General features: G+C 35.0%; 2 protein-coding genes, 1 non-coding gene and 1 pseudogene across 6 annotated transcripts; 2 read left to right on the plus strand and 2 right to left on the minus strand.

Annotated features, from left to right (window-relative positions):
* The first annotated feature begins 15,742 nt into the window (after window positions 1-15,742).
* Window positions 15,743-20,744, plus strand: LOC115712619 (E3 ubiquitin-protein ligase RGLG3). Of its 4 annotated transcripts, none has more exons than XM_030640922.2 (12): window positions 15,743-16,161; window positions 16,836-17,068; window positions 18,220-18,304; window positions 18,386-18,526; window positions 18,614-18,727; window positions 18,956-19,053; window positions 19,175-19,254; window positions 19,336-19,441; window positions 19,617-19,744; window positions 19,837-19,978; window positions 20,075-20,131; window positions 20,364-20,744. In XM_030640922.2, exons 2-12 carry the CDS (start codon window positions 16,850-16,852, stop codon window positions 20,445-20,447), a joined length of 1,254 nt encoding a protein of 417 aa, XP_030496782.2. In that variant the 5' UTR covers window positions 15,743-16,161; window positions 16,836-16,849; the 3' UTR covers window positions 20,448-20,744. The 4 variants fall into 4 exon arrangements, with proteins under 4 accessions (XP_030496782.2, XP_030496783.2, XP_030496784.2 ...); XM_030640923.2 differs by having other exon boundaries at window positions 15,894-16,161; window positions 16,831-17,068; XM_030640924.2 differs by having other exon boundaries at window positions 15,902-16,161; window positions 16,848-17,068.
* A 574-nt stretch (window positions 20,745-21,318) lies between these two features.
* Window positions 21,319-37,595, minus strand: LOC115712618 (DNA polymerase delta catalytic subunit). The gene is made up of 30 exons (XM_030640921.2): window positions 37,264-37,595; window positions 36,998-37,108; window positions 35,813-35,919; window positions 35,554-35,713; window positions 34,507-34,702; window positions 33,850-33,985; window positions 33,584-33,721; window positions 32,975-33,052; window positions 31,970-32,061; window positions 31,497-31,563; window positions 31,266-31,337; window positions 30,867-30,953; window positions 30,355-30,474; window positions 30,168-30,266; window positions 28,899-29,006; window positions 27,645-27,740; window positions 27,439-27,504; window positions 27,106-27,162; window positions 26,921-27,008; window positions 26,741-26,820; window positions 26,259-26,372; window positions 25,984-26,098; window positions 25,729-25,901; window positions 25,515-25,586; window positions 23,919-23,993; window positions 23,717-23,806; window positions 23,419-23,579; window positions 22,569-22,642; window positions 22,374-22,461; window positions 21,319-21,983 (listed from the first exon to the last, which is right to left on the minus strand). The coding sequence occupies exons 1-30, from the start codon at window positions 37,517-37,519 to the stop codon at window positions 21,896-21,898; spliced, it is 3,264 nt and encodes a 1,087-aa protein (XP_030496781.2). The 5' UTR covers window positions 37,520-37,595; the 3' UTR covers window positions 21,319-21,895.
* Window positions 34,881-35,492, plus strand: LOC115714287 (large ribosomal subunit protein eL43-like; annotated as a pseudogene).
* Window positions 37,596-55,011: 17,416 nt separating the features above from the next.
* On the minus strand, window positions 55,012-55,118 carry LOC115715344 (small nucleolar RNA R71). Its single transcript, XR_004011220.2, has one exon. It is a non-coding gene; the product is annotated as a small nucleolar RNA R71 (small nucleolar RNA).
* Window positions 55,119-72,089: the final 16,971 nt, after the last annotated feature.

A 72,089-nucleotide genomic window follows, 5' to 3' on the forward strand; every position in this document is an offset into this window, starting at 1 on the left:
TTCTTTCATCCGTGTATGACCTAGAACATGATAGGACCCATCCAAAGTGTGCACTGTGAGCCTATGTGTTTAATTTGATTATAGATACATATAGGTTGTTGTTGCTAAAATAAATTATCATAGTTCTTGATAGAATTTATTTAGGCCCATTTAGTTATTGGGCTTATTCAATTAATAACAGTTGTTCTTATTAAGGTTAAATTCCTCTCTTTTGGGCCTTGTGTGAGAGTTGGGAGCCATAGAAGTGGGTACGACATACTGAACCCAGCACCCCCTCACACAAACCACCCCAATTGTGAAGGCCCATTTGCTCGATTTGAATGATCGTACTAGGTTAATTACACTAGTTTAACCTAATAAAAATTGATTAGCAACATAATTAATTTCATTTATTTTGAAATTAATTTAAGAAAAACATAGTTTAAAGAATTTTTTTTTATTCTAAGCTAAACTGTGTGTATTTTCTTGTATTTAATTAAATATAGAATTATAACCATCTAGATTCTTTCTGGAACTTAATTTAAATTTTTCATTAAATATTCCTATTTAAGTTGATATTTAGTTATCTTCAACTAACCAACTTAAATCAATATCTTTTGAATTCAAAATTTCAAAATTAAGTTGAGGAATTTTAGGCATTGGTTATTAAGATTCTTTAGATATTTTTTAAGTTAATATCTTTTCGAATATTAACTTAAAATGGAATATTTTCAAATTAAGTGGTTACAACTTAATTTTTGATATTTAATTAAATTTAAATTTGAAAAATATTTAAGTTCTAGATTTTTTTCTAATACAACTTAAATTAGATATTTTTTCAAATTTTGTGGAAAAGATACTTAGTCAAATAAGATATTTTCTAGATAGTTATTTCTAGACTACTTATTATTTCTAATATTAAATAGGAAAATATTATACATTGTGAAATTAATTATTTAAATAATTAATTTTGGTACAATTTATTTTAAGTATATTTTTTCCTAGTATTAAACTAGAGATTAATAATTAAGCCTTCTCTACACTTAATTATTTATTTCTTGAATTTAATACATTTAATTAATTTGAAAATTAAATATCTAAGTTGATTTTTATCATCATACTTAAATATTTCTTTTTCATGACATTTAATTAAATAGAAAATTATTTTTAGTTGAAATTTATTTTTTCAACTAAATTTAAATAATTTTCAAAATATATTTTTTCTTTATTTTATTAATCAATTTTCGAAATTGCATTTCTTAAATGCTAGAATTTCGAATTTTATCTTGAAAAATAGATTAAGTTGTAAATTAATTATTTTAATTAATTCTTGGATCAACTTAAATCAATGATTTTTTTCATTTATTGATTAATTTAAAATAAATTGAATTAAAGTATATTATTAGAAATAGAATTAATTAGTCAAAGGAAAATCTAGATAGGTGATATTTTTGCTTGAAGTATTTTTCTAGTGTATTTAATTAAATAGAAAATTAATATTTAAGTTGATTTTCATCATCATACTTAAATATTTGTAATTTTTCTTATATATTTAATTAAATAGGAAAATTATATTTTTTGTTGTAAATTAATTTTATTAATTAATTTTGGGCCAACATTAAATTAGAATAATTTTTTCCAGGATTTATTTTTTATTTTAATATGCATTTTTCGAAAATTGTATTCTTATATACTTTAATTTTTCGAAATGCAATATATATTTATAGAAAATTAAATTTGAGTTGTAAATTAATTTAAATTAATTTTGTAACAACTTAAATATTTTTTCTAAATATTTATTGGAAATTATTACTAAGATGGAAATAATTCGTGTTATTTTCATATCCATCTAAGTAAAATTTATAAATATTAAATTAAAATTTATATTTAGAATTTTTCATTCTAAATTGAAGATTTTAATTAAATAAATATATATTTAAAATAAATAGAATAAATAAAGAGAATCAAAGAAAATACAACTCTTTTTAAATAATGAGCTTTATTATTAAGACATTCGATCTCCATTGTGGGTTTTACACCGCGTTTGTTTTAGTGAGTAATCCTCCCTAATGGAGGAACGTTCATTAGCAATTTCGCACCGTTTAACCTCGCATGATAAGTAGTTTGTAAGTGTTTTGTATGGTATGGATCACCCTAATGGTGGCGACCATACTTGACTTGCAAATTATGAAACAATGGTGGAAGCTCATAAGATAGAATTGCCTTGACTCTCGCCTAAACGGGACAACGCTGAATTCCAATCTTGATCGAATAAAAGGTTGCTAGAATGTTTAACATTTTAGACGAGCTGACAACTCTATTCAATGAATGGTAGCTTTGACTCTCGCCTAAACGGACACCGATATCGCCTTGTTGAAAACCTTGGAAATTATTTAAGATTGTATGTTTTAGTATTTTCACTTGTCATTCCTACTTGCTATATGCTTATAATTTCTGAATTGTGTATGAATTTATATTGAACCATGTTATTTTTCTGTTATTAAGTTGTAGTTTAATTTCGAATCTTCATTGTTGGTCTAACTTGGCTTGTTTATCTAATGAGATAAATCCCTAGTGGATTTTCACCATTAGACATTCATAATAGTGTTAGATCTCGAAAGATAAATATTGTATATGCGACATCTAGCTGTTCATTGATGACACCTTAGACTAGTATTTTTACAATATGAAACAAGAAGATTACATGAATAAGATTACTTTGTCTTTCGCTAATCGAAGCATCGTTGAATTCTTATTTATAAACGAAATTATCCTAATTCCTCTTAGCTTATTCATTTCGAATTAGCTCCATAATATATCATTGGATGAATGGTCTATAAATCATTTCATGTCATTATATTTTCTCTTAAGAAATTAAATGACGCATATGATTATAATCCCGAAATTCTATTCCCAATTGATAAAAATCCTCAATCTTAGAAATCTCCTACTTGTACGGGCAAATCTGACTTAGAGTTTGTATCAGTAGTGGTGGTCCAAGATAGAATTACTCATAATATTTGGTATAAATTTAAGTCTTTGACTTTAATTTTAGATTCCAAATAGAAATTTTCTTATATTTCTAATTCCAGAATACAATACAGTTACACTTTCTCAAGTGTTTAATATCCATCTTCTATTAATGGATTAAACCGTATGGAATATGAGTTAGGTATTCTGTGACCAGGATCCACTTGCAGTATTCTAAGAACTCTTTGATGTAACTAAACCTATGTCATCATAGACACTACCACATTTTTTTTTAATCTATGGCATTTGTATCTTGTTCATAGTGACTTTGACATGATCAATCTCTGCAAAGAGTTAATATGCCTATATCCACTGAAAGTAGTTCATCTCATTCGCAGATGGATGTACATTCAGGGGTGGATATGAGTTTTTCGTTGTATTCTTAAAACGATAACTCTAGATTATACCTTATGCAAAGAAATTTGAAATGTTTGAAAAATTTCATTAATTTCTAGCAATGGTTAAACACCATTAAGGTAAGTGGTTAAAGATCTTGCGAACTGATAGGGGTGGAGAAATAGTTAGTAGATATGCAGTTCAAAGATCATTAATTTGCTTTTTGAATTATATCCAAACTTACCTCCCGTAAATTTCGAGTTGCATGTTGATGATTAGTTACTAGTCGTTGCCTAAATCCTTCTATGGTAATACAATTTCAGAATGATGTAATGGTTGTATACTTAATGTAAATCATTACTAGATTCATGGATGACCTAATCAAAATCTTAAGAAAAGCTAGAACTGTTAACCATGGTTTGTTAGCTATTCTAAGTGATTAGGGGTGGACCATCCCATTGTCAATAGATAAGAAAGTGTTTGTTCAAACAAATACTACTTTTCTAAGAAAATGACTAAGTCTGAAAAACAAGTAGCAAATAAAGGAGATATTTAATTCTTGATTCCAAAAGTGTTCTATCATCTTATATAATATATGATGATCCCACTGCCTCTGTTGTCTTGTCACAACCAAAGAGGTTAATACCATTTAGTTTTCTTCGACATAATTCACGGTACCTTGTTGCAGTGGGAGAGTTTCTAGGAATTCACCTTCTTATGACTTGGGAGACACTAGTGATTAAAATCCATTGTGAGTTTAAACAAGTAATGGATTGTCAAGATAAGAAACTAAGAAGAAAAGCCAATAGAACTATGGTTTAATCCATTCACATGGAATAACCTAAAGTTTTCTATTACAAGGACATAAAAGGAAATTTCGTTTATAAGTCTATTCAATGGACTTAACAAAACTTCCGTTCCTAGTATTACAGGTTTGAGTTTATCTAAACCTATGGCTTGTGGTATACCTGGTAATTACTTACTCTAATGCAAGCAACTTACTTTAGTAAGATGCTGAAGCATTTTCTTTCTAATGGCAATCTAGAGAAGCTTCACAACTTCTTAGGCATAGATTTTATTTATCTAAGGAAAAGTCTCAACTATTCCAGAAAAGATAAAGCCATGAAAGAATTTCTTATATCAACAGTGAGAGGTCTTAGATATGCTTTTGTATGCCTTAGACCAGACATCTCATTGTTGAGTGGGAGTAATGAGTAGGTATCGCATTAATCCAGGAGAAGAACATTGGAAGACAATCAAGTAAATCTTAAGATAAAGAAGAGGAACTATATGTTAGTCTATAAGGGTGTGTTTAAAACTCTTAGACTACACCATATCAGATTTCGAAATTTGCCTATGTGCTAGTAAATCTTTCTGATAAGATGGTGGTTACTCTGGGGGTGGAATAGTGATTTCGGAGAAGTGTAAAAACCTATCCGAAGTCTCTAGGTCTACCGAGAGAGACCGAATGTTAAAGCTGCAGGAAAGGTACTTATTCGATCTAAGGAAAGTTCTATACATCTTTGGCACCATTCCAAATTGCCTTAAACCACTAGTGTTAATTTCCTGATTAACCAAAAGTAGTTGCCAAAGGTATAGAATCCAGTATCCCAAGAGAGTAAACATATAGAGAGGAATTCCACATTATCAATGATTTTGTGATTAAGGAAGAGTAATGGTGGAGAAAAGGTTGTGTTTAATTCAACCTTTCAGATCCTATTACGAGGAGTTTACTACTACTACACTTGATTTGTATATCAAGGTGTTGAGATTATTTGAAACGCACTTTTTGTTTTATATTAGTGCAAGTGGGAGTTTGTTGGGTTTTATGCCCTAAATAAAACTCATTTCAATATAATCAGATTTACTTATTAATATAGATCAGAAACAACATTTAATGTTGCATGGTTCACATGATTTATTTCTTGATTATATGTACATAATGTATAAATTCATCTGAAACCCTTTTCACATACTTGATCCTGTTTATTGTGTCGTCAACACATTGGAAAGTAAACATGACTATGTGAATAAAGTTTCCTAGATTTATCAGACATAGGGTTTTACTGATATGATAATCTACAACAAGAGTTTACTTGTATTTGGAGAAATACTATGTTCTTTCCAGAGCATTGGTTAAAGTAAAGCTCAGGTTGGATGCATGGAGTATGCATCGGAAGGGACCGATATTGAACTTTGACTTAGATTTAATTAAACTTACCGTAAAATCTATTCAAGTCAATATCGCCAAGTTGATCCTAGATCAAATGTTCTTAATCCTGTTATGATTAGGCTCAATCTTGAAAGGCTATTCGTGTTCTTTGATTTGTTAGTTAAGCCTACTTTTAGGTCAGGGTGATACGTACATTTTGGGAACGCGGTAGTGCAATTGAGTGGGAGCGCTAGCATAAACATGGAATCTATAGCTTCTATCTGGCGAATAGTAAGCAAAGGATGATCTCCTTCGAGCTTGACCAAACGAACATAAATGGTGGAGTACTCATTTCACATAAGCTGAAATATCATTTATACGGGGTCAAGTGTTTTAAGGAATAAATACATTGTAGGGTGTAACGGTAATTTAATCCCTTTACAGTGTAGATCATTCATATAGAGGATCATTGATCACATTAGGATTATAACAATGGATAACTAATGATGTGTCTATATGGTGGAACATATAGAGCATTCTATATACTGAGAGTGCAATTCTAAGTTCTATGCGTGGATTCAACGAAGAATTAATAAGTTAGTGAATTTTAGTGCTAAATTCTTGATCTACTTATTGGAAGCTCGGTTATATAGACCCATGGTCCCCCCACTAGTTGAGATAATATTGCTTGTAAGACTCATGTAATTGATTTTGATTAATCAATTATAATTCTCAAATTAGACTATGTCTATTTGTGAATTTTTCACTAAGTAAGGGCGAAATTGTAAAGAAAGAGTTAATAGGGGCATATTTGTTAATTATGATACTTTGTATGGTTCAATTAATAAATATGATAAATGACAATATTATTTAATAATTATTTATAGTTATTAAATAGTTAGAATTGGCATTTAAATGATTGAATTAGGAAATTGGCATTTTTGAGAAAATCAGATACAAAAGGTGTTAAAATTGCAAAATTGCAAAGCCCAAGGCCCAATCCATTAAGTGTATGGCCAGCCACCTTTGTAGCTTTTTTAAATTGATTTTTTCATTATTTTAATGCCATATAATTCAAATCTAACCCTAGTGGAATGCTATAAATAGATAGTGAAGGCTTCAGAAAAATTACACTTTTCTTCGACTTTTCTATTCGGAAAACCGAGGCCTTCTCTCTCCCTATCTTTAGCTGACCACTCTCTCTCTTCTTCCTTGATAATTTCGAAATCCTTAGTGTATGAGTAGTGCCCACACACATCAAGTGATACCTCAATCATAGTGAGGAAGATCGTGAAGAAAGATCATCAGCAAAGGAGTTTCAGCATCAAAGATTCAGAGAAAGAGATCCAGGTTCAGATATTGATAATGCTCGCTACGTAAAGGAATCAAGGGCTAGATATCTGAACGGAAGGAGTCATTATATTCCGCTGCACCCAATGTAAGGTTTCCTAAACTTTATATGTGTTTAATTTATCGTTTTAGAAAGTTCATATTTAGGATGTTAATAAACATACTTGTGAGTAGATCTAAGATCCTGGTAAAATAAATTCCAACACTTAGCTACCTGTAAATGGTGTTTAGTGATCTAATAATTAGTCAGTTCAACAAGAGCTCATCCATTTACTTCTATTTGCTAAGCTCGAAGGGAATCATCACTTGATTTCTATACACCAGTTGAAGCTATAGATTCTATATTTATGTTCAGCACTCCCACTCAATCATACTATCATGTTCCCAAAATATACGTATCACCCTGACCCAAAAGTAGGCTTAACTAATAAATCAAAGAACATGAATAGTACTCCTGAGTTGAGCCTAAGCATATCAGGATTTTGATTCTTTTAATCTTAAGATCAACTACTGATATTGACTTGGAAAGATATATATATAACGGTAAGTTTGTAATATCTTAACTTAGTTGCAATATCGGTCCAGTCCAATGTATACTCCATACATTCGAAACTAGTATACTTTACTAATGTCCTGGAAAGAACATAACACTTACTCCAAGTGTAAGTATACATCATCGCTGATTATCACATTAGTGTAAATCCAATAACACTGATGAAACAGGGACCAAGTCTTTTGATTCATATGATCACAATCACATTCCACTGTGTTGACGATACTGTAATTGTGAATAAACATATGATCTAGATTTAACTGATTTTGTGTGTAAATGTAACAAACATATTAAACCATTAGCATGTAAAATTCATGCAAACATTAATCACTTCAAATTTCTTATATTGATAACTAATCAGATTGTAAAGAGTTTTATTTAGGGCATAAAACCCAACATAGACCTACGTGTTGCTCTCACATGTCTATATATGTCTATGTGGCATAGACCTACGTGTTACGCTCATACGTCTATTTACAATAAGGCCTTAGTAAGGTTCATCTCGGTTATAATTACCGAGTCTAACCTGGTTATGCCTTGCTCGCATAACCCTTTTCATATATATATTTACGTAATCCATACGTTACGTTCTTTCAGTAGTTTATCCTAGTAATATACTATGTCTAACCAAGTTATGTCTTATGCACTTAACTCTTGGCATATATGTATGCATTAAATAGATATCAAAGCATATAGAATCTTAGGGTAATAACCCTAACTTGCATACTAAATACTCATTCCTACAACATATAACTATATGCCCGAAATAACATTTATTGAGGGTAATAACCCTAACTTATGCCTTCATTTAACTAACAACATAACCATACATTATTGCTTCCTTACTTTTATAATATTCTAGGGTAATAATCCTAGACCACATTAAAATTAACTCAAGGTACTAGTTTACCGAGTCTAGCTTAATCATGCCTTACACGCATAATTCTTTATTCCAACATATTTCTTATGGTACAACATTGAACATCTTTTAACTACTAGGGTAATAACCCTAGACCAAACAACCGCTCATTTTATGGTAATAACCCTAATCCCAGTTCTTAATTGATCACAATCACAATATTCAATATGAGCACCATTATGCTTAACTCTACGTGAAAACTAGTGTCTTACCTGTTGTCCCGCAAAAGCAGAGATTCTAAATCCCTTGGTGCTCCTGACCAGGTGTCGGTAATCCTAGTCACACAATCTGAGATTTTCACAAATAGGGTTAACCCCTGATTTCACATTCATAAAATATTTACATGGCATTTAAAATTAAAAAAATCACATAGAGCTCAGAACGAGCTTTCCAACGATATAAAGAACTCCCAAAACGGAGTCCCGAGTCAAAAGCTATGGCCAAAACAAAATTTAGCATTTTCCTCGATACAGTCCAACCGGAAGTCCGGTTGTCTGGGCAGCAACAACACGAAAAATCATAAATTTTAAACCTCCAAAATCTACTCAAATCTTCCCCAATCACCACCAAACTTTCGAGAGCATCAACATATTACATATTAAAAATATTCTACAACTCAAACACCATAATTTCACCAAGAATAAAAAAGTGCCATTAAAGCTCAAATTTTCACAACAAAATTCTTAATTTACCAATTACAGCTGCTAGCAAATATTATAGGGTCTAAAACACATATTTATGCATCAAAATCCAATAATAAACCCTAAAAAATCAGATTACAAATTCATGAAAATCAAAGCTCCAACTTGAGCTTAATTCCAAAATTCCTATCTTTAATTCTTACAAAATTAAGCCAAGAACTCATGTTTCGCACTACCAATTTTTAGAGCTCAATAACAGAATAAAACACAAGTATAATCCTTAAAATTTCTGTCCAACCCTAATCCAAACAAACTCAAAAGATTGAAGCTCCAAGCATGCTCAAAACAACCCCACAACATCAGCATGCATCTCAAATTCATAAACACAACCTACATCATATTTCATGCTCTTTCAAGACTTAAACTCAGAAATTAAACAAAGATTCAAGCCAAAGAAAGTTACCTCAAACCCAATTCAAAGCCCAGCTCAATCAATCCCCAAATACCTAGCTTCAAACCAAGCAAATCTTCACCAAATCAAGTTTGAAATTCAAAGAGGGTTGAGAGAGATAGGGGTTCGGGTAAGAGGGAAAGAAACCAGAAAATTCATCCTTTTTCTTAAATAAAATTCCTTTTACAACAAATATCTCATATATGTCAATTTACTAAAACGCCCCTAAGGCCTCATAACACTCACTTTAGCAAACAAGGGCAACTAAGTCTTTCCATATAACATACATTCAAATAATTTTCAAATTTCTCACTAATAATTAAAATGCCAATAATTCAAATCCTAATTGCATTTCGGGTCCAAACCCGGTTCGGCCCGAAATACCTGGTTGTGACTATACTGCGCCAACCTGTCAAAGCACACCTGAAAAGACCACACAGGCATACTATATAATAATATAGTTCTATTAAGCACGTAATTAAATTAATTTCATCATTTTACCCTTCTCGGGTCATAATTACTAAAATGTCTCTGGCTCACCAACGGTGTCTTAACATATAATTAATCAAATAAATTCTCATATATTGAATTATATAATAATATAACTCCTCAATTATTCATAATTATCTAATTAGGATTTTGCTAATTTATTTCTTAAATCCAGGGTATTACAGTTTTAGTAGCAACATCCATCATACATTGGATGTATTTCTTCAAGCTTTCTCTTAGTTGTTGTTTGACATTGGTCAGGGAACCAGCTTCTAGGTCAAAGGTCTTCACTGCTACAAATTTCTTTTGGAGCATTGCTTATAGATCCCTCCAATTGTGGATAGATCCCGAAGATAATCCCATCCACCTGTCTTCTGTAGACTTGCTCAAAGACAGTGAAAAGCAAAGACATTTTGCATCATCACTGGCCTTAACAACTTGCATCATGCGATTATACTTGGCAGGTGGTCTCTTGGGTCCGTCCTGTCTTTGTAAAATTACATTTGTGGCATTCTAAAGCGCTCAAGCAGTGGTGCATCTGTGATTCTATTCACACATGGTTTTGTATCTTCTTCCTCAAAATCTGACACAGTGCCATTTTCATTTCTAGAGATCTTCTCTGTGAGCTTCATCAACTCTTTGACTTTGCATTCCAACCGTTGAGTTTTTTCACTTGGAGATTCCCTTCTGTGAACACGATCATTAATATGATTTCTTAAATCGTTCTCACAAGGTCTGGCTTTCTTTGTTCTTGCTTTCTCTCTCTTCTCATTTAATCTTCTTTGAAGATCATTTGTGGAAAGACTTTCACTATTTCCATCTAAGACTAGATACACTTCATCAAAATCATTGCTTTGACTATTGGAGCTTTTGTTACGATGCTTGTCCTTCCGAGAAGTAGACTTTTTGCCTCTGGCATTAGTCTTATCTTTCTATGCAACTCTGCCTCTAGAATTAGTCTGGTCAACTTACCCTGAAGCATGGTTCCTTTTCTTTTTTTGTTGAGGTTGGTCGACAGTTTTAGACTTTTTTATTGTTTAGTCGAATGAGTCTTCTCTGAAGTTTCACCTACTATCTCTTTCCCTTAATCCTTGTGAGGATTTGAGGTTCCAGGATCTTTTGGATCAACTCTTCTAGGAGCATCAGTTATTGGAGGTGTTTGCACATCAGGTGTAACGCCCTAATGCTAAGGCACGCTACAGTGCTTTTTCAATAATTGTGCAATCTTTGCTAACCAAAGAAATTTCTCGAAAAACGTGTCAAATTAAAATTTTTGCATTAAATACTAAACTTTGTAATTTAATAAAATATTTACAAGTGCCGGGATCCCGATTTTTAAAACTTTACAAACTTTACTTTTCAAGCATACAATCCAAAATATACAGATTTACAGGTCGCACAGCGACTTTCAAAATACAACTCCCAGATGTCCCGAGACCGAACACTCCAGGTCGCGCCGCTTGACATGTACAATCTCACCCGAGCTCAGGTTCATTCCTGTTCAGCCTTCGCCTTTCCTTTACCTACACATGGAAGCGAAACCGTGAGTCACCGGACTCGCAAGAAATGCATATAACATACCATATAATTTCCGACCTGTAAATAGGCGCCCATACACCTATTTACAGAGCTTAACAGATGAGTATGAACGTTCATTACCAGGGTACAACCACTATACCACATACACATCGTACCTCACTGTACAAGTGTTGGTAGGGTTTATCCCGATCACTGAGTAACACTGAGTGATATACCACACACCTTAGCATTTTCTTATGCTTGTGTTAGTATTACTGTATTGTACTCACATTAACAACAATCACTGTACCAATACACTCTATAACTTATTCATACAAGTGTTGGTAGTGTTTAATATAATTCAAGCATGCATATATAAACACATATACACACATTCAGATAATCATATCATACATTATACACAGTTCTTACCTGTTTTCCGAATTCAAGTGTGCTGGCCGACCTGAACGGAATTCACGTGCTAGATGGATGCCCTAATCACAATAATGGTAATACAAATGAGTGACTCGCTAAATCACTTTCCGGGACTTAAAACTCGAAACTAAAAGTTTCCCTATCGATAAACTTCATGGCAATACCCTAAATATCTCAAAATTGGCCAAAACTAGGGTTCTGGAAAATCCCCCAACAGGTAGACCGGTTCCCAACCGGCATCCCGGTTCTGGGTCACCAACCGGTCGACCGAAGTTGGTACTGTACCACCCAGAACCGGAATTCCGGTTCATCTGCTGGGAACCAAAAATCTTCCCCCTTAATTCAAATCAAGCCCAAACTTAACCAAACTCTCCAGTATACCTATACAATGCATACACAATGATTTCCAGGCAGTAAATCACAGAACAAACCATCACAACTCAAATTGCCATTAATGAACAAAGCTTTGAACTTTAAACCTAGAATTGCATAACAACCATCTACACCCATTAAAACCAGCAGCTAGGGCTTAGAATCAACTCAACTAAACCCTAAAATTCGAACCCTAAACATTTTAAAACCTAACAGCCACTTACTCCCAAAATCACATGTTCAAACTAAGAAAAAAGCTCAAAAATACAAAAGCAATAGTTCTAGGGCTTACCTTAGATGAAACCACTTTGAATCCTAGCTTAGATTCACAGAAATGGAAGGAAAAACCTTGGTTTGATCCTTGATTGCCTCAGCCGAATAGAGAGAGAGAGCTCAAGAGGAAATGTTGTTTTTTTTTTTAATTTCTTTTCTTTTCTTTGATTTTCCGAATTGGGAAAAGGATTGACTAATCCTTGGCTGAAAGTAAAGGCCACTTGTCACCTCCCTAGGCAGCCACTACACCAATCTTTTAAAAAGACTTAAATACCCTTAAAGACATAACTTAAGTATTTTTAAAGCTAGGGGTAAAATGGTCAATTTCCATAACCCCGCTCAATCCCGATAATTTATTTCCTCTAAAACATTCCCCACTATGAAATAGGGTTCTAAACTTACTCATGTGATTATCTAGCCATCCATCGCATTTTCCGTTGTCGCCGAGCAAAAATTACAAAATTAACATATTTCACATATAAGCTAAATAATACCCCTAGAGTTTAATAAAATCTCCGGAATTGAGAAATTATAACTCTAACATTTATTTCTAAATATTGGGGTCCACAAATAAATTAATTCACAAATAATAATAAAATAATAAAAATTAGTGCTAATTGCCTTTTCTAATCCACATTACTAGAGCGGTCATTACATCAGGGATCCCTTTGGTCAGGGCTATCATCACCACTTCCATTCTTATCATCTTCTCGAGCAGTATCTCGTTGAACTGGTCTTGACGAGATAGCCTGCTTTTAGTCAATTGGAATTTTTTGGCCATGACGACCATGGGATTTGACTCATCAAGAGTGTCCTTGTCTCCAGCACTGCCTTCAACAATCTTATCCTAATTATTATCCTTTGATGTGCCTTGAGGATCATCTTTTGAGGTCTCTTGAAGATCGCCATCAGAATTGTTCTCTTCTGAATCATCATCTCCAAATAAAGGAGCGTCCATATCTGTATCTTTGCCAACTTGATCTTTGTGACAGCTCGTAACCTCATTCTAATCTTCTACATCTCCTGTCTTGGCATTAGGATCAATGAAGTGAAAACTAGATTTGTTACGGGTGAGTACCATGATTACTGAACATAATCTTCAGATGGTATCACTGCTTTCTTCAGCTCTCAATGAAAACACAAAAATATTTACTTAGATTTTTGAAAAACTAATTAAAAATAATTAGAGCTAAAGAAATAAATAATTAAAAGAGAAAAAGTAAGAACAACACAAACAGTTTTTACATAGTTGGGGCGTTAACGAGCCTTAGTCCATGAGTCGATGTTATTATGTAACTTAAGCTAGAAAAGCCTTTTGGGAATACAATGAGCGTAAGTTCTCTATTTTTCCTAAGCAAGTATCGCAAGAGAATTTAACCCTTAATCTGAAGGATTCATTGGGTATTTATAGTGTTAAGAGAATTACACTTAGCTTTCCTTTTTCCCACTAATGGAAGGATTACATTTAATTGCATAATTTGGGTTATTTTGTAAAGTCCAACCCATGAAGGAGATAATTTGCTGACTAGATAGATTAGATGCGATTGAATTAGTCAAAATTGTGTCCTATAATTCTAGGAATTAATCGTGAATTAATTGCTTGATCTTTATTTAGGTAGTTTCCCCTTTTAGCTTGATACGATCTTCTATCAAAATTTGAGGAGCATTTATTTCCTTATTTTGTGCGCTTGAATAAAAAAGGAAACTGGACTAGTCTTGAGAAACACGTTGTCTGATCTTCTAGCATCATGGTACTGGAGCTGCTTCTGGATACGAACTGTCACTGGCGGAAGACCATCTGGTCACAGAGCTAAGGTACGTTCTTGGAAGGTCCTATACAACTTGGGCTTGGCCCAAATTGTCTTCCTTAGGACATATTGGTGGGCCTTGTTGACCTAAATTTTACGTGTTCCTTGCCGAAAATAGAGATAACAATATAGATTTATATAGAATATCAAAATTTGAAGTTTTACATAATTTTATGTCACTAAACATCCAACCACACGCGAAGCGCAATTTACTTTCTGATTTAGTATGAAGTAAGTAAGAACGATATGAGTATTTTTTATTATCTTTTGCTGAATGAACAATGTGGGTGGTGTTCACATTAATTAAATTGCATGGGATTTTGATATAGTTTTGAGTAGTACTGTAAGTTCGTGTGTGCTATGCAGGCTCGGTCCGTATTTATCCGTGCTTTTCAAAAAATAGGTCATATTGTTCTGTGTCATGAAAAAAGCGAGTTGTGCTGTGTCGTGCCAATATTTTTAAAGGGTAGGCTCGGCACGGCTTGGCACGACCTGTAGGCCCGATATTTTTCGTGTCGTGCTCAGATTTGTATCGTGCTTTACTCGTGCTGACCCATCTTTCTTAAACAGGCCAACCCATTTTTATATTCGAGATTAAATTCGTGCTTTACTTTTTCATATTTTTTTTTTACAATTACTAAATTATATGTATATTTCAAAGCGTTAGTTATATTTATATAGTTGTTGAACAATATTTTATAAATAATCATATAAAAAAATTATTAACATCATTAGAATTTAAATATTTACTTATAAATACTCAAATTTTTATGTCATACCTTATAAATAAATTAATATATAATCTTAATTTTTTATGATTTAATAGAATAATTATAATATTAAATATTATATTTAAGTTTTATTATTATTTTAATCTATTTATACTTAATAAATTCATATCTTAGTATTATTAATAATAAATTATAAAGTTTTTTAATATGTTGTGTCGTGTTTTTTAGGCATGTCGTGTGTCATGCTTTTCGGGCTGGTCTATTTGTGCTTATGTGTCGTATCTTTCGTGCTTCACGTGTCGTGTCCTGCTTAATGACATATTTTTCGTGTCAATTTGTCGCATCGTACCGTGTTGTATCCAAGTTTGTATTTTTTTGTGTCCAACTCGTGCCAATTTCGTATTGTGTCAGAAAGTCCAATTCATATTTACAGTACTAATTTTGAGTAAAACTAATGACTCGAGGCTTAGTTAAGTGATCATATAAAATATTAATGGGGTATGTGTGTAAGGGTCGTAGGATCAAACACTCAACAAATATAATATAATAATATGTTTTTAAGAAAAAAAAATAATAAATAAATAAACAAAAAGTGAAACTAATAATTTATTTTTTATTTTTTTTAATGGAATGATTTATTTTTATTAATAAATTGCAGTATGCTTATAAATATATGATACCATATCCATTATCCAAAGGTGTTGCGTGAAAGCCACCGCCAGCTACTTTCGGTAGTTCAACGTTAGACACCCATGCTCCAACATGTGTTTGGCATTTGGATAATGGAACCAAATCCATCTCATAATTATTTTTTAATATTAAAAAATTAACAATAACAACAACAACAAAACATGAAGACCAATTTTATTAATAAAAAAGAAACATGAATAAGAATTTGAAATTAAGATTAGAAGCAAGACCAACCTGACCAAGAAAGAATCAAAAATAAAGAAAGGAAAAAACTCATAAATCAAAGCCTAAAAGCTATCATCTTTATAGAGTGCCTAAAAAGTCTAAAGAGCATCAAACTGTAGATCCCTTTGAATCTCAGATCATATCTATTCATTCATCAATCTCTTTTCCCATTTCCACTTTCTGCTCAAGTTTTCTTTGCCTCTATTTAGGTAACTGTTATTTCTTCATTTATGATTATTCATGTTGTATTCATTCACTTTTCTCTGATTGTTTAATTAAACATTTAAGCTTTACTGGGTTTTTTCTTTTATCTTTTCTTATTATGATTTTCATTTTATGAACATCTTAGTTGTGAGATAGTTAAAAATTTATTAGTTTTTTAGTATTATTTTTATTTTTTTTTGTGTGTGGGCATATATGTGTAGCTTGTGCTAATTAATTGTTAGAAATATATTTAGTCAGCGGCTAGAATTACCAAATAATAATAAATGAATTAGAAATTCAGCTATTATTACCCACCATATAGAATTTTTGGAGCTGATAAACATTTTAGAAATTAATGCACAGAATTTTGGGACAAACTTCAGGAGCAGCTTTAATATTATATAACTTGTCCCTGTGGAAATGAATAGGAACTGGAATCAAACTAAGATTTTCTGAGTGCATCATAATTATTGGAAGGGTTGAATTTACTAATCTACAAGAATTTAAATCATTTCAGTAGTTGGGTGTAACAAGAGAGATGGTAGATGGATGTTAGGAACTTATTGGACTATGCTAATTTAGTTGTTGTGTAATATGTAATTCTTGTTGAATTACTTCTTAAAGGATAAATTCTGATATGATTTTGTTTCTGTTTCTTTTCCTTTTTGACTTAGAAAAGAATTAATTGTAGATATGGGAAATGGGGAATCAACATTTGAGGATAATTCTCATGAGGATATTCACTTTGGTCCTCACCACCAACCGCCTTCTTATGCTCCTCACCACCAACCACCTTCTTATGCTCCTCACCGACCACCACCTTCTTATGCAGGGACATCAATGGATCATCAACATTCCAGATATAAGCATCGATCCACACGTATTGCAGATAACTACAGCTCTTTAGATGAGGTTTGTATGCCTGATATTTCTTCTGTCGATAACTTCTATTCGTTCCTAATTGGATATCAGCATCTAATCTTTCTCTTCAATCCTAAATTGTTTTGCATTTTGTCACTGCTGAGAAACAAAAATTATCATTTTAGTTATACTAATTGCTTTAGGACGAAGTCATTTGAAGATTCAAATGCTAACTACTTGATTTATCTCATTAAAATGTGAAATCCTCAGCCTACTATTTATGAAGCATTATAATTACAAGTTACATTTTCAGATTAGGGGGTCTGTTTATCTTCTGGTCTCTGATCTTTCAGTGTATGCAATGGAATGTGCTTTTTAGTCTGAAGTGTCTTGAATTGTGTCTCTTAAACATCTGTGGAAATCATGAACCAAAGCGCTTTGTACTCGCTAATTCATTTGAAATCAGTTCTTTCAGTTTGTCACATTGCTGGATCACAAGAAACATCTTCTAACTTATCCGGCAACAGTTCATATGTGGTTTTCCCTAAGAGCATTTGAAATTGATACTGCACTTATTTTAGTTTCCAATTCTTTTCACAATTTTCCAATCAGATTGATCTAAAATTATTCAGAATGCTGACTCAGGCTGCATTTACCTTAGCATGCTTTTAACAGCTTTGCCCTGTCAATGAGAAATATAAATCTGATAGGCTAATTCAAATCATTGGAGATCTTCATTGATGAATGGTTATTAGTAAGAAATCTTCATCTTTTATCTGCCTAGTAGTTCAACATTTGAGAAATCCAAAGTAAACCAACCACTCGATTCAATTGGTCTGACATTTTCTCAAGAGTATATGCTAGGCTGGGCATATATGTATGGTATATATATACGATAGCTAAAAGAAGAACAAGGAGGTCAAGCGCCTAGTTTATACTCAGAAATTGAATGGCTAACACCTAATTCGAAGGAGTTAAAGAAATGTAATTACTGATATTCTTAGGTCATGGGGCTTTGATTTTTATGTTGTTATTTACAAGACTTCAATAGCTAGCTAATGTGACCAAATGATACCTTCATAGGTTTATTCTGTTTACATTTCATACTCCATATTGATAGGCATGTTTAATTTATGTGCATACTCATCTTCTGATTTCCCAAAACATATTTCTTAACTAGGATCAATATACAAATATACTAGGTTGTCTCTGCTTTAAGAGAAGCTGGACTTGAGTCATCAAATTTAATACTTGGTATAGACTTCACGAAGAGCAATGAGTGGACAGGTAATGTATTATTTTCCCGATATTCTTTAAACTGTATAACCTCTGGTATAGAATATCAATGGCTCTTTACAATCATTGTAGGCAGGCACTCATTCAACAGGAAAAGCCTTCACTCAATTGGTAGCAGGCCTAACCCTTACGAGCAGGCAATCTCTATTATTGGTCGGACATTGTCTCCATTTGATGAAGATAATCTAATACCGTGTTTTGGCTTTGGCGATGGTTAGTAACATTTCCTAAATCTACTTACTGTTTGGAATTGTGTTATTCTTTTATGGATCAGTAATTTGTCAAACTTTTCTCCTGCAGCATCAACACATGATAAACAAGTGTTCAGTTTTTATTCTGACCATCGACCTTGCAGCGGTTTTGAAGATGTTCTCAGAAGATACAGAGAGATTGTTCCCCTACTAAACTTGTCAGGTTTTGGCATATTTCGTTTTTCTTATATTTTATGCACTTTCCTTCAACAAGAAGAAACTGTAAGAATACTAATAGATACTTGATTTCTGTCATGATAATTGTTGAACTAACCTTTCACAATTCAGAAAATGGTCTAGCTCAAAAAACCATGATGAAAAATGGTTTTTCATTTTCTAATCCAGAATTAGCTGAATATTTTTTTGGTCAATATCATGTCCTTGACCTTAGGTCCGACTTCATTTGCGCCTATAATTGATGCTGCGATTGACATTGTCAACAGAAGCAATGGTCAATATCATGTCCTTGTCATTATTGCAGATGGACAGGTTATTATTTTTTCAGATCCTAATTTTTCATATTGATCATGTTGGTGTGGTTTTTTTTTTATTTTCTTATGCATCATTATAGTTTTTAATTGAAAGCTTCAGTTTGTGTCTGTAAATATAGGTCACTCGGAATCCTGATATACCACCTGGAAGGTTAAGTCCACAAGAACAAGTAACTGTAGATTCCATTGTCGCTGCTAGGTAAAGCTATGATATGTGAGTAAATTGGGTAATATTGAAGTTTCAATGTTTGGTGACACATCACTAATGTATTCTAAACAGCCAATATCCTCTTTCAATCATTTTGATCGGTGTGGGGGATGGACCTTGGGACGCAATGCAACAATTTGATGATAACATTCCTCAGCGCTCATTTGACAATTTTCAGGTCATTATTGTACTTACAGCTTCTCTTTCGGTTTCTTTTTTTATATTAAATTTTTTGTTTAGTTTTTCACAATCCATTATATGATATGTGCTTTTCCCAGCTCTTAAAATCTCCTTTAAACATTTTCTGTATTTCCATTTAAAGAAAAATCTGATGTTTTGAATCTTCCCTGCAGTTTGTAAACTTCAATAAAATCATGTCGGAGAACACAGAACCATCAAAGAAGGAAACAGCTTTTGCACTTGCTGCCCTCATGGAAATTCCAATACAATACAGAGCCACTCAAAGCTTAGATATTGCTTAGTAAGCTCAAGCAGTGAAGCTTAAATATTTCTAGCTGTACTTTCTACTGTGCAAATTTCTGAAATGTTGCAAAACAATTTTTTCTTGTGCAGTAACGAACACTCAAGTGGTCAGCGCGCTAGCCTACTTCCACCACCAAAAGAAGTGATTGATCATGACAATGCTATCAATTCAATCCCAAAGATGACAGACTTATCTTTAACTGAGGCAACATCTTCAGCACCCGTGGAGCAGGTAATTTTCTCCTGTCTCCCCATCTCGTATCTCACTTTGTTTACTTATGCTACTTAGAAAGCAGTATCTGATTTCAAGATATCTTCATTGTTGAAGGTGTGCCCCATTTGTCTAACAAACCCGAAAGACATGGCTTTTCAATGTGGCCATACGGTAAGTGATCTTCAGTAAATTTATTGCTCATTAATTAGTTGCTTCAACTACACAGTATTGTGTATGCTTATTCATTTTTCATCTCACCGTTGAGCTCAAAACCTATATTGAGTACATTTTGGTTCTAATAAGTGCTGAGTGTAGATTCCAGTGTATGAAATTGAGGATGGGACTTCTCTTTTCAAATGTGTTAGTTTGAACTTAACCCTTTGATATTTCTGTGTTGCTGAAGACATGCAAGGATTGTGGGATAACGCTCTCAACATGCCCGTTGTGTAGAGATACCATAACAACCCGACTCAGACTCTTCAATTAAAATGACAACACTGCTTTCTTTGTTGATGCATTTCTTCAGAAAATGAACTTGTTAATAACATTAAAATCCATGTTTTCTCATCATCCCCATTAAAGTAGTCTGTCTTACCAAACATGCCCGACTGCTTAAGCTGTAAAAAAATTATTTCATTTGCTCTTGCTCTCTTGTTTTCAGTTTCACCTCTAAACCAATGAACAAAACAAAAAATGATATCACTTTATTTCCCGATTATGTAAAATATTTCTATCCTTGAAAAAGATAGGGAAAAATAAAGAAGCTTCTGTATTTTATGAGAAATTCATTCTTTCATGCTTTATGTTGTTTCACATATTATTTTGGGTCCGCTTTTTTTTTTTTTTCTTGATAAAAGAAATTTTGGGTCTGCTTTTTTTTTTTTTTCTTGATAAAAGAAATTTTGGGTCTGCTTATCCTTAAAAAGGAAAGGGAAAATAAAGTGTTGATGACAGTAAATTCTCCAGTTTTCTATATATCCTAAATGGGGGAAAATTATTATCGGAGGTTGTATTGTATCCTGGTTCTTTCATGTGAAGATATGAAAATTCTATTTAAATACAAGGCAGCTGACACTTGCCTTTCACAATTACATTCATTCATTCTTCCGCATCACTTTTAAAAAACAAGTAAAAATTACAAGAATACATCAAGAAAAAAATTTCACATTTACTCTGAAAAAAAATATCTGTTGAGTCAAAATAATAAATTATTTTTTTAATAATTTATTTATAGTTATATTATAGATGTAAAATTATAAATAAAACATAAAAAAAATATATATATATATATACATTTTTATTTTTTTATTATTAAATTCTTTCTACAATCACTTTCATATGAAAAATATGTCTAGAAATAAATAAATGAACTTTGGTCGAATAATTACATTAGCATTGAAAAGACGCATAGTAGCATACTATTAGAGTTATCACATGATATAAAAAGACAAACACTACACTTTCCAGATAGGTGCCGAGATAGTTGCCATTATCACACAGAATCAAATCCAACCCCCAAATGACTGCAAAAAAACTAATACTACCGTCGTAATTGTTTCTCTAATAAATCATACAAACTGTAGTTTCAATTTTAAATAAATGGATATTGCACATAGAACGCATACAATATCTTCATACATGTACATGGTATTACGTCCATTAACGGACTACCCAAACATATCCAAAATCTATGTAACTATGAGACTGAAGAAACTGATTAAACTATCACTCTGTGGAACTACGTGGCTGAAATCTCGGATAAATAGAAAAACAAAATGTAAGGGTCATTCACATACCGATCAAAACATCAAGATATGTCGCAAGAAAGATTCCATTCACCACAACTGACAACTAACTTCCCCGTAACTATCCTATTTTCAAACTCCAAATGTCATGTCATGGAAGTCTTCAAGAGATTGGACCTGGGAAAATCTCTCAAAAGGTCCAACGATCTAGTTGTTGCTTGGCTTCAGCCATGTCTTTTTGTGCCTTCTTTCTTCGATAAAATATAGGACAATCTCGACTGAGATTGAAACATGTAATCAGCAATACAGCAAATAATGGCAAAACGCCAGTTACACGATGACAAATTGAAAAAAAGTACTCTTTTTATGTTAAAGTTTGATCTACTGAGCCTGGTCTAGTACTGAACCGTACATACAATTAGAAAGCAAGGGAGTGTTTCTCTTAAGTCTGATTGTAAAAACAACACTTGACTTTTTATTCCTTTCTATTCATTTTCCGTCTACGATTCAATTCATTATAGATAAAGCACACGTCACTAAAGTACCATAATGTTTAAATGTTCACATCCCAATTCTATCAAAACATGTATATGTAAATGTAGGACTCATACTAAACTTAAATATTAATTAATATACTGTACCAAACCTTACAAAGAAAAGATAAATACCTCGTGCAGAGCACATCCTGATGCAATGAGCCTTGGCACTCTTGGCATTGTGTCCAAAGTCTCCCAAAAAGCGTCTCTAGCTCAGAAACTACAAGCATTACACGAGCCGAGCAATTTAGTTAAGGAAACAGTTTGATTCAAGCACACAGGAATGTTAATGACCTGAGAAGACATAAATTTACAGGAGAAACCTACCATTTGACACTGATTTGCAATATAGTTCAGCCTCCCTTCCCTTACAGTGCGAGCAGAGAGTTTGATCTGTCTTACTGTTAGAAACAAAAATTAACTTGTATCAGAATTTTTAAAAATTCGAAAGTAAAGACAAGGTGTAATCCACACACAACAGTGCCTACATATTTGCTCGCTGCAATTAACCTCATATTACTCAGATACAAGAATTTCCTAAATTCCTTCATAGTTCCAAGTTGAAAAATTTAATAAAAGCATGTACTGTAATGTACTCATACAAGACAATGGCACAAAGAAGCTTTTTCTCGCTCTGAGAAGATGCATAAACCATAAATGCTCAGAGTGCTAGATGAGATAGAAAAAAAAAGTATTTAATTTGAGTGTTCTTCAGTAGGTTCCCACAATCCACATGCTCACAAAAGCCTGATACAATATAAGACCATCAACAAAACCTATCTATAAAGAGACCTTGGGAAAAAGGAATAGCTATGATGGAGAATTTTACAGACAATTATACATGCTTCAGCATGCCATAAGTGGATTTTATGAAAAACCATGAGTAATTTTCACCAGATTATAAACTCAATTCCGGAGGAATGTAAATTTATACATTTGTGCTTCACTAGAACAATTTTGTTACCAGATTATTATGTACATTTGCAGAAAATAATGATCTCCATTGTTGTTGCATTTAGAAACCTTTTTAGTGTGACAATGGCCATCAACAATTAGCTCAGAAAGTTCAAAACCAGAACATAAAAAAACAAAGTAAAATAAAATTCACAGATAGTGGCAAACTGACAATATAAACAAAAGCTATAACATGGTAGCCAGAGAACTAATTAAGCAATACCCAAGTAGAGCTTTGCAGCCTATGCAACTAAGTTGCTTCTTGGCAAATTTCATTATGCCACTGTTTGAGGGCGTAGAGATGGAGATTGATCTGGTATGACTTCCATGGAGAAGCTCCTTGCTGGCATTCTTTAAAATGGGATCAAAAATTCTTAGAAGTGGCTGAAACACAGATTAGATTTGGTATGTGAGTTTATCAGCAAACATTATGAACTGCAGACGTGCACAGTCAATAAACAGCATAAACATACCAATGTGATATCAATATGGTACATGAATACTCAATCGATTGAACTAACCTTACTAATTTGATTTTCAAGATAGTACTGAGGGTCTATTGGTATGTTATTCTCCAAAACATAGATGGGATCCTCTGACTTTTCATACGCCTGATGATTTATAACAACATAAACACAGGAGATAAACCATAAACATTATTTATATAAATTATTTATTAAATCTAAAAGATAAAAACAAAACGAAAATTAGAAGAATGACTACCTTGGCACCTTTTGCTGCTTTGATAATGACATATGGTACTCGATCTCCAACATTTGGAGCAGTGGCAGCATCTCTCTGCAAATACATAATAAAAGCTAACTTTAGTTTACTTATTGACTTGGATCTATCAAATGATAAAAATGTTTTTGAGATTCAATCATAAAACACTTTCCCCTCGGTTGTATGTAAACCCCCTTCACCCCCAACCCCCTAAAGTAAGGGCTTCTAATTTTATAATATTCCAGAAGTTGCTGTTATATTTGCCCTTTAATTGTTCAGACAAATCAACATCTCGTACTTTAATGAAGAATACCAACCCCACTTAGTTGTATATATTTCCAGATCATTAGGGAGAAAAGAAAAAGAACAATTACCTCGGCAACTTTAGCCTCTAAAATGTACAATTTAATAATTCTTAATTTTGGGATCACAGGAAATGAACTATGCTATCTCAGAAGATTTTTAAATTATTATCCTTTAATCAAATAATACACTGTACACATACATACGAAAGGGGGGGAGTCTTACATATAATATAGCTGACATACTCATAGTCCAACTCCCTCCCTACTGAATATACAAAATACAGTAATTCATTCACTCAATCATAGATCTACATGTTTAAACAACGACTAACCATTGCTTCATTTCCTAAAGTCAGTTGCTGCGAAGGTTTATTTTCAGTTGAAGTTGCATTTGGCCATGAACTGGACTCAACTTCATGGTTACAAATCCAATCAATTTAGATATGTGGAAATTGAGCCAAACTGAATTAACTTATGTTGAGTGTCATTACCATATGGATATCTCAATTTTATATAATATATATGTATATATAATGAATCAATACTTAATAGTTACATCAATATTTATCCATAAATGCTTAGATATGTTTTAGCCATTAAATTTTATTCATTAAATGTTATTAATATAAGTTTGAAATATCTTCTTTATTAGGCCACTAAAACTTAGCATCTGAAATTAATGGTTGATGTAATTTTTTTCCATTTTGCAACTGCAACTATGATAGAAATTTCCTATCATTTTGGTACAAACAGAAGCAAAATAGAAGAAAATAGAGCCAAACAGTAGCAAAAATAGGAAATAGCTAGTATATTGATATTAGAGTGACAAAGAGAACCAGTTGCTGGGTATTCGAGAGACCCAGCTCTCTCCCAAGAGCTATAAGCTCACTTAACTAAATCATTCACACCCCAAAACCCTTCTATTACTCTCCTATACCATCTCAATACTCCCATTACAATTACCCATATACCCTTATTATTTAATACCCTAAGGCCTAACAATCTACTATAGAGATATACGGATTGAAAACTCTTCTATAAATGTAAAATTATGGTGCAATCTGATGTTGCTACAAAGCAAATTGATTTCTGCAAATATCACAAGCATAAGCATGATATTGTGTCACTCTTGTTTACAACTAAATATAATTCAATTTCCATGAATGGACATTGTTTGACTTTAAACAATTATCATAGGATACCAAATATATATGGGTACCATAAGCAAGATTACCTAGTGAAGCTAAAAGTCCATTAACAGGAATGAAAAATCAATAATGCACAAACCAACCTTACGCATGCGTTCAGCAAGTTCAACATGAGCAGTCTTTACTTCATAATCATCTCCAGTCTTTGTTAAACCCTATTCAATCAAATTTGTTGGCACAAATCAAGAGAACTTACAAAGTCATTGTCAACAATAAATTTTGGTGAAAACAGACTTTTCCTCAAAATTTATTGAGACGCTATGTTGACAATTGAACTTAAAATAAATTATTTTTCACCTTAGTTATAACCAGAAGTGACAAATCCATACGGTTCATAAGAAGATCTGAAATGGTGTTCTTGACATATTGGACTGCTCCAGGAACGTCCCTGTCAATTAGTATTTTGTGCAAGCACTCATTTACCAAGTTCTTTACCAATAAACAATTGTCTCTTCGAACAGTTTCAATACCTGTAAATGATAACAAATATATTCACACCAAGTCCAATTAAAAGTAAGGATATTGACAAATTCAAGAAACTCTAATTTCTACCTTTGGTATCCATTTTGTCAAACTTGTCTGGGTTTGTCCAAAACAGACCAGCATATCTCTTCTTGCTGATCAGAAGATATGGATAATAAACCTTCTCAAACTCTAACTTGATAGGCTTCATTAACGAGCGATAACAAGAGAAAACAAAGACAAAAATTAGAAAGGAACTAGTTACAACAATAATGTCAAATATAACAGAACATTAAGCCCTACAAAGTTAATAAATACAAGTATGAAACTACAAATCATTTCATGACCAAAGTAATAACTCTTACTTTAATGAAAGTTCCACTAATAAAATCAGCAGCTTCTCTCCCTAAGTTCATTGCTTCTTCCACAGAGGCCACACCAAACTGGACCATAACTGAATCTGTGTCTCCGTATATGACCTGATATCGTAACAATGTCAACAATAGTATATTGTTACTTACAATTATTTTTATACATATAAGCAACCAGTAGCAACATGAGCAAAGGAAATTTAACAGTGTAGAATGCAATCTGATACCACTTGATACAACCACTTGGGTAGAACACACTCCCAAAAGCTAGCCTAAGAGAGGAGGGTGCCTAAGTAGCTACTAGTTATATACTACTAACCAATCCCATACTTGATCAATTTGGATCTTAATACAATCCAGTTCTACAAATTAAAAATGTACAAGCAAAGGGAATCAGAAAGTCCAATATGCATCAAAATTGGTCATCATTGACTACTCTATTAGACATTTCTATAAGAAAAATTGTAACCACTCACCTCAGCATTGTGTTCATATCCCCCAAGTGTAGTAAATTTATCTTCTACATGTTTTTTTGTATGCTCAATCATTTGTCGACCTTCACAAGGGATAAAATCCATGAGACAAAGCAGAAATCCTCAATATCTATGTTTCAAGACAAACAAGAGTAGGCTAATGTTTTGAAAAATAATCAGTACCATAGCTTGTGACACTTGAAGATATCTCTAAACAAGGTAACTGACCAACGGTAGCTCCAGTAAATCCATAAACAGAGTTTGCACTTATCTGAAAGGATGAGAATGTTATCAAGTTTAAAGCAAACAAGAAGAATAAGGAGCACATTTACAAAAGCAAACACAGACTTTGGCATTTCAAAGCTTACTTTTAATGCTAACTGCCGACCATCCAGCACCGCTTTCTCAAGAGGATCCTTTGCTTCCTAGGTATAAAGATACACAAAATAAGGCCTATCAGTAAAGCTAGATATTATTGTACAAAACAAAAAGTAGAAACAGCAAAAACATGCATAGTCTGCTCTTATTTTTTATCTTGTAAGGAAACATGAAAAATTATTAAAGAGGCAGAGGGGGTGCAAGAAGATTGAGGACCAAAGGTCAACCAACACAGAGCAGAACAAGGAAACCAAGACATAATTATAAAACTGTAGGAATCAAAATGAAAGGAATGTTCTAGTCATTGGCAAAAAAAAAAATACCTTCAAATCGGCCTTCGCTCTTTTACGAGCAGTTAATAATTCTTCAAGAATTTCAGGAAGTATTCCCTGAAAACAACACCAAGTAAATTCTGTTCATATCATCAGTCTTAAGATAGATGTTATGACTAAAGCATTAATTACTGTTACAAGAATCATATATTCCAAAAGAAAAGGATAAAATTCAATTACATCACTGGAAAACTCACCTTCTGCAAACTTGATTTAACAAATGTTTCACCAGATGGAGTTTTGTTAACACATTCTGGAGGGAGGTTGAATTTGCGAGCATCTTCCGGTGTAACCTTAAACAAGATGTTAAGAGGTAAAAATGTAAAAACTGGAAGAGCCATTGTCAAATCTGTCCTCAGCTTACATGGGGGGCATAAATTTGATAAAAATGTATTTTAAATGTCTATTTTTTAATTAAAAATTAATGTTCAAAAAAAAAAAGAGAGGATTATTTTCCTTCACATCAAATTTTAAGTTTATAGATATCTCCAAAAAAAATCAAGTCATACAAATATAGTAATCTAGTCTTAAAATCTCAGATATATATTTGGTCACAAATTTAGGCATACATTTTTGGTCACAAATTTCGACATATATTTGGTCAGAAATTTAGACATATATATTTGTTCACAAATTTATACAAATATATATACATGCTACCTTCTTTATAATAGTGGGCTTTATAAATATTTATGTTGCCTCGACTCAAAGACATGTATTCTGAAACTTAAGAAAGCAGTCAAAACTACACATGATTAAAAACAACGCAACCAGAAAATTTGTAGACTAATATTTTTCTCAAAGTGTGTTTTGGAACAACACAAATTATAATTATTTGCAAACTCCCTACAACACATACTATAAAATGTATCTTACTAAAACTAAATATTGTATACATTAACTTAATACAAAACTATTTGAGGCAACACGCGACAGAAATAAGATTTTTTTATTATTATTATTTTTGAAAAAGAGAAAGAGACCACTTGTCTTAGCCCCCCTCGAAATGTTATTGAGATCCTCACTTGTGGTGGAGGAATACCGTAGTAAACATCAGCGTGAAAATGTATATGAAATCATAAAATATTTAAATACTACAATCAACAGTATATGAAATCATTGAGCTTGTTTTAATTTGTTCAACAAAGTCTACATAATATTAAACGCTGCACAACAAGTTTGTTTTAATTTCTCATTGTGGTTTTGTTTTTCTTTTGCTTGATTGTTTTATATTTAACTTGTATGAGAAACCATAGAAGAATTGTAATATATTTAAAATAAATTGTGCATTTTTATCAAAAAATATATAAATTGTGCATCTTCTAAACTCTTAAAATTTTGCACTATGGCACGCCCTCAACTATAGTGCTAGGTCATGCCCCTGCCCATGTAGTTCCAAAAATAAATAACTGGCAAATGGAATACTACAAACAATTTGTCTAAAGAATTACCAGAGTACAGTAGCACAGATTATATGCCATCATGATTGACGGGTACAAGGATGCAAAATCCAATGTTGCAATTGGCTTTTCATAAAACCCTGACTTTGCCTCCAAAACCTGCAGTTTAAAACAAATGAATGAATGAATGATAAATAATCAAATGCATGAAAGTAGCGGAGGATTAAAGCAGTGAACACTACACTCCTAGCAAACAAAACTAAGTCAACTCTCAATTTTGTAACAAAACGTTTTCTTGTTTGAAGACTGCTAAAAACAATAACATGTTAATAGGAAATTTAATAAACCTGAAGTCTAGCTGATAAGATAGTATCTAGTGATGGACACAAGTTAGTTGCCCCACATAATGGAGACAAGTTAAAGCATATATACTTACAGATTCATTACTTGCAAATTTAAATAAAAGAGAATCTCCAATAGATTTTAAATTTCTGATGCAATGCCATATTTTACTATTTTTGCAAGAAAATGCTTCTCTAGTGATTGACTAAAGACTGCCAAATTTTGGACAAAATATAGCATGAGTCAAATTTAGTACAACAATAAATATACGTAATTGCAATATTGTCATTTAATACACTTTTTTAAATTACAATATTGCCAATAATTATTTTGTAAAATATTTAATTTGTTAAATGTCATATTGTATCTTAAAGAGAAATTTGCGGCAAAACCCCCTAATGTTTTAATTTTTATACACTTAACTTCCTTTTTTTTTATGTGGCAAAACCCCCTTAAGTTTACTTTTCTTTGCAAATTTAAAGTTTCAGTTGTTAAATACCAACTGGATTACAATTGTATTGACTTCGAGGTTTTACCGTTACATATAAACAGGTGTATACAGTGGTCATCCAGTTAATATTTGACGGTAATATTTAACTGGTGTGTCAAATTTACAAAGAAAAATAAATATAAGGGGGTTTTGCCACCAAAAAAAAAAGATAAAGGGATTCAGTATATAAAAATTAAAACATAAGGGGGTTTCGCCGTAAATTGCTCTATCTTAAAATGTTATTGTGCTAAGTACAATATTTGTTCATATTTTGTGCCAAATTTAGCATTTTGTTAGATCTTTAACAGAGATGATCTAATCTTGTTAGCTTTATCTCCAACCCCAAAACAGTCAGTCAACATCACAAAGAAAATAACATTGTAATCATAGTCTCTAGTAACTACAGCGAACATAATAATGCTGTAGCAACACTTGTGATGGCATGAGAATAATTGACTGCCTTTACCAAAGAAGAATAATGAACTTACAGTGGCACCTTCATATGTCCCTTGTTCAGATCCTGCGTGTTTGGCATTTGGAATTACAAGATTCTTTTGTTTTGCCTTCCTCAGAAGTTGAGAAAGTACCTGAAGCAAAATATTAAATGTAAACTTCACCAAGTTTATCATTCTGCAAATGGACAAAAGTTCAGAATTTGGAAATTGTTGTATTGACCTTTATGCTTTGACCCCTGGAGAGAAGAAAAGAAATGGGAACTCCTGTAACTCTAGCCATCTCCACATAATTGTAAATGAACATCAGTTTGTCCAATAGTCGCTGAGGAAGATAAGCATCCTGCAAGGTAACGAGATATATGATTATTCTGTTACATGATACTTATTGATTGAACTCGGAACTCCCAGCCCTCAAGGTTTAAAATTGGAAGCGCCTACCAAATCATTGGTAAGCATAAAATGTGTGGTTAATCTCTGAGCAGTAGTCCTTGAAGAATGGAATCTTGAATCATGTTGGAGAAAACCAAAAATCTACGACTCAATAAACCCTCTAAGGATTTATGTTGATGAATTGAAATAAACATGTGACCGTAACAACTTTTTATTTTCACAGATAAGGTTCACACTAACAGTATTAACTCATAAAGAGCACAAGGCTACAAAAAGCACATTAAATGTAAAGAGAAGCAGTGTATGATCCTACAGATATATCAAATATATATATATACATACCTTCAGACAATATACTGCAAGTCGCCTTCTGGTTTCAGCATTCCCATTCTGGAGATCAGATATAATTGAATGGTGAACATCCTCTTTCTGCAAAAAAAAAAAAAAAAACAAATTAATATCAGAAACATCAATGTCTAAAATAATTCTACCAGTGTTGAAATGGGAGAAGATAAAAGAAACTCTTTCTTTTCTAGGTAAAGGGGCAGCAAGGAGGGAAGATACACAACTTTCAAGATCAGCCAGGAAATATAGGCCTCTATGAGCTTACTTGCTCCAATCACCATCATTGTTATTTTTAGAAGATGCTCACCGTAAAAATATTTTAAACACACACATCCTTGATAAGAAATTTAAAAGGGAAATATTTCACAAAACATCCAAGGAACCCTAATACCTCACCTGCTCAGAAAGGAAGTGTGCTGAGACAGAATTCAAGGAGTATGAACTCAATTTATAATCTCGTTGCATAATCTACAATGGGAACAAAGATAAAAACAAACTTGAGTGCCAATTGCAATATGAACAAAGTTCTCTTTGACCACTAATTTTAGATAAATACAAAATAATATATCAAATATATATATGAATCACCCATCAATATATAAGTATATATATTAAAATAAATGGAACCTGTAGCAAGTCAAATTGAACTCTCCCTTCAATTGATACTTCTTTACTCTCCCGGGTACCATACTGTCTGCAACCGTTTAAAGTAACACTAAGCCAATTGTTTCAACGGTAATGAAGAAAAATAAATTATATATATTGAAAAAAAATAATAATATAACTTCAGCGAATTCACATAAAAGGAAGAAGAAGACGGTTGTGGCGCTAAATTGTAAGGACAAGGAGTTATAAGATGATAAGAAAGTTTTAGTAGGCAGGCACTTTTCTGTCAACAAAGTAAAAAAAAATTACTTCTTGACATGGATTCCACAATAATCCTGAAATTAAAGAGTTAGCGCCCAATATGTTTAAATTTGAGACTAAAATCCCAAACTACCTAAGGTTCAGGTGCTATACCGAACAATTACCTCGTGCTCAAATTTATTCATTATCAGTAACAATTATATATGACATGTATATATATTTAGATATATTACCTTGAAGAGAAGGTAGTATCTTTGACCCGAACCCTGCTGCTTCTGATGCGACCCAGTATTGGAAATTCAGCTATTCCCAAAGTCTCAGCTCTCTGAAACATAAAATGGCATTTCATGCACGTACAAATGAATACTATATAAACAGAAGCATTTCTACATCTACGGGATATAAATTCTATAATGTCTCCTAAGGAAAGATTTGGATGGCAGAAATCAACCAGGAATGGCAAATTCAAAACAGGCAAGTAGGATTATATACAGGAGATGAATTGATATTATGCAGTAGAAGAACCAAAATTTTGTTACAGCTCATTACAGGGGAAGAATTGATATTGCGGTAGTAGAATCAAGAGTTCTTTTTATTTGTTTCTCATTACCTGGCTTAAACTATGTTTGTAAACTTGATTTAGCCAGAATATCAATTGCAAGGGACAAGGCGCAAAAAGGAGGGAAAAAAAGATCTGTAGTTCCACAAAATTTTCTTTTGGAATTTTTTCTCTTAATGTTTTTTAGATACCTCTATGTTCTACAAAATGACAATAAAAATTTCCACTGTTTCTCTCAAGCTTTTCTCCCCTTCTTTCTGGTTAATATTCGAACACAATACAAGGACAAACACTAAGTTTGCTTCTTACCATAACCATATGATACAGCAGAATAAAGTAATCTTATTACAGCTAAGACTAGAAAATAAATAGGAGAAAAACACACATATATATACTCCTGACTCCAACTTTACCAAACTAAGTAGATACATGAGAAAATGAATTTTAATGATTCCAGTTCTATATTTTCAGGTAACCTGAACAAAAGCGAAAGCAACAGCATAATCTGACATTAAAAGACCAGATGCCTTATTCATTGGAATTCTACTCGTGTATATTTCTTACATTGCTATCTAAACTAGAGCTGAATATGAGTAAAATATGCAATATTATAGAAAACGCAAAATTTTACTTTGACTACTGCATGGAAACAGCACAGAGAGTTCAACATGTCACTTACTTCAATGAGATATGGCAAATCAAATTTGCAAATGTTATATCCAATAATGATGTCAGGGTCCACTAGATTAATAAAATCCTGCGAAAAGAGATGTACATTTCAGACAGTCAACATAAATCCCAAGTTAGTTAATTTAAACCAGAGAGTAACAACAATTTCTCAGCATGTTCAACATAATAAATAAAAGTCAAGCATAAAAATAAAATCAAAAATAAAAGCAGGTGTAATAATACCACTACCAATCAGGTCACATACACCTGATGTTTACATTATTTACTTGCTTAAAGTGTTAACCTATATGATTAAACAGCATGAATGATAGTGCATATTGCTCTCATAGTTATAAATTCACAATTTAGAATGCATAAGCATTTCTTTTCCTTTGTACAAGCATATAGACACACATGCTTCACTATGGCAAGAGAAATAGTTTTCTGAAGCTAGAGCTCCTACCGTAAGAGCAAAACGAAAAAGAACCTAAATGAAAATCTCTTAAAATATGTAAAATAAGATATAAATATTGAGAACAGATTTATAACTAATGCACTTAAACAGTATTAACAAACACTTTTCATTTTCATAAAAAGAAAAGCGATTAAAAACTAATACCCTCCAAGCTAGCAAGACTTCTCTTTCTGTATCAAAGGACATCACGTCGACACCAACAATTGGAGAACATGACTTAAGGGTCATGACATTACGGACTAATGGCTCAGTATTTCCCTGTAATGTTAACAGATTTGCAATCTACAAATAAAAGAGCAATATCAGTTATCCATTCGCATATATAAAGAATGGTCAATATAAAAAATTAAAACAAAAGATGAAAGCCAGTAAATTTTATATTAACTACAATAGATATGAACATGCGCAACCTGGATAACAGGATCATGGCCAGGCTCGGGAAAATGACCTTTACGACCAGCACATTCAATGTCAAAACTCAGTATGCGAAATGGAGCCATCTTTGAATATTCTCCTTCTGGCACATGACTGATAAGTTCTGAATATCTAAAGACATTTGTCAAGGAAGTGTTTATCCGGGAAACAAATCATCTTTCTTCAGGAAAAATATAAAGATAAGAAACTAAAACTTTCAATTAAACTGAATAAAGAAATGAGAGAGAGAACTCCTAAAATAACTAAATAAACAAATCACAATCGTCCTTCCAATTTGGAGTATATCTTCAAGATTTGTGCCACAACCCAAAAAATGCCACAATAGCTTAAACACATTCACCATATTACCTCAACATAAACCAATCATCATTTCGATGAACAAATTTACAGTGTTGACGAAATCCTTGTCAAACCTGTCTCTAGTGACCAAATTCAACCATCATCATTATTATTTTTGTGGCCCACGATACACCAGGAAGGTAAAAGACAAGCATAACATCACAATAATCATGACCTATGTACCATCTAAAGCACTTAAAGTCTTGTGCCTACAGTAGCATTCTTATGCAAAGTAAAGGGGGGAAAAATCATTTTCATGTGAATATAAGTGCTTTGTACATCTATAAGGATACATGCAATCAAACTCTAACTGACAGTACGACAACTTTTTAGCTGTCTTCATATATTTTCCACCAGGTACTTCAATCCAGTTGCCACCAACTATGTTGCAATCAATCATAAAGCGAAGAGCAAATAGAACATTGCTTTCATATGTCATGAAGCTCTTCATACCCAGTCCATCAATTTGTACACCTCTGTCAAGTATGCCTGCCAATTAATTTGAAACATAAGGCTGGAACACAAATCAAATATAGCATTTAATCACAATCCTAAATATTTATTGTAGAGGTTTTAGGAGTTAGTCATATTAAGAAAGTTCCATGGGTGGGAATGGCTGGGTTGTTAGCAGGGGTATTTGAGTGATTAAGATAGTATGTAAATCACTTTGGCTGCTCAAAGTCTCCAAGTCTTCTAGGGTTTTTGCTTCACAGAATTCCACATCTAAAATGACGAAGAGAACCAAGAAGGCTGGCATTGTTGGGAAACATGGTACGCAATATGATGCTACTTTGAGGAAGCGTATTAAGAAGATGGAGGTCAGTCAGCAAAGCAAATACTTATGTGAGTTTTACGGGAAGTATGCAGTGAAAAGGAAGGCTGTTGAAATTAGGGCTGCAAAGCTGGAGGAGCCAACACCCTCAGTACTGCGAGTGCTGTGACTGTTAGGAGCACCATCAGAAGGCTCAGGCAGCAGAATCTCGGCTAAGTTTCAGATTTCTTTGTTTTTGATCACCAACTAAAGTTATATTTGTGTAAGAATAAGTTTAATACCTAATGGACCAAATTTTATTGTCTATTGACTATGTAGATAGCTTTCAATTTTGATGTATGATCGACGTCTACTTTTTTTAAAATATATATATATAAAAAAAAAATTATATAAATGCGGGCTAGGGTAAGAGTAAGAGAAGGGGTAGGAAATGTGCGAGTGAATTGTGGTGAGGTTTGAGGTCTTCGAAGGTTTCCACATCCCTCAACTAGCAATACAATTTAAATAAAAAAAAAGGCCAACAGTTTACATGTTTAATAACTGCCTAAGAATATAGACAGAATTATACCACGACAGCTTGTAACCATTGTCGGTAGAGCAACAACAATTTTGAGAAAAGGGTAAGAATGCTGCTGCTGGTAGTACATTATGCTCTTTTTCTGGACCATCTCAATACGACGAATGAACTTAGGTACCTTGCTGTTCCTATTAGCCTCCTTCATCCTTCCCTGAATCACCATATAAAACATAGTTTCTAGCATAAATGATCACAAAAGGAACACACTAAAAATAGCTTTCTAATCCAGTTAAGTGTTAAGTCCAAATACCTCCAAAATTTGATGAAAGTTGGATATGTCGTCAGGTCTCATTCCTGAAGGGCAGCTGATGTAGAAGTATGGCTCAAAGCCATGAACATTACAGCACACACTATGTCCTATGAATAAAAATCACAAATTTAAATGATCTCATCTTTGAAAGTAATTCCAATTGGAAGGGTTTAATAAACTAAAGCCACTTGTACACACAAACTCCATGCGCAAACATAGAATAAGATTTATTGCATTCCCAAGAACTTTTCTTTATACACTAAATTGGTAAATTTCTATGTATAAAAATATAAATGCATTTAAATAAATACAGAATTATGGCCAAACTGTAATGGGGGGTTTGGCTTCTAGGGGATGGGAATGTAAAACCAAACTTATGTTTGGTATGGTTTTAGTAGAGGGTTTATATTTGTGTGGATCCCATCCCATCTTTAAGATTATTTATGGGGTAATCCCAAACTCAAACACTTCACTTTGAGTTTTTTTTAATGTCAACTCCTCTCAACTAAAACCCACTTAGTAAAACTCTTAAACCAAACACCCCATAATAGTTTTCTTGGCGCACTACCTCCTAAACTTGTCAAGATAATGTTAGAAGAAGCTCCTTCCCACTAACAGCCTTTATGTAAGAAAAAAAAAATAAGTAAAAATAACTCTTGTTCCATTCATCCATTTGTACATGTGACAAAAAATTCAATCCTAAGACAACACATTAGGCCTAATTCCTAATTGTTAGTCCCTATACCCACTTTACTAAAATTTCTGAAGAAGAGTTCCTGTATGTAAAAGGAAATAAGAAAAAATATGAAAGCAATAACTGTGGTATTTCATTTTATTGCTCTGATCCTGCTAGTAATGCTGTTTGGCTCGTAATGCTGTGGTATTTTGAATTATTGTTAAAAACATAAATTCTTAAAAAGAAAATAAATATATAAAAATACATATGACAGCAACAATAGCACGCAATATTATACCCATTTTAAAACGTGAAAGAAACACTACTGCAAAATTACAAGACATCCTTCCAAGTCACTTAAAAACAAAATGTTAGGCATGTTATACCCATTTAAGAAAATGTAAAGGAATATAATATGTAGCATTCCGAAAACAAATTTATCTGTATTAAGGAAACTGTTTCATTTTTTATTTTTTTTTCAAATCCTAGAACAAAAAATGAAAGCTTGCCTTCCTTTGTGACACCGAATATTCTGATAATGGCGGCAGGTCCTGAAGAATTCGGAAGTAATGATTTATGGCTCTCCCCGATCACATAATCTATCTCCAACTGCTGAAATACTACGACCCACAATATACAAAAATAAAATTGTATAAATATATATGATCAGATTTATCATAAAAACAAAAACCCTAGGTAACAAGTTTCAGGAAAAGCTGGAAGAGAACAAAAAAAAACTCAGCTAAGAAAAAAAAAAAAAAACTCTGAAACTGACCAACATTTCGCGAGCCGGAGACGTAATCATCGGAAAGAGAGGGGCGAACCCACTTGGATAGGCGGGAAGCAAGTGCCTGGCGGTCCTCAAGGTCTCGGAGGATGAGGGAGTCTTCATCCTCGATGAGGGTTTCATCAAGGAAGACATCTTCGTCGAGAAATTCCTCCTCTTGCGAGGTTGCCTGCTGCTTGGGAGGGTTCGCCGGTGAAATCTGCGGTGGTGGAGGTGGTCGCTTTCTGCTTCCGCCTTTGTTCATTTCGGTGGCCGGAGATGAGAGCAAGTAAGGAACTGCTTGAAGAGTACAAGTGAGACGAGAGAAGGAATGAACTTCCCGCCAGTTTTGAGACGGGGGGTTTTATTTGGGGTTCTGTCACGTGACACTCCATTGCTTTTTGTCACCCTCACGTGAGGGGTAGATAAGGTGGCATGCAACCTAATGGTAATTACAATCAATTAATAGCTTAAAGGTCTTGCATTCGAACCATGACTTCTCCCTTTTTCTCATCCCTCCATTACCACTAAGCTAGCCTTAGTGGCATGGGAGCTTTAGAGCTTTCATGTTTGGTTAAGAGCATCTCCAATAGTAAAATTTTAAACGATACTTAGTGAGGTGGACATATTTTGTAGTAAAATATTGAGATACTATACAATCAAAGAGAAAATGATTTCATTCTAAAAATTTGCATGGATGTTATATTGTAGCATTAATGCTATTCATTTTTTTTAATAAAAAATTGAAGCTAAAAAATTATTGTAGCTAAAATTAAAATATATATTAAATAATAACGTGTGAGATCATATTATAGTATTTTTAAAGAGTGTTATATATTAGAGTGTTTTTAAAAAAGAACCAGTCAATAAGGAAAATATTGTGAACACAGTCAAAAAGAACCAGGATGTGTTGATATGGAGCCATTCTGACATGACTGGAATTGACCGTGACTAGAGATGGAAATTTATACCGCGGGGACCCGCCCCTAATGGGGTGGGGATTCCCCATCTTAGTGGTTAATGGGGCGGTGGTGGAGGACAATTTCAATACCCGAAGCGGGGATAGGGCTGGGGCGGGGATAATACTATCTGCACCATATCCGACCCCGATATAGATATATATATAATTTTTTTTTTTTTTTTTAAACTTTGACACATATTTAGTTTTTATTTTTTATTAGGTTATGCTTTTTTTTTAAGTAGGTTTATTTTTTATCTTCTATGAATTATGAATGCATAATAAATATTTGTGAGAATATTAGTTTAACTTATTTTTTTCAATTATTTTAAATTAATTTGTTTTTTCATTTTACCTTAATGGATACCCGATGGGTTCCCGATGGGTATTCCCCTACCCCGAATCCGTTGGTTATTAGATGGGGATGGGGCAGGGATGGGGGTATAAATAGGTAGCGGGGATGGGGGCGGGGATTGCATTCCCCGTACATTAACCGACCAATTTCCATCTCTAACCGTGACACCATTTGCCATGGCTTGAACATTTGAGAGGATGTAACACTAGTCCACTGAAAAGAAGACCCTTGGATGTTGTAAGAGCAGAAGTGGTGAAGGCAGAAGTGGATAAGTTGACCACCAATGACTTCCTTTGGGAAGCATTGTACCCTGTTTGGCTCGTGAACCTTGTCTTGGTTCCAAAACCCAACGACACGTGGAGGATGTGCATCGACTTTACTGACTTGAATAAGGCCTGTCAAAAGATTGTTTTTCACTTTCGCAAATAGATCAAATGGTAAACATCACGTTTAGGTACAAGTTGCTCAACTTTATGGATGCCTACTCCAGGTACAACCAAATGAAGATGCATGTTGCAGATGAGGAACACACCAGCTTCCAAACTGACAAAGGTGTATATTGTTATAAGGTAATATCGTTTGGACTTAAGAATGTCAGAGCCACTTATCAGTAGATGGTCAATTGAATGTTTAAGAATCAATTGGGGAGGAACATGGAGGTATATGACGATATGTTGGTTAAGTCCAAAACCTCTAAGGAGTATGGCCTTGATCTCAAAGAAGCCTTCGTGGTAATTAGAAAGTACAGGATGAAGCTAAACCCCAAAAAGTGCACCTTGGGGGTTTCCTCTAAGAAATTATTGGGTTTCATTGTTAGCACTTATGGAATCGAAGCGAACCCAGAAAAAATCTAGGCCTTTCAAAATCTGGTCAACTTAAGTTACTGGTCAAAAAATCAAGGGTTTAGGGTTTCCTCCCAAGAAGCACAAATATGTTCAAACTTTTACTGGTCGAATTGGCGCAGTTAGCAGGTTCATTTCAAAATCTACAGTTAAGTGTATTCTATTATTTAACGTGTAGAAAGGCAACAAAAAGTTTGAATGGAGTAAAGAGTGCGAAGAAGCTTTTCAAAAGCTTAATGAGAATTTGACTCAAGCTCTAATTATATCGAAGCCCGTGGAGGGAGAATATTTATACCTGTACTTAGGGATGCATATTTTTGTTGGAATTATTTTACCAGGATCTAGATTTACTACCATGTATGTTGTTTAACATCCTAATATGAATTTCTAAAACAATGTAAATAAACACATATAAAGTTTGAGAAACCTTACAGTGGGTGCAACATAATTAAATGACTCCTACTGCTCAGATCTCTAACCCTTGTATCCTTTCTGTAGCAGAGTATCACCAAGATCTGAGCCCGATTCTCCTTCTTGTTGATTGGATTCTTCACAGTCTTACATACTATGATTGAGGACCAACTTGATGTGTGTGGGCACTCACTCAATCACTAATGGCTAAATATTATTTCGTAAAGAAAGACTAAGTGTTTTGAATTGAAGAAGAAAGAAGAAGGAAGAGGTTGTTGGGTTTTATGCCCTAAATAAAACTCTTTACAATCTGATTAGTTATCAATATAAGAAATTTGAAGTGATTGATGTTTGCATGAATTTACATGCTAATGGTTTAAATATGTTTATTACATTTACACACAAAATCAGTTAAATCCAAATCATATGTTTATTCACAATTACAGTATCGTCAACACAGTGGAATGTGATTGTGATCATATGAATCAAAAGACTTGGTCCCTATTTCATCAGTGTTATTGGATTTACACTAATGTGATAATCAGCGATGATGTATACTTACACTTGCAGTAAGTGTTATGTTCTTTCCAGGACATTAGTAAAGTATACTAGTTTCGAATGTATGGAGTATACATTGGACTAGACCGATATTGTAACTAAGTTAAGATATTACAAATTTATCGTTATATATATCTTTCCAAGTCAATATCAGTAGTTGATCTTAAGATTAAAAGAATCTAAATCCTGATATGCTTAGGCTCAACTCAGGAGTACTATTCATGTTCTTTGATTTATTAGTTAAGCCTACTTTTGGGTCAGAGTGATACGTATATTTTGGGAACATGATAGTATGATTGAGTGGGAGAGCTGAACATAAATATGGAATCTATAGCTTCTACTGGTGTATAGAAGTCAAGTGATGATTCCCTTCGAGCTTAGCAAATAGAAGTAAATGGATGAGCTCTTGTTTAACTGACTAATCATTAGATCACTAAACACCATTTACAGGTAGCTAAGTGTTTTAAGGGGCAAAATACATTGAGGGGTGAGAACGGTAAAGAAATCCCATCTCGATGTAGATCATCTATATAGAGGATCTTTAAATCACAATAAGATTATAACAATGGTTAAATGAGATAGCGTATTGATATCGTGGAACATACAATATGCTCTATATAAGTCTGAGAGTGCAATTCTAAGTTCTAAGAGTGGATTCAACGAAGAATTAATAAGTAGGAATTTACTTGGTAAATTTGATTCACTTATTGGAAGCTCAGCATATAGATCCATGGTTTTACATCGCGTTTGTTTTAGTGAGTAATCCTCCCTAATGGAGGAACGTTCGTTAGCAATTTCGCACCGTTTAATCTCGAAAGATAAGTAGTTTGTAAGTGTTTTATATGGTATAGATCACCCTAATGGTGGCGACCATATTTGACTTGCAAATTGCGAAACAATGGTAGTAGCTCATAAGATAGAATAGCCTTGACTCTCGCCTAAACGGGACAACGCTGGATTCCAATCTTGATCGAATAAAAGGTTGCTAGAATGTTTAACATTTTAGATGAGCTGACAACTCTATTCAATAGATGGTAACTTTGACTCTCGCCTAAACGGGACACTGATATCAGTTTATTGAAAAACCTTGGAAATTATTTAGGATTGAATTTTTTAAGTATTTTCTCATATCATTCCTAATTGCTATGTGCTTATAATTTCTGAATTGATTTTGTGTTTAAACCATTATTAATTTCTGTTTGTTGATTTCTATTATGGGATATTGGCGGCTAAACCACCTGAACTTTACGGTTTGTAACACTTAACCACCAAAACTGAATTTTTGGCGGCTAAACTACCTAAACTCCAGTTCCGTTTTGCTCTGCACACCTCCGTCCAAAAATCACAGTTAAGTGCCACAGTGGACTGTCCATGTGTACACACTTGTACAAGTGGCAAGTTTTTAGTGGTCCACGTAATACTAGTTTTAAAAAATAATTATAAATATTTAAAAAATATTAAAAAATCAGTTTTTTTTTTCTTTTTACTTTTTTTAATTTAAAAAAAAATAAAAATTAATTTTTTTTTTCTTTTTCTTCTTCTTCTTTCTTCTTTCTTCTTTCTTCTTTCTTCTTTCTTCTTCTTATTTAAAAATTCGACACTAATTCATACATTTAAACATATATAATTATAATGATGGGTTATAGAAAGAATATTATTTATTTGGTGAAGAGTCTAAACTCTATTAGTCTATTTTGATCCATACCATTTCACAGTAATGAAGAAATGAATGAAGTTTTACCAAATCCATCGTAGCCAGCAAATTAATGAAACCATATACAGATTGATTTTTTGATCTCAGCCCCCATATTTGTTATAGAATTCTCCCAAAAAATATGAAATTCCCCAAGATGTAAGAGATTTTTCAATAATTAAAAATATATTTTTTTCCTTTCCTCTTTTTTTTCTTCCCTTTCCTTTTTTTCTCTTATTATTTTTCTTCTTCTTCCTTGAGTTTACAGCCACAACCACGACACCACAACAACCTCACCACCACTATTATCACCACCAACATTACACCAGCCACCATTATCACCACTAGGACCCGTCCAAAACCTGATCCCCTTCTTTTCTTGCCTAGATCTCATCAATAGAAAATTTAAATTTGAGGGAAAAAAAATAGAGCTTTAAATACCAAACACTGATATGTACTCTCCATCGTCGACGAAGGGAGCTTTGAAACCCAAGCAGTTGCTCGATCGGAGAGGATTATCAAAGGAATGTCTCATGCGGCTGAATCGGGGTGGGGTTTTCTGGGTACTGGGTGGGGGGTTTTGTCGATCTCAACGATGGTGGCTCATCGGAGCAGGGGTTAGAGCCGCTTGCCGCTGCCAGAGAAGGAGAGAGAGAAGAAAAGAAGAAGAGTAGGGCTAGGGTTTCTGTTAGGGGGTTTGGTCTTGTACGGAGCAAAAGAAGAAGAAGAAGAAAAGAAAAAAAAAGAAAAGAAAAGGAAAGAAAAAAAGAAAATAAAATAAAATATTTTTTATAATTTATTTATTTTTATAATTTTTAAATATTTATAATATTTTTTTTAATATTTTTTTCTGATTTTTTAATTTTTTAAATATGTATAATTATTTTTTAAAATTAATATTACGTGGTCCACTAAAAACTTGCCACGTGTACAAGTGTATACACATGGATAGTCCACCGTGGCACTTAACTGTGATTTTTGGACAGAGGTGTGCAGAGCAAAACGGAACTGGGGTTTAGGTAGTTTAGCCGCCAAAAATTCAATTTTTGTGGTTAAGTGTTACAAACCGTAAAGTTCAGGTGGTTTAGCCGCCAATATCCCTTCTATTATTTTGTAGTATCCTGTATTATCAAAATGAATCCCATGTTATCACTGTTGACTGAAAATAGGCTGAATGGATCTAACTTTACAAAGTGGAATGAGAACATTAATATTGCTCTCATAGAAGAAAGTGCCTTGTTTGTTTTAACTGAGCCGTCACCTGAAGTGCCTGGGGACAATGCATCCAAAGCTGTGAAAGAAAAGTATGAGCGTTGGCAGAAAGCAAATGACAAAGCTCTATACTTTATGCTTTCTAGCATGGTTGACACCCTCAAAACTCGGTTTTCTAAAACCGAGAAGGCTGCTGAAGTTATGATGAAGTTAAATGAGCTATTCGGTAAGGCATCACTTCAGTCACGCTTTGACGCGACTAAGAAGTACATTAATGCACGGATGGAGCCTCATCAAAACGTGCGTGACCATGTTCTCCTCATGTCGAGTTATTTCCAAGAAGCCCAGGTTCATGGTGCTGAAATGGACAGTGCTACTCAAGTAAGCCTTATCTTGAATAGCCTGACTCAAGCATTTCTACCATACACATCAAATTATGTCATGAATAAGAAGGAAATTGACTTTCATGAATTAGTCAATGACCTTCAAACTTATGAAAATTTGATTGGAGGACCCAAGAAGAAAGTGAGTAAACCTCATAATCCTGGGAATGGTAATGGGGCGAACAAACCTGAAGCAAATGTTGCCTCTGCTTCGAAGCCCAAATCGAAGAAGAAGTGGAAGAACACCAAGAAGCGGACAAAAGCCATGAAGAATAAAAAGGCTGCTCCTTCTGGTGATGCTACACTTAAAGGAAAGTGTTTCTACTGCAATGAAAAAGGTCATTGGAAACCCCAATGTCCTAAACTTCTTGCAAAGAAACAAGGTATTTCTATTTATAAACTTTAAGAGTTTTAGTGAATGATTATCCAATTGGATTTATGATTCTGGACTAACTTTGTTTATTTGTTTTCTTCTTCTTATAGGCCAAGCTACTAGAACTCAATTGAGTTGGATCAGAAAGCTGGACCAAGGGTGAAATCGTCCAGATGAAGATGAAGCTCTTCAATTTACTTTTGAATTAATTGTTTTAGTTTAAAGACAATTTGGATTTCAAATTTTAGTTAGGGATATTTATCCCTGTTTTTCTCATATTGTTGCAATACATTTTTTTTATTATTAATAAAGTTTCTTTGATTTTCGAAATTCCACAATTGCAATCTGTGAGAATGAGCTTCATTTATTTTATCTTCATCAACTATTATCACATTATATTTATTTGTTTGTATGTGTAAGTGTTTTTATTATTGATACAAATTCTATAATATTTACAACTCTTCATAGAGTTATATTAAATAAACACTAGAAATTATTTCTATGTTTATTAATAATTGTTCATTCTAATACAATTATTAAGAATTTATTTAATAAAAGGATCTTTTGATCTGATAGGGGTGGAAAAAAGTTAAGAAAACTATGCAGTTCAACGATCTTTTATATCTAATGAACTCTAGATAGTATTCAACTCCACATAAACTCTATCACACTTAGAGAATAATGATCTTTTACAACCTTTAGGGGTGGATCATAATCTCTATATACTTAGGGGTGGAGGTTATCCACAAGTACCCTATGTGTATATTCTTAGGGGTGGAGTCTATTCCACAATTCCCTATGTGACACATATTTTCTTTAAACATGGAAGTAATATAATGAGTCAGCTATTATCAATATAAATTCTTGATCTTGATTGTATGTTCCATTTCGTTTTTACTGTTGTAAGTAAAAGTTTGATACCTATGAAAGTTCTTTGGAAAAGTTTCACACTACCTTAATTGAGTGGGAGAATTTTAAAGTTCTATACCCATCTTCATCAGGTTGATACTTGTGATAGGTACTTAAGAACAGTACTGAAAAGCAAATCTAACCATTCACATGGATAGGAATAGCTTATCAGAATTATGAGAATAAGATAAAGAACTCTAGTTCAGTCCATTCGAATGACTTGAACCTAGAATTCTTAATCCGCATAAAATTTTATGGTATCTTATTTTTGATTACTTTATCTCTGGCATGTATTTTTCATTTCAAATACTAGTCTGCTATGTTGATGACTTAGTCTTAACTTAAAGTTTTAGACTAATACAAAAGTCACAACTAAGTAAGTCTCCAAACAATCAGAGGTTAAAAGTATTATTTAACCAGATGTCTGCTATTGAGTGGGAGCTATCTGAGATGTAATCAAATAGGGAACATTAGAAGATATTCAAGAAAGATTTATGAAAGTGACCTATATGTTAGATATTAAGGAACTGTGTATCAGTTGTCCTGGTATCTCACCAACTCATTTCGAGATTTCATGAGATGGTGCTTACTTTGGGGGTGGAGGAATTATTCTATAATAATTCAAGCTCTACCAGAGAAGAATTATAACTTTGTGTATTCAAAAATCTAAGAAAGTTATATCACTGAAGAAGAGTCTACACTGTATTATCTCAATTACATATTTTAAAATATGAGAGATATGTCTTCTCTTAATTCAGATTTACCCTTAAAAGAGTAAAGATTTCAGTATCCCTTGATGAGTAAAGTATATAGTAAAGGATGTTTCATAAGTGTATTTATGAACTAGTTTCCAGAGGTTTGGCTGGATTCAAACATACTACACTTGATCTGAAGATCAAGACATCAGATTGACTTATTTGCACAGTTTGTTTTATATTAGTGCAAGTGGGAGTTTGTTGGGTTTTATGCCCTAAATAAAACTCTTTACAATTTGATTAGTTATCAATATAAGAAATTTGAAGTGATTGATGTTTGCATGAATTTACATGCTAATGGTTTAAATATGTTTATTACATTTACACACAAAATCAGTTAAATCCAGATCATATGTTTATTCATAATTACAATATCGTCAACACAGTGGAATGTGATTGTGATCATATGAATCAAAAGACTTGGTCCCTGTTTCATCAGTGTTATTGGATTTACACTAATGTGATAATCAGCGATGATGTATACTTACACTTGGAGTAAGTGTTATGTTCTTTCCAGGACATTAGTAAAGTATACTAGTTTCGAATGTATGGAGTATACATTGGACTGGACCGATATTGCAACTAAGTTAAGATATTACAAACTTACCGTTATATATATCTTTCCAAGTCAATATCAGTAGTTGATCTTAAGATTAAAAGAATCTAAATCCTGATATGCTTAGGCTCAACTCAAGAGTACTATTCATGTTCTTTCATTTATTAGTTAAGCCTACTTTTGGGTCAGGGTGATACGTATATTTTGAGAACATGATAGTATGATTGAGTGGGAGTGCTGAACATAAATATAGAATCTATAGCTTCTACTGGTGTATAGAAGTCAAGTGATGATTCCCTTCGAGCTTAGCAAATAGAAGTAAATGGATGAGCTCTTGTTTAACTGACTAATCATTAGATCACTAAACACCATTTACAGGTAGCTAAGTGTTTTAAGGGGCAAAATACATTGAGGGGTGAGAACGGTAAAGAACTCCCATCTCGATGTAGATCATCTATATAGGGGATCTTTAAATCACAACAAGATTATAACAATGGTTAAATGAGATAGCGTATTGATATCGTGGAACATACAATATGCTCTATATAAGTTTGAGAGTGCAATTCTAAGTTCTAAGAGTGGATTCAACGAAGAATTAATATGTAGGAATTTACTTGGTAAATTTGATTCACTTATTGGAAGCTCAGCATATAGATCCATGGTCCCCATTCTAGTTGAGAACATTCTGCTTGTAAGACTCATTAATTGATTCGTGATTGATCAATTATAATTCTAAAGTTAGACTATGTCTAATTTTATGAATTTTCACTAAGCAGGGGTGAAATTGTAAAGAAAAGAGTTTCTAGGTTTATTTATTTATTAATGGACTTTATATGTCTAGTTAATAATTAAATTAAATGACAATATTATTTAATAATCTATTTTAGTTATTAAATAATTAGTTTTGACATTTAAATGGTTAGAATTGAAAAATTGGCATTTTTGAGAAAATAGAAATAAAATTTGTTAAAACTGCAAAATCAAGTGGGGCCCACTAACACACCATGGCCGGCCACTATTTGTGGAGTTTCAAATTGATTTTTTCATTATTTTAATGCCAAATAATTCCTAACCTAAACCTAGTAGTTGCCTATAAATAGAAAGTGATGGCTCAGTCAAATAACATGCTTTCATAAGTCTTCTAACAGAAATTTCTCTCTTCAGAAAAACTGAGCCTTCCCTACTTTCTATACCTGGCCGAAATCATCCTTCTCTTTTCTCTTCATCAATTTCGTGACCCTAGTGAAAGAGTGAGTGCCCACACACAGCAAGCAGTAACTCAATCATAGATTGGAAGACTGTGAAGGATCAAACTTGAAGAAGAAGGACATTCGGGCTCAGATCTTGATTATACTCTGCTACAGAAAGGATACAAGGGTTAGAGATCTGAGCGGAAGGAGACATTAATTCCGCTGCATCAATGTAAGGTTTTCATAACTTTATATGTGTTTAATTTATCGTTTTAGAAAGTTCATATTTAGGGTGTTTAAACAACATACTTGTGAGTAGATCTAAGATCCTGGTAAAATAAATATCCAACAGAGGTCTCATCAGAAAGCTAGGTTTTTAGCTTTGGAGGATTTAGTTTGGATGAAGAGACCATAGCCTTCCTTTTATACTATTCTTCAATAGGGTTAGGGTTGAATTATTTGGAATAAAAAAATGATAAAAATAGAGTAAAATTCACCCCTAGTGTTCGGCCACATAGTGGGCCCTACATTAGTTTGGGCTTTGTCATTTTTCTCAACTATTTTATCTATTTTTTACAAACACCATTTTTTTACAATTTCAACCCAATAAATGCCAAAACTATTTATTTAATAATTAAAATAACTATCAAATAAAATTGTCATTTATAATATTTATTAATTAGACTCCATAAAGTCTCTTAATTAATAAATAAACCCCAAAACACTATTTCTTCACAATCAAGCCATATCTTAGTGAAAAATTCATAAACCAGACATAGTCTAATTTTAGAATTATAATTGATTAACTAAAATTAATTAACTGAGTCTTACAAGCAGTTTGTCTCAACTAGTATGGGACCATGGGCCTATATAACCGAGCTTCCAATAAACAGACCTAGAATTTACCAAGTAAATTCACTAACTTATTAATTCCTCATTGCATCCACCATAGAATTAGGAATTGCACTCTCAGTTACATAGAACGTTCTATATGTTCCACGATATAGATCCGCTATTAATTATCCATTGTTATAATCCCAAAAATCAATGATCCTCTATAGATGATCTACATTGGGTAGGGATAAAATTACCGTTACACCCTTTCAATGTATTTTATCCTTAAAATACTTGGCCACCTATAAATGATATTATAACGAACTAACATGATCACTAAAATGAGCGCTCTATCATTTATCTCTATTTAGCAAGCTCGAAGAAAATCATCGTTTCACTTCTAAATACCTATGGAAGCTATAGATTCCATATCTATGATTAGCGCTCCCACTCAATTGTACTACCATGTTCCCAAAATGTACATATCACCCTAACCAAAAAGTAGGCTTAACTAACAAATCAAAGAACACGAATAACACTCTTGAGATCGAACCTAACCATGTCAAGATTAAGATCACTTGATCTAGGATCAACTAGGTGATATTGAATTGAATAGATATTACGGTAAATTTATCACATCTGATCCAAGTTCAATATCGGTCCCTTCCAATGTATACTCCATACATCCGATACTGGTAAACTTTGTCAATGCCTTGGAAAGGACATAACACTTATCCAAGGTGTAAGTATACCTATCGATGATTATCATGCCAGTCTAAATCCAGTGAACTGATAAATCAGGGAATTAAACTTTTGAACATATAATCATGATTATATTCCAATGTGTTGACAACACTATAATCATGAACAAATACATATGTTCTGGACTTAATAGAATTTATACTTTAAAAATAAACATGAAATAAATCATGTGAACCATGCAACATAAAATGTAATTTCTGATCTTTATTAATTAGTAAATCTGATTATATTGAAATGAGTTTTATTTAGGGCACAAAACCCAACAAACTCCCACTTGCACTAATATAAAACAAAAAGTGCATTTCAAATAATCTAAACACCTTGATATCCAGATCAAGTGTAGTTTGTAGTATACTCTTTGTAATAGGATCTGATAGGTTGTATTTAATACAACCTTTCCTCTACCATTACATTTCCTTAATCACAAAATCCTTGATATTTTGAAATTCCTCTATATATGTGTTGACCTAGCTTTTAGCCAACGACAACGAGTCTATTTTATAAGCGATAAGTGATTTGTAATAACAAATATTTGATAAAGCAATATAAAGACATAAGAATTTTATAGAGGTTCAGCCCCGAGCAGTTCGGTAATAGCCTAATCCTCATTACTTGTATTGACTTAAGATCAAGGAGAAAGATTCCTTTTCTTATAGCTCTTACAACAGTATCTCTGAATATATAATTCTTAGATAATATATTTAGGGTATAGTCTTAGCTCAACTGCTTTTCGACTGATCTCTTGCCCAGTGAATATGCATCACTATTTATAGGGCTAGTAAGCTTGGGGAGGAAGAGTTTTCCCTCTCGTTACAATGCGTATAAATAGAAAGATCATGGGATCAATGCGGAATGCAAGGATCGTGGGATTGAGGCTGAATACACTGATAGTGGGATCATGTGTATGCCATATCCACGTAAATTGATCCCTGAGTTATAGGGATTGTGCTGATGACTCACGATGCGAAAGCTGAATTCGCTAAGTGTTGGTCGCTCTGCGCATATTGCTGAATACTTTGCCCTGGACATGCCAGCGAGGCATCCTGCTCGGACTATGCTTCCCGAGCAGATGTTCCAAGTGGATTCCACGTGTCACCATTCATGTGATGCCACGTCAGAGTGCAAAAATTGGGATAACATTTGCCCCCCAAGTCTGTACGGGACTTCCGAAGTTGCGTGTAGACTTTATCCGAGCTGCTTCTGCCTTTGGATGGGGACACGTGTTGAGTGCGACCGTCCGAGACTCGATGTGAGGCTGACTGGGCGTCCCTTCGGTTTTTGGCTAATAAATGCTCTGACAATTAATATTTCGAAGTCCAATTTTCTCTCTCCACGACTGACGGCTGCACTTGATTATTTTTTATTTCCCATATTCGCTTTTTAGGAGGGAAACTGAGGCGTCTGAGGTTCCTTTGAGATGATTACCTCTTTTCGTGACTTGCCTATAAATATCAACCAGCATTGGCACATAAACTCATTTTCATCACCCTTCTTTGCTAAGTAAGCTTCAGAGCGAAAAGAGAGATTCTTGGCTTCAAAGTTGCCGAAGCGCCTTCATACAAACCGCTTGTTGGATTGACATTGCTCGAACCCATACATCTGACTCTCGAGTAAGTTTCTGGTTTCCTTTATGCTTATCTTTGCATGTTTATATGTCAAATTCACCTTCTATTTTGTTGTAGAAAATGTTTAGGAAGCCCTAGGTCCAGAAATCTCTGGGATTCTTCTTTATTATGTCTTTGTGCGATTTTACAGTCATAATTTTTGTTTCTGAACTGTGTAACGTCTATCTTTCATCTTTCTTATTATAAGCTTCATGAACTTTTTTGCCCTAACTCGAGAAATTTTTTGACTTCTTGAGTTCTAACTTTTCTTCAAACATAACCGTTCTTTAATCTGTTGAGTACTCCTGGTCGGCATATTTGCTTGTTTATCATTCGATATTCCGACCAAACACTCATCTTATGTGTTGTCTTATGTAGATGAACTCAGGTGAGTCTTGGGAAAACGGACATCGGATCGACCAGGACCTGCTTCAACTTCTGCACGAGGATCATCCTCGTCTTTGTTCTAGCCCACCTTCCTCTAGCGAAGGACATTCTTCAAACCCTGTACCCAGCCATAGAATGATGGCTCGTACAAAGAAAACCATGCATCTGGCTGACGCATCTGACCCTCAAGTGGCTCGGCACGCCACTTTGCCCAGCGCTGAACAGGATCCAGCCGCCCAGGTAGAGGGGGATCACGAAGGGGACGCTGAGGTCCAAGAGATTGAGGGGCAGGACGATGTACGTCCAGGCAGTTCCTCTGAGGAGGAGGAAGAGGCAGAGGTTGAAACCCCAAACTATGGGGAGTACAACGAGGCTGGGGAGCCAGTCATTGTTGACGGAGACGTCCTGGTTGAGGGCGTGGACTACGTCAGTGAGGAACTTGCTGTTGCGGTTCCTCATAGAAGGCAAAGTGCCTATCGTGCCACAAACCCTGAAAGGGGGATGTGCACCTGGTCGGGTGCCCATGGTCAGCACGGGGCATTGATGCCTTTGCATCAATACTTCAAAAATGTGGTGGACTTCTTCGGCCTCTGCCCGGCCCAGTTCACTCTTAAGGGCATCAAGTATTTGTCTGCCCTCTTCGTCCTCTATGCCTCCCAAAAATGGGGTATGCCCTTTCCCCACGAGGTTGCTTGGTTCTTTGATTTGAAGTCCACCCCCAAGCAAGGCAGGTCGGGGTACTTCTACTTTTCTCAACCAGGCTTCAAGTGGTTGACAGGCACGGACGATACGGCCATCAGCAAGATTGGGCATTTTGCTAATGAGCACTTCATGGTGGACGGCACAAGCATCACTTGCACTCGGTTCCAGCAGATTCTGACATATCACCGCCCTCCCCTCACTCTTGCTCTTAGGGATAGAGCTCAAAACTTGCCCGGCTTCCGGGGGAAGACCAGAATATTATCCAGTTGACCTCCAAGGATAACTTTGTGAGGTACGGGCTCTATCCCAAGGACTTTACTCCTAAGTCCGTGACGGGGAAGAAGAGGAAATCTGGTGCTGGCCTGACCGAACGAGCTCATCAAGAGAATGAAATCATTCAACTTAAGCGCGAAGCTAAGTTGAAGGGAGGTGCAAGGGCCAAACAGTATGCTCAAGAGCCCTTGAATCCTGAAGATGAGGCTGAGGAAGAGCAGGTGACTCCACTGAAAAAGAAGAAGAAAATCCTGGCCCCGCCCAGGCCTGTTGAACATGCGATTCGCATAAGGTCCCATTCACCTGTTGGCCATCCCCTCCCATTTTTGGAAAAGGGAAAGTTGTTATGTCTGAAATAAGATTGATGTCAGGTGATGATGGACTTCTGAGTCTTGTTTGGGCAGTCACCTTGCATATTACTTTGTCTTGTTTTTGAGCTTCTTGATTTTCATGCCTTATATTTGTTTCTTCTAATCATGTTGTTTTTCGTTCTATACAGACATGTCTCGGCAGATGCTTGACGCTCTTAGGAAGAGAATAGGCGGAAGCTCTAGTGCCTATCCTCCAGCCAAGAAGTCTAGGGGTGGTGAGGGGTCCTTTTCTAAGGAAAAGAGGCCTACTGGGGAGGTCATTGATCTTTTCGAGGAGCTGACTGCTGCAAACCCCTCTACCCCCAAAGCTGCTAAGTCCAAGGAGTCTGGACCACCGAAGGTTGGGTCTGAACTGGTCAGGAGTGATCCTGAACGGGTGCGGGCACCTACTCCACCGTTGCCAGTGCTTCCGGAGGCCAAGAAGGGCAAGGGGATGCTGGCCCATTACATGAACTGGCTTGTTCTTGAGGTCAGTGAGCAACTGGCTGGTGCTGACAGTGACTCTTCTTTGGAATTGCTGGTGGGCGGAGTCTTGAAGGAGTACACTGTTAGGCTATTTTTAGCATACGTTTTGGGCCACTTTTTATAGTTTTTTTTCCTTCTTTATTATTATATTTGGAATAGAATTACGCTTGTTTTCTTTGGTTTTAGGTTTCACACTTGGAATGTATAAATTGATCAAATTTCGGAAAACTACATTCTATAAAATAGAGAAAATTCTGCAAGAAAATAAAGCTGAAACTTCAAGCTTAAATTTGACTATGTTATAATAAGATTTTGGAAAAAGTCAAAACATGAAAGTTTTAGATTTCTTTTTCTTCTTTCCAACGCATCTTGAATCAACTCATTTGGAGTTTGTATGTGAAAGTTATGCATATTTTACTGAAAGATGCTGAAGCTGTCAAATTTTGCTCCAGTAGTCGCGACCACCACTTTCCATGGTCGCGACTAGGAGCCACGCAGCGAGCATATTTTTCGTATTTTGCCTATGGTCGCGACTAGACTTTATGTAGTCGCGACTAGGGGCGAAAAACGAGATTTTTGGGCAGTTTTTGACTTTTTCAAAGGTAGCAACCCTAATTTCTATTTAAGGGGCTCGTGTTTTAGAAGGAAGAGAGGCAGAAATTGGGCCCAAAAGTGAAAGAAGGACGCAGAGGAATCAATGGTGGCAATCCGGAATGCAATCACCAACTAGTTCTTTCTTAAACTCTTGATTTCTATGTTAAAATCTATTTTAGATTTGATTATGGATGTTATTATGGATTTTATGAACTAAACTCCTATTTAGGGAGATGATGAATGTTGATTGAAATTACTTTTGGTTAATGATAATTGCTATTTCTCCTTTCTTGATTGTGAATTTATCCAAATTTGTGTTTAATTACATGTTTAAGATTGATCACCTTGTACATGCTTTATGATCCCAATTCAAAATCTGAAAAGTGAGAATTGGGAATGCTAAAATTGGATAAACTAGGTTTTGATGTGAAACGAAAGTATTTGCATAGCCTTTGTGACATTTAAATTATTGCTTAATGCTGATTATATGTTAATCTATCTCAGAGATGATTAGATAACATGTGATTTAGGACCTAAAAGATCTGAAAAGAGTTAGGTTTATTTTTATAACCTGTCATTCACATTGAGAAAGAGAATAGTAATTAGCATTAACAGCTGGGTAATTAAATCAACAGGATTCTTTCCCTAATTTCTCATCCTTGATTAAACACCTTTATTGCTTTCTTTAATTTTCTTGTTTTTCTTTATTTCAAAATCTATCAAAATTATCTATCTACCAAATAGAATCATAAGTCTAATTTAGTGGTATTCAGTTCAATTCCCTGTGGTTCGACCTCACCTGCGTGAGTTTACTACTTGATTACGTGCACTTGCGTATTGTTCATAATTTTCGTAACAAGTTTTTGGCGCTGTTGCGGGGGAATTGTTTAAAAATTGATATTGCATAAAATTAGATTAAATTCTACTTTGGTTATTTTTTTTTTTTGCTTATTGCTAATCTTTTTCTCTTAGATTGTCTTATTTCAGGCATTGGAGGTGTATGCGACGTCAAGGACAAGGTGTCATATTGCCGGTTGATCCTGATGTTGAGAAGACTTGTAGAAGAAACAGAATAAACAAGAGGCAAGAAAGAGTTTCAGCAACTGCTGAAACACAAGAAATCATGGCTGAGAATGCTAATGGCGGTAACAATGGAGGCAACAATGGTAATAATGGAGGTGCCGTTGAAGATCAAGCTAATGGCCGCAGTCTTAGAGACTACATTCTTCCAACTCTTACGGGGGTCCAGTCTTGCATAAGACCACCCGCCGTAGATGCAAACAACTTTGAGATAAAGCCAGCCATACTCCAAATGGTGCAATCCTCAGTTCAGTTCGGTGGATTGCCCTCTGAAGACCCCAATCTGCACTTGTTAAATTTCATGGGGTTATGTCAAACTTTCAAAGTCAATGGAGTTAGTGATGATGCCATCCGCTTGAGTCTTTTCCCATTCTCGCTGAGAGAGGGAGTTAAGAGTTGGTTGATCTCCTTGCCACCCAACTCCATTGCTACATGGACTGATTTGGCGACAAAGTTCTTGTCCAAGTTTTTTCCTCCAGCAAAAGCTGCCAAGCTGCGAGGTGAAATTAATAATTTTTGTCAACTAGACAATGAATCTCTCTATGAGGCTTGGGAGAGGTTCAAGGATCTCATCAGGAAATGTCCACATCATGGGATCGAAAAGTGGATGTTGGTTCATAATTTCTACAATGGGCTGATTGGTAATACAAGAACAATTATAGACGCCGCAGCTGGTGGGGCATTTATGAGAAAAAGTGTAAACGAGGCCTATGATCTACTCGAAGAAATGGCCATGAATAACCAACAATGGCCAACTGAAAGAAGCCAAACGAAGAAAGTTGCTGGTATGCACGAGGTAGACGCCATCACCAAGTTGATAGCCTAAGTGGAGGCCCCAACAAAGTTGATGACTGCTCAGGTGAAACAGGCTCAAGTTACTTGTGAGCTATGTGAGGGCCCTCACACATATGACACATGCCCGGTGGATGTGAATAGTTTACCAATGGATCAAGCAAAAGCCATTGGGAACTATTCTCAAAACAATAATTATGGGCACAACCAACAGGGGTTCTACCAGCAGAGAAATCAGCCCCAACAAAACCAACAACAACTACAACAACAAAGTCCTAGTGGAGGCTTAAATATCCAAGCTGACTTATTGCTCCAATTCATGATGGAGACTAAAGCCTCTATTAAAACTCTAGAAACTCAGATGGAACAATTGGCTACTCAAGTGGCAAAACAAGCTCAAGGAAATTCACCTAGCACTAGTGAGGCAAAAGGAAAAGAGCAATGTAAAGCAACTTCCTTGAGGAGTAGAAAGAGTTATAAGGGACCTAGTGGCAAGCAACCAGTTGAAGATGGGGTTTAGGATCAACAGGCACAAACGCGGGCACCAAAGGAAAAGAACACTACTGAGGGTCTTGCATCGAAAGAAGCTTCGCCTCCAATCAGCATAGATCACCATATTAAAATTCCTTACCCTCAAAGACTCCGCAAGAACAACCTCGACAAGCAGTTTTCAAAATTTCTTGAAATATTCAGGAAACCGCACATTAACATTCCATTTGCGGAGGCCTTGGAGCAAATGCCAACTTACCTGAAGTTCATGAAAGAAATTTGAGCTAAGAAAAGGAAGTTGGAAGAATTCGAGACAGTGGCACTCACTGAGGAGTGTAGTGCAATTTTGCAGAAGAAAGTACCGCCCAAGCTTAAAGATCTGGGTAGTTTCAATATTCCATGCTCTATAGGGGGTTCGGTGGAAACTAAAGCTCTATGTGATCTGGGAGCAAGCATTAATCTAATGCCCTTGTCTATCTTCAAAAGGCTAGGATTGGGAAAAGCAAAGCCCACAACAGTGACTTTACAACTGGCGGATCGTTCTTTGACTCATCCTCGTGGGATAATTGAAGATGTACTAGTGAAGGTTGGTAAGTTTATCTTTCCTGCTGATTTCCTAATTCTTGATATAGAGGAAGATTCAACTATTCCTATTATTTTGGGAAGACCATTCTTAGCCACAGGGCGAGCATTAATAGATGTTCAAAAGGGGGAGTTAAAGTTGCGAGTGCAAGATGAAGAGGTCAATTTTAATATTTTTGCTCCAACCGACATTCCTACCTGTTGCAAGATTGAGATGATGAAGGGTTCTTTTGTTAAAGCTGATAAGAAGAGAGTAAAGCCTAAAGAGCGACTTCAAACAATTAGGCATCGTTGGAAAAGATTGATGTGTGGTAGTTCAAAAGGTGAACTTACTCTTGTGCAAAACTCTGAAATTAACAATATTGGAGGTCAATTTTTTTCATTCGGTACGAGGGCTCTTTTGGATGCAAGGGGTGGACTTGATCCAATTTGAAGCAGTATTGAGGTTCAACCCCTTCTGATAGGGGTGCAGGTAAGTCTCCCTTTCTTTGTTTTGCATGACACATTGGGGACAATGTGTATTCTAAGTTTGGGGGAGGGGACTTATAATTTTTTTTTAATTATTTTAGTTATTCTGTTCTTTTTAGTTATTTTGCTTTAGTTTAGTCTTTTTATTTGGTTGTTAGTCGATTAAATAAACTGAAGATAGTTGTGTGCTGTTGTTAATTGTGATATGTCCTGAAATTTTGAAACTGTGTGCTTAATTCTTTTAACTCTTTGGATTAGTTTGGATGCTTGTGAAACCTGTGTATGAATGCAATTTGACGATCTGTGAAATATGTTATAATTGTTTTACTGTGGTTTGTGGTAAGATCGATTGAATAGCTTAGAACTTGCATGTCTTATTCTTTTGAGGTGAAATCCTTGACAACATTTACTAGGAACATGATTTAGGCAGTTTTTTTTGGATAGTTTGAGCCTTTCAAGCCTACCATAAAATTAATATCCTTTGTGAACCATTTTGAGCCTAAACCTGTTTCGTTTCTTCACCCATTGAACTAAAAGATGTATCCACACTGTTGTTTTTGTCCTCATGACATTTTGAATGGTATCATAAGTCTTACAATAAGTTTGGGGGAGTGAAATATATAGTGTGTGGAAGTATTGAAGAAAAGAAAAAAAAAATCTTGCGTGATTGAGAAACATGTGAAAAAAAAGAAAGAATTGTAACTCGGCATCACTTGAAAAAAGAAAAGAATGAAAAAAAAAATCAAAAATAAAAGAAAATTTCAGTGATGTCTAATGATTGAAAAAAAAAGTAGAAAAATCTCAATCATGGTTAGTTGTGGGAACACTTCGGGCAATTTTAAAATTATGAGAAGCATGTGGGTTCTTTTGTGCTTATGATATCTTTAGCCAAAATTGTCTTTTATTTTCCGAATATCTAAGCCATAAATTCTAACCTTAAAAAGTCCTTTTGATTTCGAAAAGAATGTTGTCAACATTAGTGGAGAGAGGTAAGCATGCAAGCATATTGGCTATTGGTTTGTGGACTAGTTTGATGGAGTGAAACCATTATGACATTATTTCGATACTGAAGTTACTTTGTATCTCTGGATTGTGTGATAAAATGAGCATCCTAATTAATTGTTAGAGTTTTTAGAATTAAAATCTAGTTTAGTTAATGGAAGGAAATTTCACATGAGCCAGCAGTAATATAATTATCTGATAGCTTAGTTAATCGAGTTTTTGTGTTAGACTTAGTCTTACTCGAGGGCGAGTAAGAATCTAGTTTGGAGGAATTTGTTAGGCTATTTTTAGCATACGTTTTGGGTCACTTTTTATAGTTGTTTTCCTTCTTTATTATTATATTTGGAATAGAATTACGCTTGTTTTCTTTGGTTTCAGGTTTCACACTTGGAATGTATAAATTGATCAAATTTCGGAAAACAACAATCTATAAAATAGAGAAAATTCTGCAAGAAAATAAAGCTGAAACTTCAAGCTTAAATTTGACTATGTTCTAATCAGATTTTGGAAAAAGTCAAAACATAAAACTTTTAGATTTCTTTTTCTTCTTTCTAACGCATCTTGAATCAACTCATTTGAAGTTTGTATGTGAAAGTTATGCACATTTTACTGAAAGATGCTGAAGCTGTCAAATTTTGCTCCAGTAGTCGCGACCACCACTTTCCATGGTCGCGACCCTTTTTCATGGTCGCGACTAGGAGCCACGCAGCGAGCATATTTTTCGTATTTTGCCTATGGTCGCGACTAGACTTTATGTAGTCGCGACTAGGGACGAAAAACGAGATTTTTGGGCAGTTTTTGACTTTTTCAAAGATAGCAACCCTAAATTCTATTTAAGGGGCTCGTGTTTTAGAAGGAAGAGAGGCAGAAATTGGGCCCAAAAGTGAAAGAAGGAGGCAGAGGAATCAATGGTGGCTATCCGGAATGCAATCACCAACTAGTTCTTTCTTAAACTCTTGATTTCTATGTTAATTTCTGTTTTAGATTTGATTATGGATGTTATTATGGATTTTATGAACTAAACTCCTATTTAGGGAGATGATGAATGTTGATTGAAATTACTTTTGGTTAATGATAATTGCTATTTCTCCTTTCTTGATTGTGAATTTATCCAAATTTGTGTTTAATTACATGTTTAAGATTGATCACCTTGTACATGCTTTATGATCCCAATTCAAAATCTGAAAAGTGAGAATTGGGAATGCTAAAATTGGATAAACTAGGTTTTGATGTGAAACGAAAGTATTTGCATAGCCTTTGTGACATTTAGATTATTTATTAATGCTGATTATATGTTAATCTATCTCAGAGATGATTAGATAACATGTGATTTAGGACCTAAAAGATCTGAAAAGAGTTAGGTTTATTTTTATAATCTGTCATTCACATTGAGAAAGAGAATAGTAATTAGCATTAACAGCTGGGTAATTAAATCAGCAAGATTCTTTTCCCTAATTTCTCATCCGTGATTAAACACCTTTATTGCTTTCTTTAATTTTCTTGTTTTTCTTTATTTCAAAATCTATCAAAATTATTTATCTACCAAATAGAATCATAAGTCTAATTTAGTGGTATTCAGTTCAATTCCTTGTGGTTTGACCTCACCTGCGTGAGTTTACTACTTGATTACGTGCACTTGCGTATTGTTCATAATTTTCGTAGCATACACCAGGGTAAGTCTTTTTGGATACTTCCCTTTAATCTTCCATACTTAGCTCAAATGCTAAAGTTTTTTCCTTGTGCAGGTCGGTATTAAGGTTGCCTACACTTACTCCCGGGCTAAGTCTGCTGCTTCTAGGAACACGGCTCTGTCCGACACCATGAGGGCGGAGGCGGACTTGGCCAGGAAGGATGCTGAACAAGCCAGAGCGAAAGTCGGAGCTGCTCGGTTGGAGTTGGGTGAAGCCAACAAGAAGCTATTTGCCGCTCAGAAGAAGATCACTGAGCTGACTAAGGATCTCGAGGTTGCTGACCGTTTTGATGAGACCATCGAGACCTTATCTGCTGAGGTAAACAGTCTTCAGGATGAGAGGACTTCCCTTCGGGCAGTTCTTCATGGGATGAAGGGGGAAAAGGAAGCCAAGGAGGAGCTTTCGGCTGAGGTGGCCAGGTTGAAGGAGAAGGTCAATGCCTTGGAGATAGCCGGTCTTGAGCTCTTCTTTGATTTTTGGAAGGCTAATCCTCAGGCCTATTTTGACTACTTGGGTGATGCTAAGGGCATGTACCTTGATTTCTGCGCGTCCCAAGTGGCCTATGGCAAAACTGAGGCGGCTGCTTCATCCTCAAGTCAAATTGTTGATGTACCTCCTATTCAAGCAACAGATCCTCCTGCTCCGATTGGCCCAAAAGAACCGAACCAAGAGCCTAGGACTCCAGCTGCTTAAACACTTCTCTTTTTATCTCTTTATTTTATATATCTTATTCGGCCTCAGGGCCTTTTCTCTGACATCATGACCGGCCAAGCGATCTTTAAACTTGGAATTATTTTTCATTTTTTGGACAATAGGTGGACCGGGCAGCTTTTAATCCTGGTATTACGTGCTTTTGTTATCCTTAATGAATTTCATTCTCTATTTATAATTTTCGTGCAATTGTGATTGTTTCATTTTTACCAAATGCTTTGTACAGGTATAGGTGCCCCCCAAGTGACCGAGCAGACGTATGACTCTTGGTCACTTGTCTTTTACAACTATATTGTTTATTTGTTCGGTGTTTTGGGTTTGACCAAGCCTTTTGTACGCATTGTATAGTAAATTAGAAACATGTTGATAATTTCGACTCAATTTGAATTTTGAAATAAATATCTTTATTCATTTATTGATCGAAAAGTGTATTTGTTATCGTACTTACATCAGAGCTATTTGATCTAATTTGATCTTTTAGCTTAACATGAGATAAAACAAATTGCAGACATAAGAAACTGTACTTTAAAGTGGTCACCCGACCTGAGTACTTTGTTTCTTTTATCGAAACCTTTGAGCGTAGTCCGCCCAGAAAGTCATTCACTTAAAAGCAAATGTTCATTTAGTACTTAAAGTGGTCATCCGACCTGGTACTTTATTAGTAGTATTTTCTTAAATGTTCTCCATTCCAATACCGTGGTACTAGAGTGAGTTGTATTTTTTCGTCATACTTACCTAACTTGTATGCTCCAGAGTCGAGAACTTCGACCACTTGATATGGTCCTTCCCAGTTAGGTCCATGTACACCTGCCGTACTGTGTTTGGTGTTTAGGAATACCCTTCTCAGGATCATATCTCCCACGAAGAATTTCCGAGCCTTCACTTGTTTGTTGAAATACCGAGCTACTTTTTGTTAATGGGCCATCAACTTTAAGTTTGCAGTTGCTCGTCTTTCTTCGATTTCATCAAGTGATTGTGCAAGGAGTATGTGATTGGTACCTTGATCGTACGTCAATCTTCTGTGGGAAGGTGGCTCGAGTTCAACGGGCAGCATAGCTTCATAACCGTACGCCATTACGAATGGTGTCTGTCCGGTTGCCGTTTTTTCAGTTGTACGGTATGACCATAGGACTTCAGGAAGCTCTTCTGGCCAGTTTCCTTTGGCATCTTCAAGTTTTTTCTTTAGTGTATCCATCAAGGTTTTATTGACTGCTTCAACTTGATCGTTTGCCTGAGGATGCGCCACTGCAGAGAAACTTTTGATGATACCATGGTTCGCACAGAAAATCAGTAAAGGATTGGCTGTCGAACTGCTTACCATTATCTGAGACTATTTTGTACGGTAGTCCGAACTGGCATATTATGTTTTTCATAATAAAGTCTTGAACTTTCTTTGATGTAATGGTTGCGAGTGGTTTGGCTATAGTCCACTTAGTAAAGTAATCAACCGCTACCCACTACTACAAAAATGGGCTTCAGTGACCCACATTGAGAGACTGTAAAATGTTTTAGTGACACTTCACTGCGTGTCACTAATGTGGGTGACTGGAAAAATACTATTTAGTGACACTTCAGTGTGTGTCACTAAACCCTTTTAGAGTTGCTCATCGTGCGTAACTATAATCTTTTAGAGTCACACCTTGTTAGACTGTAAAAGTAATAGCTACACAAATAGCGCGTCACTATATCACTTTATTTACTTATTTTAATTATTTTTCTAATAACAACCACACTCAAAGTGTGTCACTATATCCTGGTTTTTTCAATAAAAAATATTAATATTTAATTTTCTAATTTCAACTTCTATATTATAAAATTTACAATAATAATTTAATTAATTATAATTTCATAATATTTTAATTAACCATAGATATTAATTATGAATTAATATAATTTAGTTTAACTATAAATTTAATAAAAAATCAACATAAAAAAATTGCAATTAATTTAAAAAAAAAAAAAAATTCATAACGAATTATGAGCAAATCATACAACAAAAAAATGAGCCCCAATTCAAAAAAGACAGTGGCCATATTCTACATTTCACCAAAAAAAAAAATTAACAGCCTCAAGAAACAAAAAATTCAATTGACACCATCTTCAACTTGGTCTTGCCCAATACATCTTCATCTTCAGATTAGGTAGGGAAAGCATCTGACTATAAACCTGTTGAATGGAGGGCTACAAGAACAGCCAACATTCAAGAATCAATTTATATATACACATATTTATATAATTACTCAAAAAAAAAAACGAAAAACATAAAACCCCAAATTAATCTCATATTCGAATTTAAGAGATGAGATTTAGAAGCTAAATTTAAAAATAATAACAATATTTCAATAAAAACTCAGAAACAAACAGAGAACAAGCTCCAACAGCTCAATCCTTAGACATTGAAGACAAAAAGAATTAAAAAAAATATACAATGATAGATTTGATAAAGAACTAATCTTACATCCACACCAGCCGAACATAACATACAAATATATGAGAGAGAAAGAGAGAGAGATCTATACCAGTTCTTCTCCAACAACGCCACCCATATTGATCTTATTCTCCACCATTGTCATCAGCTCTGGTGTTCTTCCCCGAGAAACATGGTGGGGTTTTTAGAGACACACTGAAACTAAAGAGAGAAAGAGAGGCATGTATTGTGGGTTCGTCGGAGTTAGCATTCGGCATGTGCAACGCCAAACAAAGGAGATATCTTGGGGCTTTGAGGACTGAGGAGGGAGAGAGACAAGCATGTCATTGGTCGTCGAGAAGAGGAGCAGAGGAGCAACAACTGGTCACCGATGTAGAGGAGCAACAGCTCCGATTGAGAAGAGGGAGATAGAGAGGCGAGATAGAGAGAACTGATTTAAGGTTTTGTTTTTGTTTTAGGAATAGAGAGAGATAGATCAGAGGCGATAGAGAGGCGAGAGAGAGAGATAGAGAGCAACATTTAGGGCTTTTCTTTTTTTGGTTTCGGGCGATAAAGAGAGAGAGAGAGAGAGAGAGAGAGAGAGAGAGAGAGAGAGAGAGAGAGAGAGAGAGAGAGAGAGAGAGAGAGAGAGAGAGAGAGAGAGAGAGAGAGAGAGAGAGAGAGAGAGAGAGAGAGCCTTTTATTTTACTGTATTTTTTCTCTTTTTAAGTAAAAAATGATTTTTTTTTTGGTAGAGAGTGCTTTTCATTTAATAATTCTTTTTGATTTTTTTTAATTTTTTTTATTAATTACAGCTGTATATTCATTAAAAATAAAATAAAATTTGGATATAGTGACACACCATGTGTGTTGGGATACATTTAGCCATTCACTTTTAGCGTGTCACTATAGGCTATCATTTTTTAAATTAATAAAATAAAAAAAAAACAGAGTTTTACTCTTTAATGACACTCTATATGTTTAGTGACACATATTATAAGAGACTAACACTGAATGTTTAGAGTCTAATTGTGCGTGTCACTAAAAATTACTTCTAACTCTTTAGTGACGTGCATTTTTATGTGTGTCACTAAATAGTGTCACTAAAAGGCATTTTTGTAGTAGTGACCACTGCATACTGCACTCCACCTTTACCTTCAGGTAATTGTCCGATCAGGTCAATCCCCCAAATGACAAAGGGCCACGGACTTTGCATCTGTGTTAACTCGTTGGGTGGAGCTCTTGGTATCTTTGAAAATCTCTTGCATTTGTCACACTTCTTGATAGCTTCTTCTTTAGTGACACATCTGAGCAATGGCATCGAGAATCCTCTTCTGTACATGACTCCCTCTACTATGATATACCGTGAAGCTTTCCTTCTCATTTTTCGAGCTTCATTTCGGTTATCTGGGAGTTTCCCAGACTCGAGGTAGGCCGCTATTGGTGTCATCCAGTTTGGGGATATATCAATCATTTCGATTTCATCCATGCCAGTGATGCTTGGCTCTTCGAGGAACTGGATAGGAACCAAGTTTGCCTTGTCACTTACATTGCTGCTTGCCAATCGAGCTAACGCGTCTGTAGTTGTATTTTCTTCTCTTGGAATTTGTCTGAGACCGTAGCTTTTGAATTATGCGAGCAGATCATGTATTTTGGTTAGATATGCTATCATCTTTTCTCCCTGAGCTTCGTATTCTCCAGATACATGATTCACCACCAGCTGTGAATCACTGCAAATTTCGATGTGTTTGGCCTTCATCTCCGGGGCTAGTCTTAGCCCAACGATTAAAGCTTCGTACTCGGCTTCGTTGTTAGATGCTTTGAATTCGAACTTGATTGCAGCGTGCAGCTGTTGCCCCCCAGGCGTGACAAGGGCCATCCCTGCACCAGATAGTTTCATGTTGAAGCCTAGAAACTTTCCCGAGCTGACTTTGAAGGAACACTTTAAGGGATTTAGTTTCATGTTGTATTTTCTGAGGACTTTGAAGCATTCGTCCAGGTCGTCTATGTGCCACCAGCCTTTTGGGATTTGACGAGCATATCATCCACGTACACTTCCATATTTCGCCTGATTTGGTCTTTAAACATTTTGTTTACCAATCTTTGGTACGTAGCTCCAGCATTTTTAGACCAAACGACATGACTTTGTAGCAATAGAGACCCATATCTGTTCGGAAACTTGTATGTTCTTGGTCTGGTGGATGCATTTTGATTTGATTGTAGCCTGAGTAAGCATCCATGAAGCTTAATATTTTGTGCCCTGCTGTTGCATCTGCGAGCTGATCGATTCTTGGAAGTGGAGAACAGTCTTTAGGGCATGCCTTGTCGAGGTCTGTGAAATCTATACAGACTCGCCATTCTCTTGTTTGGCTTGGGCACTAGTACGGGATTTGCGGCCCAAGCCGGGTAGAAAGCTTCAATTATGAAGTTGTTATTGCGCAGCTTTTCAACTTCATCCTTCAGGGCTACTACTCGTTCTTTGTCCAACAGCCTTCGCTTTTGTTGAACTGGTCGGATGTTGAGATCGATATTCAAAACATGTGAAATGATAAAAGGATCGATTCTGACCATATCCGCACAGGCAAAAATTTTGCTCTCAGAAATTTTATCAATTATGATTTTACTTCGAGCAACAAACCTTTTCCGATCTTTAGCTTTTTGGTCGGGATATCTTGATCGATCTCGATCTCTTCTAATTCTTCTACATGTCCAACATTGTTGCTTGGGTCCCCAAGTCGAGGATCCACATCTTCATCCCCGCCTTGGGAAGTTCCCTGCTTGGGAATGCTTTTTCCCTTGTTTGTGCTCTGGCTGGAGGATACTTCCTTCTTAGCCTTGGCCACTGCAAGGTTATAACATTCCCGAGTAGACTGCTGGTTTCCTCTTAGACACCCTACCCCATTCTTTGTTGGGAACTTCAGGCACGAGTGAAATATTGACGTGACAGCCTTTAAGTCATACAAGGCCGGCCGACCAAGCATTACGTTAAAAGCTGAAGGAACATCTAATATTAGGAACTGTGCCATGATAGTCATGCTCATCGGAGCTTGTCCAACAGTGAGGGGTAGACGAATTTGTCCTAGAGGTGCAACTCCTTGACCGGAGAAACCATAGACAGGCTGGAGGCATGGGGTTAGATCCTTGAGTTGGAGTCCCATCTTTTCGTAAGCAGTTTTGAACAAGATGTTAGAAGAGGCTCCACTATCGATCGTGGTTCTGGCCACCATTTTATTGGTTATCTGGACTTCCACGACTTGCGGGTCGTTGTGCAGAAATCTAATTTTGATAGCGTCTTCATCGTTGAAGGTTATGGTCGGCTCTCCTGCTCGTGGAACTTTGGGCTTCCTTTCTTCCACGGCCAGGATGACTTCTTCTTGCTGGTGCTGCACTGTTCGGGCATACCTCTCCCGAGCTTTGCCCGAATCTCCAGCAATGTGAGGGCCTCCAACAATGACTTGCAGATGTCCATCTACTGGTGGAGGTAGCAAATCTTGGTTGTTGTCGTTCCTCTGACCTTAGTCGGTCTTAACATATTTTTACAGGTGTGGATTATTTTTCCTTATTAGGAATTCAATTTCCCGCTTCAAGTTGTAGCATTCATTAGTGTCGTGGCCGTAGTCTCCGTGGAACCGACAAAACTTTGTCATGTCCCTTTTGTTGGCATCTTTCTTCATGGGCCCGGGCTTCTTATACGGGGCCAGCGACTGAGTTTCCATGTATACACTTTCTATATCTTCAGTCAGAATAGTGAATGCAGTGTATTTGGCATGATTCTCCCGGGGAGCTTGTTCAGATTTGCCAGTGAACTTTCCTTTCTTCCCATTCCCTTGCTTGTGGTTGTTACTGGAATGCTTACCACTTGAGCTTGAATTATTTGGGTAATGGGGAAGTTGGGCAGATGTTCCAGTGGAAGGAGCCTTTGACTTGCCTGGCTTTTGCTCACCTTCTGCTCAGTGAATAGCTTCTTCGAGCTTGATGAAGCCTTTAGCTCGGTCAAGGAAATCACTCATTGAGTCTACCGGCCCGTTCTTCCTTATATCTTTCTAGAGTTCACCGAGGACTTCGATGCCCCCCAGTATTGCGGATAACTTTCCATCCTCAGTTACCTATGAAACTTTGGTCGCCTCCGTCATGAATCTACTGATGTATGCCCGGAGAGGCTCGCCTGGTCGTTGCTTAACTTCGACCAAGTCTCCCAAATGCAATGGGAGTTGGCACGAGGAGGAGAATTGTGCATGGAATTCTGAAGAGAAGGTTTTCCATGAACTAAACTTTCTAGGAGCCAACTTGAAATACCACTGCTGAGCGGCTTCTGACAGAGTGGGAGGGAAGATTCTGTAGCATACATCTCCTCGTACCCCTTGCAAATCCCTTTGCATTTCGAAGTACTTGAGATGGGAAAGGGGATCTTCCCTCCCGGTGTACATCTTCCACGTCAGCATTTTGAACTTGTGGGGCAGTGGCAGGAGATTGATCTCCGGTGAGAAAGGAGTTCTGCGTGCTCGGTCCAGCTTAAGATCATTGTTTCTTTGTCTAGCTATGCTGTGAAACATATTTTTCAGTTCGTCTAGCTGAGCTTGTACGGTTGGGCTGACCTGCTCGGCATTCTGGTCAATTTGAATTACATCAGCATCTTTCTGAGCGGGAATTCGAGTACGGGTTTCGGGTTGCGAGATTGTCGTAACATTCTGATCGTCTACTCCCCTTCTTCTGTTCGGATCATTTCTTAGGTCATGGGTTGCGCCCAACCTTTCGAACACAGAAGTGTCTGGCTGCCTCAGCGATTGATTCGCTTGGTTGACGGGCGGAATGGCACCATTTATCTGGTTGGAACCATTACGTATGACTTCTCCCGATGAATTACTAGACAAGGTCTGCCCGCCTACCGCTTGGCCCACGAGTGGAACTTGTGATCGGGGATTAGGCGGCTGACCATTTGTGGTCTGAGAAGCATTCATCCCTGGATCTTCGTCTGTTTCACCCATGGGAATGACGTTCGGTGGCTGCTGACCTACAGTTTGGTAGGCTTTTCGTATCAACACGGTAGCCTGCCGACAACGATTTTCAATCTCTGCATGGTGAGCCCTTAATGCCTCCATCTCTCTATCTCTCCATTCGGCGAACATACGCCTTTGTTCGTCGAACGTGAGATTTACTGCAGCGCGCAACTCGTCCTAATCATGATGTAGGGTATTGACCCTCCATGAGTCCGAGAGCGTCACAGAGATTTTGCAATTCAGTGGCATCTCTGATGGTCGTCTGGGCGTTGGTTCTAGGCGAAACAGTTGTGTTATGAATGCCCTTGTTGGGTGCGGAACTTTTATTCCCAGTCTCTTGCACAACAGGCGCAATTTCATCTATAGGAACTGTCACACCATTCCCCACGTTCGCCGGCTATCCAGGATTAACAGCTGGTGGAACCCTTGTGTTTCCTGGGTTCTGCGATGCAGGATCCAGCGTCTGTGAATTTGCTGGATCAGTCAGGCCTCTACGAGTTTGCACCATCGTATTTGCGATTGGATGTTGAATAAAGAGCGATTCGTGATCCTTCTCTCAATGAAAGCACCAAAATGTTGACCTCGCTTTTAGCAACCGACAACGAGTCTATTTTATAAGCGATAAGTGATTTATAATAACAAATATATGATAAAGCAATATAAAGACACATGAATTTTATAGAGGTTCAACCCCGAGCAGTTCGGTAATAGCCTAATCCTCGTTACTTGTATTGACTTAAGATCTAAGAGAAAGATTCCTTTTCTTATAGCTCTTACAACAGTATCTCTGAATATATAATTCTTAGATAATATATTTAGGGTATGGTCTTAGCTCAACTGCTTTTTGACCGATCTCTTGCCCAGTGAATATGCATCACTATTTATAGGGCTAGTAAGCTTAGGGAGGAAGAGTTTTCCCTCTCTTTACAATGCGTATAAATAGAAATATCGTGGGATCAATGCTGAATGCAAGGATCGTGGTATTGAGGCTGAATACACTGATAGTGGGATCGTGTGTATGCCATATCCACGTAAATTGATCCCTGAGTTATAGGGATTGTGCTGATGACTCACGATGCGAAAGCTGAATTTGCTAAGTGTTGGTCGCTCTGCAAAGATTGCTGAATACTTTGCCCTGGGCATGCCAGCAAGGCATCCTGCTCGGACTATGCTTCCCGAGCAGATGTTCCAAGTGGATTCCACGTGTCACCATTCATGTGATGCCACGTGAGAGTGTAAAAATTGGGATAACAATATGTCTACTCCTCTAGGGATACTGGATTCTTTACTTTTTGGCAACTACTTTTGCGTTAGTCAGGAAGTAACACTAGTAGTTAATAAATGTTGAAACAATGCCAAAAATGTATAGAATTTTCCTTAGACTGAATAAGCATCTTTCCTGCAACTTTAATATTCAGTCTCTCTGGTAGACTTAGAGACTTCAAATAGGTTTTTACACTTCTCCAAAATCACTACTCCACCCCTAGAGTAATCACCATCTCATCAGCAGACTTTCTAGCACTAAGGCAAGTCTAGAAATCTGATTTGATGTAGTCTAAGAGAATTAAATACACCCTTATTGACTAACATATAGTTCCTCTTCTTGATCTTAAGATTCACTTGATTGTGTTCCAATGTTCCTTTCCTGGATTAATCTGATACCTACTCATTACTCCCACTCAACAGCAGGTGTCTAGTCTAATGCTTAGGAAGCATATTGAGACCTCTCACTGTTGATTCAAGGAATTCTTTTCTTGGCCTTATCTTTTATGGAATAGTTGATACTTTTCCTAAAATAAATGAAATCTGTATTTAGAAGTCGAGAAGCTTCTATAGATTACCATTAGAAAAATGCTCCAGCATCTTACTAAAGTACGTTGCTTGCGCTAGAGTAAGTAAACTACAAGGCATACCACAAGCCATAGGTTTAGATAAACTCAAACCTTTAATACTAGGAACATGAAGTTTTTGTTAAGTCCATTGAATAGACTTATTTTCAAAATTTCCTTTCTAATCCCTGTAATAGAAAACTTTTGGTTGTTCCATATGAATGGTTTTAACCATAGTTCTCTTGGCTTTTCTTCTTAGTTTCTTATTCTGACAATCCATTACTTGTTTAAACTAACAATGGATTTTAATCACCGGTGTCTTCCAAGTCATAACAGTGTGAGTTCCTTAAAACCCTCCCACTACGACAAGGTACCGTGAATTTTGTCTAAGAATACTAAATGGTATTGTCCTCTTCAGTTGTGTCAAAACAACAGAGGCAGTGGGACCATCTTATACAAAATAAGATGATTGACCACTTTTGGAATCAAGAAAAATATCTCCTTTATTTGGTACTTTGTTTTCAGACTTAGTCGTTTTCTTAGAAAATTAGTATTTGTTGAAACAAACACTTTCTTATCTAATGACTATAGGATGGTCCACCCCTAATCACTTAGAATAGCTAACAAACATGCAAACCTAGGTTAACAGTTCTAGCTTTTCTTAAGATCACGATTAGGTCATCCATAAATCTAGTAATGGTTTATACTAAGTACACAACCATTCCATCATTCTGAAATTTTTCTATCACTTGGGTATTTTCTTAGAAGGACTTAGGCAACGACTAGTAACTAATCATAGACCTTATACTATCATCAAAATGAAAATCAAATTTTTGGGAGGTAAGTTTGGATATAATTCAAAAAATCAACTTAATGATCTTTGAACTGCATATCTACCAAATATTTCTCCACCCCTATTAGTTCGTAAGATCTTTAACCACTTACCTTAATGGTTTTCCACCATTGCTAGAAATTCATGAAATTTTTCAAACATTTCAAATTTCTTTTGCATAAGGTAAAATCTAGAGTGATCGTCTTAAGAACATAACGAAAAACTCATATCCATCCCTGAATGTACATCCATATTTGAATATAGATGATTCACTTTCAGTGGATATAGGCATATTGACTCTTTGCAGAGAATGATCTTGTCAAAACTACTATGAACAAGATGAAAATGTCATAGATATATATAAGAATGTGGTTGTGATCTTTTGATGAATTAGGTCTAGTTACAATAAAGAGTTCTTAGAATAGTCCAAGTGGATTCGGTCACAGAATATTAAACTCACATTCCATATTAACATACAGTTTGAATCCATTGACAGAAAATGGATATTAATCACTTGTGAAAGTTGAACTGTATTGTATTCTGGAAATAGAAATAAAAAATTTCTATTTGGAATCTAAAATTTAAAGTCAAAGACTTAAATTTATATCAAATATACAATGAGTTTTATTCTAGCTTTGACCACCACTACTAATCTAACTCTAAGTATGATTTGCCTAAAGTAAGCATATATAAGTAAGAGATTTTAAGATCGAGGATTATATCATTTCAGGATAGAATGTCGGGAATATAATCATGTGCGCCATTCAATTTCTTAAGAGAAAATAGAATGACATTATATGCAAATGATTTATAAACCATTCATCCAATGATATATTAAAGTTCTTATTTTAACATGTAAAACTCTATTCTTTTAATTTGAAATAAGATGTTGCCAAAACAACACAAAAGAAGTTTCACAATAACATGAAAACAACTTAATTATTCTTTTGTAGATATTATATAATTTTGTTTTTGTTATTTTCAACAAAAAATATCAATTGATGAACAAATAATTATAGATTCTTCAATATTCAGCTTCTTTGGAGGTTTGCTTTTAGTTGTTTTCTAGTTGTTTTACGTTTGATTCTATTTTCAAAGTGTCAGCATCAACCAAAATAACATCTTTTGAAACTGATCCCTTCCTTGTAGCAAATAAAATGTGTTTAGTTGTTGTTGTTGTTGTTGTTGTGTTGTTGCACAATTCAGTGTCCTAAGTGATGTTCACTTCCAGTCCTTAGTGATGTTCACTTCCAGCCACTGTCATATTGTTGCACACCATTACTTAGGTAGATACCTAAAAAGATTGTTATTCTATTTTTCTGTGTAGTTGAATGTGTTCACACACAATAGATATCATGTGAAATCAGTTTTCTTTGTTAATAACTTTATGTAAAATAACAAACTTTTGTCATCCTTGATTTAGAGTGGTTGCCAACTTTTCTTCAGTTGTATTTGAGTTATTTTAGGGTTGTAGTCTAGTTCTTGTAATATTATCTGCACTAACTCAACATAAGTGTAATCTCTTGATATTAATTCTCCACTTATTCATAATTAACGTAGTGCTTGTTGCCATCTTAATGATCATTGCTCTGTACCAATACTTGCAGAGGTTCCATATATATCCTGAAAGTTTTATATTTGTTATGAGTTGTAACGCCCCGATTTCCCGAGACGTCACACTTGCTAGTCCGTTTAAAACTATTTATAATAAAAACAATAAACTAATTTATTGAAAATAATTAAAGCATGAGATCTCATTATTTTAAAA

This window comes from Cannabis sativa, chromosome 4 (assembly GCF_029168945.1).
Source record: "Cannabis sativa cultivar Pink pepper isolate KNU-18-1 chromosome 4, ASM2916894v1, whole genome shotgun sequence".
In the NCBI taxonomy this organism is placed as follows: Eukaryota; Viridiplantae; Streptophyta; class Magnoliopsida; order Rosales; family Cannabaceae; genus Cannabis; species Cannabis sativa.

Excerpts from the sequence above, each read along its gene's own strand:
- LOC115712618 (XM_030640921.2), bottom strand. The coding sequence starts at position 37,519 with ATGAACAAAGGCGGAAGCAGAAAGCGACCACCTCCACCACCGCAGATT. Across the intron at positions 27,505-27,644 it reads TTAAATCAAGTTTGCAGAAG|GGAATACTTCCTGAAATTCT; the intron begins GTGAGTTTTCCA and ends TGTTGTTTTCAG. Across the intron at positions 25,902-25,983 it reads TGACAAAATGGATACCAAAG|GTATTGAAACTGTTCGAAGA; the intron begins GTAGAAATTAGA and ends TATCATTTACAG.
- LOC115712619 (XM_030640922.2), top strand. The coding sequence starts at position 16,850 with ATGGGAAATGGGGAATCAACATTTGAGGATAATTCTCATGAGGATATT. Across the intron at positions 18,527-18,613 it reads GTGTTTTGGCTTTGGCGATG|CATCAACACATGATAAACAA; the intron begins GTTAGTAACATT and ends TTTCTCCTGCAG. Across the intron at positions 19,745-19,836 it reads CAAAGCTTAGATATTGCTTA|TAACGAACACTCAAGTGGTC; the intron begins GTAAGCTCAAGC and ends TTTCTTGTGCAG.